The sequence below is a fragment of the Silene latifolia genome, unplaced genomic scaffold (genome assembly GCF_048544455.1).
Source record: "Silene latifolia isolate original U9 population unplaced genomic scaffold, ASM4854445v1 scaffold_20.1, whole genome shotgun sequence".
NCBI lineage: Eukaryota > Viridiplantae > Streptophyta > Magnoliopsida > Caryophyllales > Caryophyllaceae > Silene > Silene latifolia.
The window spans coordinates 10,619,916-10,691,523 of NW_027413163.1; the positions used below are offsets into that span (position 1 = coordinate 10,619,916).

General features: G+C 37.4%; 7 protein-coding genes across 9 annotated transcripts in view; 5 read left to right on the forward strand and 2 right to left on the reverse strand.

Moving 5' to 3' along the window:
• The first annotated feature begins 14,058 nt into the window (after positions 1-14,058).
• Positions 14,059-21,315, forward strand: LOC141638380 (protein neprosin-like). 3 transcript variants are annotated; one of them, XM_074447790.1, is made up of 9 exons: positions 14,059-14,217; positions 14,453-16,338; positions 17,932-18,059; positions 18,149-18,241; positions 18,952-19,182; positions 19,389-19,544; positions 19,649-19,702; positions 20,571-20,705; positions 20,905-21,315. In XM_074447790.1, exons 3-9 carry the CDS (start codon positions 17,940-17,942, stop codon positions 21,274-21,276), a joined length of 1,161 nt encoding a protein of 386 aa, XP_074303891.1. In that variant the 5' UTR covers positions 14,059-14,217; positions 14,453-16,338; positions 17,932-17,939; the 3' UTR covers positions 21,277-21,315. The 3 variants fall into 3 exon arrangements, with proteins under 3 accessions (XP_074303891.1, XP_074303892.1, XP_074303893.1); XM_074447791.1 differs by having other exon boundaries at positions 20,571-20,660; XM_074447792.1 differs by lacking the exons at positions 17,932-18,059; positions 18,149-18,241; positions 18,952-19,182; ... (2 more) ...; positions 20,571-20,705; positions 20,905-21,315 and having other exon boundaries at positions 14,087-14,217; positions 14,453-15,235.
• Positions 21,316-22,731: 1,416 nt separating this feature from the next.
• Positions 22,732-25,162, forward strand: LOC141638484 (uncharacterized). The gene is made up of 2 exons (XM_074447898.1): positions 22,732-22,899; positions 23,777-25,162. The coding sequence occupies exon 2, from the start codon at positions 23,838-23,840 to the stop codon at positions 25,008-25,010; it is 1,173 nt and encodes a 390-aa protein (XP_074303999.1). The 5' UTR covers positions 22,732-22,899; positions 23,777-23,837; the 3' UTR covers positions 25,011-25,162.
• A 296-nt stretch (positions 25,163-25,458) lies between these two features.
• Positions 25,459-26,967, reverse strand: LOC141638310 (VAMP-like protein YKT61). The gene is made up of 2 exons (XM_074447714.1): positions 26,925-26,967; positions 25,459-26,497 (listed from the first exon to the last, which is right to left on the reverse strand). The coding sequence occupies exons 1-2, from the start codon at positions 26,965-26,967 to the stop codon at positions 25,914-25,916; spliced, it is 627 nt and encodes a 208-aa protein (XP_074303815.1). The 3' UTR covers positions 25,459-25,913.
• A 1,421-nt stretch (positions 26,968-28,388) lies between these two features.
• LOC141638531 (protein neprosin-like) lies at positions 28,389-31,958 on the forward strand. Its single transcript, XM_074447941.1, has 9 exons — positions 28,389-28,665; positions 28,947-29,002; positions 29,203-29,324; positions 30,411-30,503; positions 30,603-30,809; positions 30,877-31,032; positions 31,133-31,186; positions 31,271-31,405; positions 31,496-31,958. Exons 3-9 carry the CDS (start codon positions 29,211-29,213, stop codon positions 31,865-31,867), a joined length of 1,131 nt encoding a protein of 376 aa, XP_074304042.1. The 5' UTR covers positions 28,389-28,665; positions 28,947-29,002; positions 29,203-29,210; the 3' UTR covers positions 31,868-31,958.
• A 28,451-nt stretch (positions 31,959-60,409) lies between these two features.
• Positions 60,410-65,766, forward strand: LOC141638311 (protein neprosin-like). The gene is made up of 7 exons (XM_074447715.1): positions 60,410-60,517; positions 60,613-60,702; positions 60,798-61,010; positions 63,606-63,761; positions 64,071-64,124; positions 64,263-64,400; positions 65,288-65,766. Exons 1-7 carry the CDS (start codon positions 60,410-60,412, stop codon positions 65,648-65,650), a joined length of 1,122 nt encoding a protein of 373 aa, XP_074303816.1. The 3' UTR covers positions 65,651-65,766.
• A 908-nt stretch (positions 65,767-66,674) lies between these two features.
• Positions 66,675-67,471, reverse strand: LOC141638312 (uncharacterized). The gene is made up of 2 exons (XM_074447716.1): positions 67,244-67,471; positions 66,675-67,127 (listed from the first exon to the last, which is right to left on the reverse strand). The coding sequence occupies exons 1-2, from the start codon at positions 67,469-67,471 to the stop codon at positions 66,675-66,677; spliced, it is 681 nt and encodes a 226-aa protein (XP_074303817.1).
• Positions 67,472-70,392: 2,921 nt separating this feature from the next.
• Positions 70,393-71,608, forward strand: part of LOC141638313 (uncharacterized) — a 1,299-nt gene continuing 83 nt past the window's right edge. The window contains exon 1 of the mRNA XM_074447717.1: positions 70,393-71,608. This exon is cut by the window's right edge and continues 83 nt beyond it. Within this exon, the coding sequence (XP_074303818.1) occupies positions 70,393-71,608 (1,216 nt within the window).

A 71,608-nucleotide genomic window follows, 5' to 3' on the forward strand; every position in this document is an offset into this window, starting at 1 on the left:
CAAGGAGATAATGGCGCCTATTCTTGAAGTTAGGAAAGAAACAATTGACTATTGTTTTATCGACGATGACGAGAACCTCTCGGATACGTGAGTACTTTATTTACTCTTGCCTTTGTGATAAACAAAATGTTTTACTTTGCAAGTGAATCTTTATTTCAATTTGAATAGTTATTCTTGTTAAACATTTTACTCTATTAAAAGGTGTTCGACTATTACATATCATTGTCCAACGGGGAAAGGCTTGTCTCGTATGGGAAGTATCACTTCATTCCAAGGGAAGATTTAATTTTATTGACTCCTGGTGAGCTTATTTATATAATGGTATTTGAATGTTGGTCAATGTTGCTCAATGACCTCATCTCCAGGAAGGTAGCAAGTGATACACCATTGAGGATCTTCATGGGCTTGGGTCAATCGTATATTCTTGTAATAAATAAATTTTTATTCTTATTGATTTTGTGTTTCTATAATGTTTATTGACTTTGTATTTATATTTATTTTTGTAGGACGCATTAGCAACTATATGCATTGGAAAACCCGTTCAAAGCAGACATTTAGAAAGTGAAGTTTTCTTTGTCCTTCACACAGTGGATCAAATACAACCCGAGTCCTTGAATTTATTTGTGATATGGTAAACCACATTCTGTTAATAATTTTTTTATTCTTATATAAGTAGAGTGTATAGAAGTTCTGTTTAGCAATGATATATATCTGCTTAATTGCAGATATTCATTCCACTCATTACGGAGGACCACTTTTTACGTGCTTGCATAAATTTCATGTCGAAAACCGTTGACTACCTAGACAACAAACCCTTATATGCCAGATCCCGAAAAGCAAAAATGGCAAGAAATGCGGTAAGTTTTCTCTACTTGAATAACAATGTTATACCTTTAAATTTCCATTAAAAATTTTTGAAATCATTATTCTGATAACATAGATCTGATAATGAGTATTACTTTTTGTGCAGGCAAATATCATGGGGAAAATGTTGTCAGAAATGCAAATTGCAAAAGGCTCCAAAGTGGAAAGTTTCCCACTTCAGAATGTGAAATTTAAATGGCAGAGCATTGCAAAAAATGTGGATTGTGGTGTTTTCATGATGATGCACATGGCTTTCTACACGGGGAAGGTTTTTGACTACGAGTGGGGATGAACGGAAAAGAATGTTGTACCGTCTTTGAAATATGTGCAATACTTGTTCTTAGCGACTTGAATCAAGTACGAAAAAAGAGGTGCAAGGAGGATATCAAAATTCGGGAATGAAAGGAGCAGTGAAGGAAAAGCTGCAAAAAAGAAATTTGGAAGAAGAAGAAGGAAAAAAAGGAAGAGGAAAAAACAAAGAAGCCAAAGGAAAAACAAAAGGAGGAAGAGCCCAAACAGCCGAGGGTGAAGTCGGTTGCTTACAAGCATTCTCCTAGAGCAATTGGTGAAGATGAGGAGATAATATTTAAATTTCATAAAGATGATGCTATGGGATGTTCTCTAGGTCACGGTGAAATTGACGGTGATATATTCTAGTCTCGAATTTATGAGAGCAAATCGGCTCTTTGTCGGTCTACAACTAATTTGAGAAGGCACGTTCTTGATTATGCGTTTATGGATGATATCGACTTCCACAAAAGGTAAAATACTTGTTATTCTTGTGAAAGTGTTATTCTTTTCGCTTTTTTTACGTAAAAGTGGTTTTTAAACACTTTGTTTATGTTACACTTTTTTGCGAAAACTCTTGAGTAATCGACTCTTATGGTTACGTAACGGTGAGATCTTGGCTGCGTTTGGAGACAACGGGAGGTTGACAAGAGGTGATATACTCTCACTACGTCCTAGAGTCACACAAATTGGATGGTGTTTGAATCTTTGGTCTCTACTCATGAATTATGTCGAGAAACGACATGAAAAGAGGCACAAGAGCGCGGGGCCAACCATACTTTACTTAGGACTAGGTCACATGGTAAGTTGCATCGGTGTTAAATGTACATACTGTTCAATAACATATGATTCTTTTACAAGGAAATCTAACCCTTACATTTTTTTAAAAAACTACAGCATGCTCTCATTTGTGATGCGGGAGGATAGTGAACGATCGATATAAAGAACGAGTTGTTTGAAATTTGGGATAATTTCATCAACGCGAGCAAGGCAAATTACAGACTTGATGCCGAACTTATTTTTATACCTTGTTTGGCTGGCTATCACTATACGTGTGTGTATTAATTTCCTCAACAAAGAGATTAGTGTGATCGGCAGGTCAATCGTATGCTAACTGGGAGTCTTCATTTCACTTACGACATCGCAATGGCGTGATAAGTCCCCCTGAGTTGTCGAATTGTATGTTTCTGATTTGATTTCGATTTGAGTGTTACGATGTCGTATCTTTGTAACATTATTATGTTGTTTCAGTGTTACTATTACACCAATCTTTGTAACATTGTTGATTAATCGATTTCTTAATTGATAGTAAAAGGAAATTAATGTTACATTTACGACAGGCCGGTTGCATGAGTGACTACCTGGACACAAAGGGCGCGTGAGGGTAAGCTGAAATGCTCGCTATCCTGTGGTAAATGTGAAGTTTAAATGGCGAAACGGGCTTCCGTATTTGAAGAGTCACCTGTATCACTATGACGTGCCGTCTCCAATTTTTGGGATATGCAAACAAGTCTTCTTTGCTCAACAACACATTTTATCGGCGGGCATGTGCTTCCCAAATTGCTGCATGTTTGCTCATGGTTGACATCAACAAAATACGGGCTGAATTGTTTGAATGATTGTTGAAATCTTCAAAAATCAAAGAAAACAATCGGCGGATATAGCTGCAAGGAGGAAGCCGCTAGAATGCTCAAAGGGAAGGCAACGGAAGATGAATTGTCAGACAAAGAAGCACCGATTGAGAATGAACCGAAGCCACTCAACCTTTGAAATGCGTACTTCGTTTTAAAGTGAAAATCAAGTGATGTACTCTAAAACAATGTTACTTTAACAACGTAATAGTGGCTGTCATAGACAGTGGAACATATTTTCGAATATTTTGGAATATATTACAAATAAGTTTATTCTTTATGTGATAACTTATTATATGCGAGAATTCATTAACTATATTCTTGAATAAATGTGTGATTTCAAGAGTGAAAAGAGAAAACATAATTTGACGTTTTGAATTCTTCACTCTTGCAGCTGTTATAACTGCACTTCATAGGGAATACGAAACATGGGTTGGATAAATTTCATGTCTTATTTTGTCTTTTGGAATTCAAAAATTAATTGTTTTTTTAAAGCATTTAATTTTGAAAACAGTTTTTAAAATGTTAGTGTTTTTTTTTTTAAACAAAAAAAGTCGAGACAAAATGAAAATAATGTTACTGTAACACTGTGATAGTAATAAATGAAAATTATAATAAAAGATTTTGACGCTTTGAATTCTCCACTCTGTGCAGCATTTATAACTGGATTTAATTATGGGGAACATGCACGTGGTTAACATCAATCATCATTTAAAAACAGTTTTCAAAGCAGTTAATAAAAGTGGTTTTTAAAGCAGTTAATTTTTTTAAAAAAAAATAACTGTTTTGTTTTTCACAATTATCTATAAATAATCTCAGTTTAAAAAAACACAATTATTGTTATGTAATGACGGTTTTGACGCTTTGAATTCTACAATCTGCAGCGATTATCTTTCTAAAACAGTTTTGCACTTTGTTCAAAGTGACATTTTCAAGCGATTATTTTTTTTTTTTTTTTAAAGCTGTTCTTATTTTTTTTCAATTATCTATAAATAATCTCATTTTCATTCATCATTTACACTTCATTTTCTAAACAAAAAAATAAGCCAAGACAAATTCAAAGGTTTTTCATGTCTAATTTTTTTTAATCTTTTGTAATATTAAATATCTATAAAGATTATGGATGGTTTAATATTACAATGTTATTGCTAAAATGTCATTTATTATATGACTACCTTGCTCTAATTGAGGGAAAACGATTCTGTTTGTTTATAAATAGATTTTGTTTTCTCTAATTTAGGGAAAACAGTTTATTTTTCTGTTTTAATAGTTTTTTTTTTTTTTTTTTTTTTTTTTTTGCAGCAAGAGAAAAATGGAACGAATTCAAAGGAAACTAGAAGACACCAAGTTTGAACTGGAAGAAATGACAAGGCATAGAGATTCATTACTTGAGCAGGTTATATCATCTGATAGTAAGGTAATAGAAATGGTAGAACGAGTACAAGTGCTTGAAAATGACTTGAACAATCTTTGAAGCTCATATCAAGTTTCTGATGGCGGAAAACAAGTGTATTGGGAAACAGCTAGAAGAAAATAAGCTGAAGAAATACACTGAAACTGATTTAGACCGTCAATTTCTCCTTGGTGTTACATCTCTTAGGGAGTCATATGCTAAACTCAACCCTTCGATTAACAGGAAGTGGCCTCTTGTTGTCAAAGCTATTGAAGAGATGGAAGGTTACAGGAAGAATCTGAAAAGGGAGTTACTAGAGGGCGAAAGCAGCGTTCATTCTCCTCCTGTGAATAAACGACTAAGAAGGGAGTAAAAGATTTAATATTTCCTTGACTGTTACAGTTTATGCTTACTGTGACAGCTTATATTTAAGTTAACTACTGTTACTGTTTCTAAGTATTTCGTTTGTAATCAGTGTTTGTAACACTTGTTTTTAATGAATGACATCTTAATTCGGTTAATTGTGCAATTTACTATTAGAGGTGTGGTATATTAAATTGAACAACGATTATGTAACTATGTTTAAAATTCTCAAAAAAAGCTCCTAAAACGAGACGGAAAAGGGTTTAGGGTTGGATTACGCGGCACGCCGGAGCGGGCGCGTAATCCAACCCTAAACCCTTTTCCTTAATAAATCGTGGTGCAAAAAAACCAAAACTAAACCCTAGGGAAGGACGGGTGATACCCTGTCGTGGACGGGATTTAAATTTGGGGAAAAACGCTCCTAAAACGGGACGGAAAAGGGTTTAGGGTTGGATTAGGCGGCACCGCTTCGCGGAGCCGCCTAATCCAACCCTAAACCCTTTTCCTTAAACAAAGGTTGTTCGTAATACAACAGTGTTACAGTAAAACCAAAACTAAACCCTAGGAAAGGACGGGTGATACCCTGTCGTGGACGGGATTTAAATTTGGGAAAAAACGCTCCTAAAACGGGACGGAAAAGGGTTTAGGGTTGGATTAGGGCTCGCGGAGCCGCCTAATCCAACCCTAATCCCTTTCCTTAAACAAAGGTTGTTCGTAGTACAACGTGTTACTGATAAAACCAAAACTAAACCCTAGGGAAGGACGGGTGATACCCTGTCGTGGACGGGATTTAAATTTGGGGAAAACGCTCCTAAAATGGGACGGAAAAAGGTTTAAGGTTGGATTATGGGAGCGCCTAATCCAACCCTAAACCCTTTTCCTTAATAAATCGTGGTGCAAAAAAACCAAAACTAAACCCTAGGGAAGGACGGGTGGTCGTGGACGGGATTTAAATTTGGGGAAAAACGCTCCTAAACGGGACGGAAAAAGGTTTAGGGTTGGATTAGGCGGCCGCTGCGCGAGTCGCCTAATCCAACCCTAAACCCTTTTCCTTAAACAAAGGTTGCTCGTAGTACAACGAGTGTTACAAAGTAAAACCAAAACGAAACCCTAGGGAAGGACGGGTGATACCCTGTCGTGGACGGGATTGAAATTTGGGGAAAAACGCTCCTAAAACGGGACGGAAAAGGTTTAGGGTTGGATTAGGCGGCACCGCCGCGGCGAGCCGCCTAATCCAACCCTAAACCCTTTTCCTTAATAAATCGTGGTGCAAAAAAACCAAAACTAAACCCTAGGGAAGGACGGGTGATACCCTGTCGTGGATGGGATTTAAATTTGGGGAAAAACGCTCCTAAAACGGGACGGAAAAGGGTTTAGGGTTGGATTAGGCGTTACCGCTGCGCGGAGTCGCCTAATCCAACCCTAAACCCTTTTCCTTAAACAAAGGTTGCTCGTAGTACAACAGTGTTACAGTAAAACCAAAACGAAACCCTAGGGAAGGACGGGTGATACCCTGTCGTGGACGGGATTGAAATTTGGGGAAAAACGCTCCTAAAACGGGACGGAAAAGGGTTTAGGGTTGGATTAGGCGGCACCGCTTCGCGGAGCCGCCTAATCCAACCCTAAACCCTTTTCCTTAAAAAATCGTGGTGGGAAAAAACCAAAACTAAACCCTAGGGAAGGACGGGTGATACCCTGTCGTGGACGGGATTTAAATTTGGAGAAAAACGCTCCTAAAACGGGACGGAAAAGGGTTTAGGGTTGGATTAGGCGGCACCGCTTCACGGAGCCGCCTAATCCAACCTAAACCCTTTTCCTTTAAAAATCGTGATGCAAAAAAACCAAAACTAAACCCTAGGGAAGGACGGTTGATACCCTGTCGTGGACGGGATTTAAATTTGGGGAAAAACGCTCCTAAAACGGGACGGAAAAGGGTTTAGGGTTGGATTAGGCGGCACCGCTTCGCGGAGCCGCCTAATCCAACCATAAACCCTTTTCCTTAATAAATCGTGTTGCAAAAAAAACAAAACTAAACCCTAGGGAAGGACGGGTGATACCCTGTCGTGGACGGGATTTAAATTTGGGGAAAAACGCTCCTAAAACGGGACGGAAAAGGGTTTAGGGTTCGATTAGGCGGAACCGCTTCGCGGAGCCGCCTAATTCAACCCTAAACCCTTTTCCTGAAACAAAGGTTGTTCGTAGTACAACAGTGTTACAGTAAAATCAAAACTAAACCTTAGGGAAGGACGGGTGATACCATGTCGTGGACGGGATTTAAATTTGAGGAAAAACGCTCCTAATAGTCTAATACGGGACGGAAAAGGGTTTAGGGTTGGATTAGGCGGAACCGCTTCGCGGAGGCGCCTAATCCAACCCTAAACCCTTTTCCTTAAACAAAACAAATCGTATAACAAATTGTATAACACTGTTACTGTAAAACTTAGAAAATATGCTCCTAAAACGGGACGGACAATGGTCCTAAAACAATATTTATTCTTTGTATAAAATGTTGTAAGTCTTTGTATAAAATGTTAACTATGATGGAGGAAAATCGAATGACTTTTTCTTTGTGACATATTATTGCCACAAACAACACACAATTCTACTTTTTATTTTTTTTGTGACATATTATTGTCACAAAGCAACACAAAATCCTACTAATTATTGCTAAGGTCACAATATTCTTTGTAACATCATAACTTGATATCAAACTTTTTTTTTTTTGCTTTCTCGGCGGCTACATCGATTATGCGAAGAGGGCATGTTCTCTGTCGTGGGTAACTCTTTCTTTGCAGTATGCACATAGCCTCTTTGGCTTTTTGCTTTTTCAATGGCCTGTTGTTTAGCGACTTCAATCTTTTTCCGCATTTGCCCTTGTTGCGTGCTTGTTCGGAGGGTGGATAGTGACTTGACGACGAGGTGCTGCCCAACAACATCTCCATCTCTTGGTCTTTTGTAAGCGGTTCAATACATAACCTGTAGGAACTCAACTAGGAGGGATGCTAACTCTTCCGTGTGTTCGGTAGGTAAAGTTTTGAGAACACCAACTATCCGACGGAACTCGACCATACGTTGCATAAATGATTTGTTATCGAGGACGTAGCCATATATGAATCCTCAATGACATTCCCATTCGAATCAAGCTGGAAGTAAAGCAAAGAGTTCTTGTTTATCATGGTGACAATGTTCTTTGTAAAACAATTATCGTAACAAATCAAAGCATCCTTTGTAATAATGTTGTCGAATCAAACTGTTCGCTGCGTGTGTGTTATTTAGCCAACGATCTACAATGTACTTGCTTGGTATTCGCCCAATTCCTTTGCCCTTGTACACCCACAGAATATGCCTGCAGAGTAATCCAATTCTTTCGAACAGTTTACACTCGCATCGCATCGTGCTTCTAAGGTCCAACCTCACCTTGAAAATTCATGCATCTCAAAGATCGATTACATGAATTATGCGCACATGCTCCTCCTTCTCAAAGTCATCACCACCACATGAATCGGCAGCCATTACTTCTTCTTGAAACACCTTGAACACAGCATGTGTGTATATAATAGTGCCATGCTTTTCTATAGGTAATTCTGTCTTAAGCTCAGGGAATGAGTGGTCATTTGTTATAATCATCGCACCTTCGTGTATAGCTTTGTTGGTCCATAGCGATTTGGAACCTGGTGTTAATGCAACAAGGATTCGGCAACAAATTATTTATGTAACAATGAAACAATGGTCTTTTGTAACATACATTGTTCCCAGCATCTGTAAGGAATGAAAAAGAGTTGTTTACCTCATCAAAATTCGACGAGTGTACCAAAGTGATTCTCATAGCGCTTGAAAAACGAATTTGTACTTTACGATCATTTGTGTTGTTCTTAATATGCAGCCCAAGGCAAGGTCACGATGGTAGGCAGGAATCTAATGGTGTACGTCGTCGAACATTGTAGTCAACCAATCATTATCTTCCGGCTCGAAATCGAAATGACCTTCGCCACTTCTCTTGAACTCAGCGGCTCCATATCGGGTCCCAAACAACGAGCGTTGAAGCGAGCAAGGAAGTCCGTGTCTCTGCAGAGTGTTGAACCAACTTTGTCTGTGATCTTTTGTGTAATATGCCACATACAATAACGATGCCTATTTGTCTTGAAAAAAAGAAGGAAAGCCTGTTGTATGCGGTCATAATGAAACGACAAGTCGAACGTGATATTGACAGTGATAGGGAAAGAGCAAGTGAGTAAATTTAAGTAAGTCTATTCTGATAACATTGTCACACTATTACCTTCTTTATGCCAGGGCATTGATCCGTGATCATGAAGTGCGGCTCTTTTTGTCCCATGGCGGTCAAGAAATCTTTGAAAGGTCCATTGGAAGGAGATGTCATCCTCGTGTAACAGGAGACAACCGGCAAACAACACCGACTTTCGTGGTGATTACTTTTTGTGAATGGTGTAAAAACCATATCATACTTGTTGGTTAAAGTAAGTAGGGTCGAAGCTCACAAAAAGCATCCCCAAAGAATGAGTAGTTTCTAATACATGTAGCATCAACCCAAAAGAACTTTGTTAGACGGTTTTGCGGATCAACATCATAGGCGAAGTAAAACTGCGGTTGGGTCGCTTTGAGTTTCTCGAGTCGATCGATGAAAAGGTCAACATCTCGTAACCCAATGTAGCACTTGATATCTCTTTGAAAGTTCTTAAAATCTATCAATGTAGCACCGATATTTTCATACCCATTGACAAGTTCCTTAACTTTGTCTAAAGGTCAATCCAGCGCCAATATTCAATGGAGTTGTCCAAGATAAGCGTCTTGGAACATATCGAGGATCGTGAAATCTTATCGAGATCTCTATTCTGACGACAGAGGTGAGACGATGATTGTGGACTTAAAACTCGTCAATCGCCATTTGGGCCATCAAGGCCATGTAGAAGGGCAAATCGGCGTACGCTCGGCATCCATTCTTGTGATTTTAACTCGTAGTGTAAGCCCCGAACTAGCGTGGACGAACCATCACCCATATTCTCATCATCCTTGGTTACGGGGCCGTTGTTTCGGTTTAGATTCCACTGAACCCTTGACGGTTGCGGACTACGAATTTTTGGTGTGCAACACCACCTCGTAGTGTTTTAAATCTTTGTGCTTCCGAGGGGTAAATCCACATGCCCGAGCATAAACCTCGTAGAACTTGATTCCGGCCTCAAGGAGGCGAAAGCGCACCAATGGTAGGTCTAAACTTGTGCTCAACCACACGCATCAGCGCTCACCTTCATTAGGCGTGTGAGATAGAACAAAGCTGATTATTTGGTTGAAGATTGGGTTGCTCTTGGACAATTGGCGTAGAATGGGGTTGAGTGAAAGTACTTGAGTCATAATACAAAAAGGAAAATACGAGTATTAGTGACCGAAATACAACGGTGGTATTACAAAAGTAACATTGTTACGATAATACTAGTACTATGACAATGTAGTGACATAAGGATGGACGGGAGAACAGGAAATATGCAAAGAAATTTGGACTACAATTTAGAACAAGAAACTAAAGTACATTGAAGAAAAGAGAACAAGAGGACATCCGAAGTGGTACAAAGATATGTTATATGTGCAAGGGAAATGAATATATGTGATTGTGTTCTGATAACATTGATATTGTAACAAGTGAGCACTGTAAGCATTGGCGGAGCGAGGAATATACGAGGCAGGGGAACAGGGAATATGCAAGACAGGAAAAGAGGTCAAATATAATGAAATTTGACCTAAATTGAACGTAAAAATCAACAAATACAAGGATATTTGACCTAATATTTAAGACAAAAGCAACTAGGAGTATAATCAAAGGAAAGGAGACCGTAAATTGAAGTAGAAGTGAACGGATTTCATTAAAATTGAAGCAAACAGAAAATCGATTAACCTAAAAAACTGAAAAGCAACAGAATAAAGACAAATTAATCAAAATTGACGGAATGTGACGATAAAGCAACTGCGATTGTAAGCAGAAGCAGAGGAAAACGCAAATATGAAAATTCGATAGGAAAAACAACAAATACAAGGAGATTGTACCTAATATTTAAGAGAAAAGCAAATACGAGAATAATCAAAGGAAAGGAGACCGTCAAATTGAAGTAGAAGTGAACGGATGTCATTAAAATTGAAGCAAACATAAAATCGATTAATCTAAAAAGCGAAAAGCAACGGAATAATGAAATTACAATAGCGAATGATCAGCGACATAGAATCGGATGAAATCGCGAAAAGGAAAAGCGAAACGAAAGGATTACGGAAATTACATTTGCATGTTAATGTCGGTAGAATCTGCATCCATTGTAGCAACGAGAACCTGGAAAACACACGAATTTGATTGATTTGCGAATGAATTGATAAAAGCGAGTAAAAAACAGGAACCTAGGGTTTGTTTGCTTGATTCAGAGGATTATTTTCGACTTAGAGAGAGAGAGAGAGAAAGCGAGGAAAGAGACGGAGGAGAGAGAAAGTGGCTGAATTATGAGAGACAGGTTTGAATTCTAAGTTGTTATACGTTTGTTATAATTTCCGAGATTTAATCTCGGTAGTTGATTAGGAGTAGATCTAATGGATGAGATTAAAGGCTAGACTCACCTAAGATACCTAGACTCACTTGATGCAATTTTCTCTCTCTCTCTCTCTCTCTCTCTATATATATATATATATATATATATATATATATATATATATATATATATATATATATATATATATATATATATATATATATATATAAGCTGAGTTGAAAACATTTGTGGATGCGCCACGTGTCAACCTTGACCTTAAATACACATATTAATTACAGCTGAAATTAAATACAAACATAATAAATGTTGTATAAATCTCAGCAAAATATTAATTATAGTTTAATAAATTTTATTATAAAATTATATTAAATAATTACGGTGTTTTGATTCTAAATTTACTAAAAAGTTATTTTGATAAAAATTCTAAAATGTAAATAATTACGTTCATTGTGAAAAATGATTTCAATTGAGTATAATTTTCATTATATTTATTGAAATATTTATTTTGATATATAGAGATAATTAAAGTGAGTGTCTCACAATGTTTTACATTTACGTAAAAAAAATATTTTGAGAAAGTTATAAAACTTAGACTATTAAATCCATTAAGAAAAATATATTTGGAAGAGTCGTTGTATATATTAAAAACACAACTTTAAAAACACTACTAAGAGATAAGTTTTTATAGTCTGGGAATGAAAAATAATTATATTGGACAAATTGAATACATATGAGATTTTGATAGGTTTCAATAGTGTGATAACGAGTATGTGTACGAGTGTGTATGTACATAGTGACCGCGAGTGCATTTGAATAATCAAAACAAAAGTAATGATTATTAAGTAATATATTATTATACGACATGAAAAAGTAGAAAACACGTTACATTTTTCTTTAATATCTTTAATTAAATATGTATAAGTCAAATGTAAAATATTGATTATGACTAACCAAATACTCCGTATTACTTTTAGTTAAATATTTTATATGTTATCTTTTAAATACTTTGAAGTTAAATATAAAAAAATAATATTTGAGAAAATTCAACCTATTATATTTACAGGTAATAAACTCTTAAACATCATTATATATATAATTGTTTAACAAAACAAAAGGTGCAAATTTTTCTTAGATATGTTTGACAAATATCACATGCAAGACACAATCAAAACATTTGAATAAGTTGAGGTTGAACTCTATATGTTTGATAGATAAATGTCACATGTTATACATAAAAAATTAAAAATTACATAAAATTATGTTCACATCATTGTGAATAAATATTAATTGATTTGAGACATAAAGTATCGTGAAATAATATTATTTGAGAACTTATTGTTGGTTGTTGTATTATTCGAATAAATTTTATTTTGATTAATATGATATTTCACCAGTCACAAATTTATTTATAAAACGTTGATAATGCATAATTAATTATCACTTATTAGTTTTAATTAAAACTCTTATGTATTTTATTTTAAAACATTGAAGTTAAACTTAAAAATATTAAATTTTGAGGAAAAATTATTTATAAGAGAAAATATCGAAGGTTATATTAATTATATAATTTTTTCTTCAATTATAATCATAAAATATTAAAACAGGCCGCGCGAAGCGCGGGATACTACCTAGTATTCTTAAAAGTAAAGGTATGACATTTGATTTAAACCACTATTTAAGATCAATAATAATAATAGTAATTTTCATTAACATATTTTTCGTATTTGTTTTACCTCTTGAGCTCCTCACTAATGAATTATCTTATTTAATAATACTCATAACTGAAAAATAAATGAAAAGGCAAATTAAAAGATGTGAATCAATCGTTATGAACTTCCAAATTACAAACTATATTTCATACTAATTTTGCAATAATTCTTACCACCATAAAGATTATATAAAGCAACCCATTATATACAACCCTTTGAATGTTTTTTTCTTCCTAATTAATATTTATGTCATTTAAAGTTTGTGAACATTCATTTTAGTGTACATCATTTAACTTCCAAATTAACATTATTTAGCCTCTCCTATTCAAGATCGTCTCATTTGTTTTTCTCCAAACAATCATTTGGGGTGGTAAAAAATTTGCAGTATTTTATTTAACTTGAATTTGGAATGACGAATTACTAATTTGTGTATTGTTTTTTGTTGTACTTTTGTTTGTAGGCGGTACGGAAGGAAGACCTTGTGGTGAAATCGTATGGTTAGCGGCTAACTCTTGATGTCATGCACACTGCACAGGTAAATTCACTTTTTATACAACTAACAACTTCAATATTTCATTTTGATTTTAAAGTTTTCTAATTCGTACATAATCAAATTCTAAAATTTATGAATTTTTATTAGATAATGATAAAAATTAATAAATAGGAATATGTATCAATGATGAAATAAATTCCGATTTCTTTTGATACTCACAAAAAAAAAATCAACTATCTAAATTTTTAATTTTCCGAGAGATAAAAAAAGTAGTTTGCTTTCAAAAGAGTATACATTTTATATTATTAACTTATATATGTTGAGAGATATTGAAAAGAGAAGTGAGTGACTCAAAATGTGAGAATAACATATACTCCCTCCTATCCATCGTTTTTTCCCCTTTGAAGTGGGCACGGGGATTAAGGTTGGGGAGTATAATATTGATAAATATATGAGTGGGGTTTGGTAATTGGAGAGAGGTATGAATAATTATGATTAATAAATATTAATAAAGGTGATGGGTGGGGTTTGGTTATTGGAGAGAGGTAGGAATAATTAGAATTAAATATTAATAAAGTATATAGTGGGGTTTGGTGAGTGGAAAGAGGTAAGAGTATAATATTAATAAAAACTTTCTCAAAAAGGAAAGGGGAAGAAAACCTGAATAATCCGTTTTAGGAAATAGGGAAGAAAAGAGTGGATAAGAGGGAGTATAAAATACTAGATGGAGTATCATTTTTTTCTGTTAAAAGTGTAAAATAGGCTCCCAATAAACGGAGATGTTTTGCCTCTTGAAAGTTAAGCGAGCAGTTTACTTTGAACACTCCCCCCATCCCACCTCTTGAAAGCCTTATCAGAACTTAGAAGCCTTATCACTTTTGAATTTGAAAGCCGTTCCCCTGAGCTTCGACCTACTGCTGCCCTCCATTCTTCTGTAAGTTTTTCTACTTTAATTAATCACTTTAATCTTAATTTTCTTCTTATATTCTCCATTCTCCATCCTTGTTATCAGGAGTCGTGTCCCACTTTGCCGTATAAGGCATATATGCTTACTGTATATCAACCACATTGATTCTTTTTTTTTTTAATCAAACGTAAACAAATGAATGAGACAAATGAAGTATCTTTTCAAACAAATGAATTTGGGCAATCTTGATATTCCTATGCAGGTAAAATTAGCCGATAAGCAATGATGGCTAATACAATAATGTCTCCAATACCCTCCTGTTCAATTACCAGAACTAGCAACAACAAAGTATCTAACCCGAGTTTTCGTGTAAAAGCGATGAGGGTCGAAAAATCGCTAGAAGAACTTTACAATGTGAGGGTAGAAAGGAAAGTATCTCCTGAAAGGTTAACAGAATTAGGGGTTTCAAGGTGGTCAATGTGGAAGACTGGCAAGTGTAAATTGCCTTGGGATTGGCATGTTGATCAATTGGTTTATATCGAGGAAGGCGAAGTTAGGGTTGTCCCTGAAGGGAGTAAAGGATACATGAGCTTTAAGGCTGGGGATCTCGTTCGCTATCCTAAGTGGTTTGAGGCTGACCTTTGGTTTAATGGATATTACCAAGAACGCTATCGCTTCAGAGCTTATGGTGATGATTAGTTACAGCTGTAGCTGTAGCCTGCCTGTAGGGTGCATTATCCTGCGAATTGTAGAACTGTAGTGTCGCATTGTGGCATGTACCCTGACGAGGTTCATCTGAATTGTATGGGTCTTATATCATCTTGCGAATTGTAGAACTGTAGTATGACATTATGGGCGGCATGTAAGCTGACGAGGTTTAGTGTGGTTGTTTCTGTACGAGTTGTATCGGTCTTGTATCAGTTGTATCGGAACGATCAGTTGCTTCTCTAGGAGTTTCGTATTGAGGAGCTTGGTTCAATATATATGAGGTTTATTTAGTCAAACATTTGAAAATGGCTTGAATAAGAAATGTTGGATTTGGTTATTTTCTTGGTGCTTTGCTTATATACATGGCTATTTATGTGATGATGGTTTAGCTCATGTATGATATATAGCTCAGTCTTGTGCCAACAAAGATCAGCATGTAAGTTCTTCATTTATAAAGCGATAAACTCTCTCCCCTTTCTTCAATTTGGGAGACTCGCATGTGATTTTTATGTTGGCTTGAGGTCTTCTTCACAACTTTAAAAACTCTACTGAAAAAGTGGATTTAAGTTGAATATGGCGGGAATAGTTCAATTAAAAATTTAAGAGTTTTGGTGATAAGTTTAGTGTTTTCAATTTTATTCCGAGAACACTGAGTGTGTGTTTATTGCTTATTGAGAATGACGAGGAGATGAATAGTTTCTTAAGGATGAGAAATAAGTTAATTTGTCACTGTGTATCGGGACTGAACCAATGACAGGAAAGTTTAGCTGAATGACATTGTTGAAGCAGACTCCCCCAATTTGATGGAAGAGAAGCCTGGTCTGAAAAAGAAAGTAATTTAATGGTCTCTAGCGCTGTTGAGGATCATGTTGAAGCATTTTTGGAATCTAAGAGATTTGATTTCAATGCAAAGACGACTAGGATGGGATTCACGGACAGTAAGAGAAATTTTCATTTATCTCAAGTGTCTGTGAATCTCGTCCCAGTCCTAGCCGATTTTGCTTTGAAATCAAATACCTAGCGACTGATTGTGTGTATTCAGAGCGAATAATTCAATGGAGTCTACCATACAGACAGCCACTGATTGTGTGTATCTATGGAATAAAGTCTTTTGCAGGTATTCGGAGCAAGTACCCGAGACGATTAATCCGTTAATTATAAGATCTTGTCCTCTTACGAAGGCAGAAAAAGATATAAGATTCTGTTATTTGCATCAGTTGCACTGTATCATTTATTTGATTTAATTTTGATGCTAATAGGATGTCTGTTTTTTTTTTTCTTTTTTTTGGTACAATGCTAATAGGATGTCTGTATGGTAGACTAGACCAACCTAAGAAATTGCCGTCATATCCACCGAGAAAGGGAAGAATTTATGCGGGTCCTGAAAGCTTTAATGGTGAAGATGCACTGGATAAGCTGCCTTTGTTACAGGTGCTTGAGGTACAACATCTTTTGTTATCTGTTGATTGATTTTTATCCTTATTAATCGTGGCATATTTTAAATCCTTTGTATATTACGAATCTTAAGAGATTCACTGGCAAAGGTTGAGCTACTGTTTAAATAGGGTGGATGTGGAGTTGATTAATTGTAGCTCTCAAGGCTGTGGTACAGAATACAGCTGCAACTTATAATTGCTGTAATCGTGCGGACCTCCCTAGGAGAAGTGTTGAATTAGTTGTGTTGGATTAGTAAGAGACTAAGAGTTGCATACGGATTTCGTACCTATATGGCTGAGTGTTGTGTTGGACATGTGTGCGGCCTCGTAATAAGTGAAAAGTCAATCTAACATAGATCATATAGCGATCAAGATTGATCGATTCAATAAATTTACACTGATCTTTGGATTAGTGTTTAAGATTTCAGTGATATGTAGCTAGACCTGCCAATAACCCGAACGACCCTATTTTTCTAGGTTCATTGCCAATAAGGTCGTAAATCTTGTTTGCAGCGCATTAAAGTGAACATGATATGGTAATAGGAAATCCATAAAGCTTGTATCTTCGTATGAGGCCGATGGAAATGAAAGAACCAGTCGATAAAAAGAAAATCTTTACAGTATTGAGCTAATCTGTCTTTATGTTTAGAAATAATTATCTCAACCAAATGCTCGTATATTCTCTGTGCTTAAAGAGAGGATAACATATTGGATCAGTCATACCTTGTGTTGAAAATCCATTTGTGAGAATAAGTGACTCCCATGATTTGAAATTGAGACCTCGAATTCATTGTGGCTAGAAAGAACCATCTCAACCAAAACCTAAGCTTAACTGAGGTCAATCAATGGTTTTATACCTATACTCAGCACAGATGTTTTAACCTTCTGAGCACAATTTTCAATTTTTATCTTAGCTACGCCATCTGCACGGTGGAAAATATTGCGGGCATTGTCTAGAGAAGTGAATGAGTCGTTTTTCAGTTTTTGGGTAGATTTTCGATTGTTATGAAATGTTTAGGCATTAAGTAAGTCTACCTGCAGTTAAGACACTCTCTTATCCTACCAGATCTTTTACCTATTTAGGCTTGTATCTGCAATCTGTCATATGATAATAAGGAAATAAATCAAACTACAATTGTTGAATACTTGAATTTATTGTCAAACCTAGGGATCTTCTGTTTATGCTATCGAATATACTGAAACCCCATCCCCCTTTCCTTTATAGCCTTGGGATATAAAAATGGGATCTTTCCCAATTTCTGAGTGTATCAATTTAAACTATCGATCATATCTGCAGGTTTTGTTGACCTTTTAGTGGTAATTTCCAGATCCTTGGCTATATAGCAGGCTTATGTTAATAACTTAATAGTAGTAATGCTGTTAGCTTGTTCGCTTCGGTCTTCAGACAGGATGTTTGGTCTGTTGGTTTTGTTCTTTTAGACGAAATGTTTTTTTTTTTTTTTGCCATGTTCTGGCCAACTGTAATAAGATTTTACCTGGCAAAAGAAAAAAAAATGTATTTGCTTGTTTTCGTACCAATGAGCCGTCCTCTAGTACCAGTTTCTTGTACTAAACTCCCGTAATTTATTTCATGCAGTTCAGGAAATGGTATTACAAACTGTAAGGCATGCTCTCTTGATATGTTTCCTTCTCTCAATTTTTGGCAATGCTGTTACGGGACTTTCTAGAACGGACGGATCAGAATATGTTGGCAAAACTGTTGAGGTAAACGATTTTGAGTGAATTCCATAGGAAACAATGGAGTCGTTCATTACTCATTTTAATGCCCCAACATTAATTTGAATGATCCACAGAGTGAAGATGGAGATATATACGATTGTGTAGATTTCTACAAGCAACCTGCATTTGATCATCCTCTCTTGAAAAATCACTCTTTCCATCCTCAGGTATTTCTCTCTTTCAACTTGCTGTATGAGACTTTCGCAACTCCCATCTGACCACAAAACAGTAGCTTTAGAAGATCGTTGTGGATACACGTTTTAGCATAGAAATGACATCTGTTCTCGACAAAACTACGCATCTAGGAGTTTATTTCATGCCAAAATCATAGAATTATCATTTGTTCTCTTTTTGCAAGTTACGGTACATTTTCATATATTTGTTCCCCATAAGCAAGTATATAAGTATAGAACCTCACAAACACTAGAAGTCCTATCGTGTTCATGTTTATGTCAACTATAATCAAGTCATCAGTCACTCACACTAGAACACGACTTGATTATATAAACAGGGCGTGACATGAACACAACTCAACCTTAACTTATCTAATATGTTATGAATAAGCCATTCCATTTTTCATCCACTGAACCTGTGTTTATGAACCCCTTCAATTTAAATTTGGAATTCATACCATATAGTTCATCGAAATCCTCACCTAAATTGTAGATTATTATGTGCTATTTTTATTTGGATCACAAGGAACGTAACCCATTTATACAAATGGATTACATGTGACGTGCTCGTGTTGATAAACGTCACCGCAACAAGACCCAAATAACTCTAGTGTTGGGTTCGACCATACAGGTCAACAAGTTCGTGTCATGTTATTCAATACTTGCCGACTTGATGTATATATAATTTGGTGCTCTTTGTGCAGATGAAGCCTACATTTCAGCCTCAAATGATTAGAAACAACGATGTCTCTTGGGAGATGAATGCAACCGAAACTGATATACCTCTATTAAAGGATGGAGGCTGTCCGCAAGGGACAGTTCCTATTAGAAAGATGAACAAGAGCAGTGGCATTTCTGGAAACAATGTACATCCACAACGATATTCTAAAGCTAAGATTTCGAATAAGGCAAATGTAAACGTATCTGGAACTATTGTAAGTTTTTCCTCTCAGGAATTAAGAAGATTTCAATGGCTTCTAGTTTCTATTCCTTGCGCATATCCCGAGTAGATATCACGGGAATGAGCACTTAATGACCTTATCTATAGACTACCATTTTGTAAAAGCATGTGTATGACTTGTTTCTTGAAGAAAGTTAATTCTTGATAACAAATGGTTTGCTTAAATTGTTTGTCATGTAGTTAGCGGTCGTTCAAACGAAAGGTAATATCGGGAAGGTTTACAACGGTGTTGGTGCAACTATAAGCGTTTACAACCCACGAGTTTTGCCATCCCAGTACAGTTCAGCAGAAATTATGCTTAAGGGTGGTACAGATTTTATTACTGCAGGATGGACAGTTAGTGAGCTGAACTCAACTTTTAGTACTCGTATTGACCATGTTTTTATTTATTTATTATCCAGTAACTACCATTTGATTTGTTTGCTGTGTTCATTTTCCAGGTGAACCCTATCAAGTACAAGGATTCTAAGACAAGATTCTTCATTTCTACAGTTGTAAGTCTCTTGCTATGTTACTCATATATGCCGACACAGTGTCAGGTGCAAGTGTGCAACACAGTGTCGAGTGTCTGATATCTTGTACACATAGATACAGTCAATCGAGTGTCGTATCTTGACCAATGATTAGACGTGAACATGTTTTGAAAAATATTTAAACAAGCCATGCTCCGTGCGAAAAGAAAATAGAGAGGAAATTTAATTCTCTTCTTTGGGTTACGTGGATAGACACGGAAATGTGTATGCTCCGCTAGATGTGTGGCCATACAAAGAAAGATTGATTGATTAATGAGGTGGTTCAAGAGAAGATAGGAGTTGTGTCAATTGAAGATAAGATGAGGGAAAATCGCTTAAGGTGGGTTGGCCATGTGAGACAGGACCACATGAGGCCCCGTTAGGAGGGTTGAAAAAGAGGGAGATGATATGACTATCACGGGAAGAGAAAGACCCAAACAAACACGGAGTAGGGTGTTTGTAAACGACATAAATTTCCCGGGGATTAGACAAATATGGCGTTGGAGAAGGTATTATGGAAAGAAAGAATCCCTCAGAAAGATGTAGTTTGATTTTTGCTCTACTTTTCCTTTTATTTTAAAGAAACCATTATTTTTCAACTTGTATTACTCCTTGTTTCTTAGTTTTACAAACCTTTTTGCCAATTCGTGTTAACTGGTTTCGAAAGATGATTCATGTTAACCACCTGGGACATTTTACGACTACTGTTATGTTCTTTTGGTTGAAGCCGCCTCCCCCATGTCTCACTCGTAATTCTTCTTGAAATGTTGTTGCATTGTTATGAATTTATGATATTGAAGTGGTGGGATTCTTGGTCTAATTGATACCCATATTTGTTTCGTTTTTACAGGCAGGAGACATGCACTGTTTCGATTCTGAATGCGGATTTGTTTTAGTCAGATCAGACTACCCCCTCAACTTTGTACTGAAACCAGTATCAGTAAGAGATGGGAAAATCTTCGTAAACAAGTTCTTTATCTATCGGGTATATACAATAACCTTTTAACATGGTATTAAATCTGGGCCACGACTCAACTCCTCTATGAGACCAATTCCGAGATCAAGTAGAGTCTAAAACCAAGATTTAATACCCCATGTTTTTCAAATCCTTTTAAAGCCCTAGTCTTTTTTTTTTTCATTGGGAAGTACTCTGTGTCTGATAGAAAAAAATGTTGATAAATTAGGATCCGACATGGGGAGCATGGTGGCTCCAATTTGGAATGAAAAATCCACCAATAACGCTCGGGTTTTGGCCACAGAAGATCTTTAAGGGTTTACAACAGTCGGCAACTTATGCAGCGTGTGGAGGAGAGGTGTATACTCCGGCAGGATTACAGGCTCCGGAAATGGGGACAGGTTATTTGCCGAATTATGAGAGGGATGATGCGGCGTTTTGCAGAGACTATGTTGTGGTGAATGATAAGAACACCATTGTAACTGTTAAAGACACTGAGCCTTATGAAAATAGTAATTTCTATGGTGCTATTGATCAATATAATAGGCCTGGTCATTACGTCATTTTTGGGGGCCCAGCTCATGTTGATGGTGTTTCATAAATCTCTTATGCATTTATTGAAAATTTTTTTTAGTCTCAATTATTTGTTTACCTTTACTTTTGACACAACTGAATATTTAACATCATGCAACTTTGAAATTTATGGTACTACTAAGGAACAAAATAAGCCATAAAAACACCTTGATGCAATAACGATAAAATTTAAAGGCATTACTAAACGTAAACGACTAGCTGAATTGGAAGGTCGAAAACATCAAGCAAAAGAGGGAGGAGCAATCCAGTAAGCTTGAGGACGAATGTTGGCAAGATCTCCAAGAGAAAGAAATGGTGTTAAACATTTTGTTTCCAAGTCATAGAAACCGAAATCATCAGCAACATACACACAATTCGACTTGAGCCCTGAACATTCACGAGTTGAGATGAAAAACGGCTCGCTATTTCTTCCTAAGAAGAGCGCCTGATCACCTATGGATTCTACAAATTTCAACTCCCCATCGCCCTCTAATTCAATCTTATACAATTCGATATCTTTAGTCTCACATTGAACCCCATCATCTTTAGCTAAATGTCTAATGACGAAGAACAAACTTGGATTATTTTCTTCCGTTACCACCAGGAATTTCTCGACATTATGTTTCCACGAATATTTTTTGATAGCTTTCGGATCCATAAACAAAGACAACTCACGCTTCTTCTTCACGTTTTTATCATCCTCTAAAGGATACCACAACTTAATTTGGAGATTCCCAGAGTTCTCTAAGTGTAATTCGTACACAGTGTTTGATTTCCTGTTATACGCGACTCGAGATATCGAATTAACTGGGCCTAACTGTTTACACCATCCATTAGCGTTACCAATTTGAACACCATGACCCGAACTCTTTTGGGTACCCTTCTCGAAAGAACATCGTGTATCTTGCCTATCTTCGTTTATAAGTACAAAGTTGTTTGACATTGGATCACCAGCCAGAGTAAAATGCAACCCTTCTCTATACATTGTTGATGTTGCGGGTAACTTGCGACAACTCGGTTCAGTAGCGTAAGGGTTAGCCAGGAATAGACTACCATCCGAATCAGTTTCGAATGCAACCCACCCTTTGGCCGACCCCACACAAATTGTGTTGAATGGAACGCTCCCATGTGCTGTCGGACGGTCGATCTTGATAATTGTTTTGTCGATTATATTCAAGTAGTTATCAGTTGGACCATTCGGACCGTCTTTAACATCAGGGAGAAGCATTAGCCATGGTGTTGATAATATTGGCAATGATGATTTGTACATGTTGATGATGAAAACTGTTTCTAGGGTTTTTTTTTTTTTTTTTTTCTTTTGTTACAGTTTTAGGGTAAGTTATTATTATGGTCTACTTTATATTGGACTTGAAAACCAGGGGCGGATTTGTGGGCGGGGGGGAAAGTGAGGGCACGTGCCCTCACGTGCGAAAACAAAAAAAAAAAAAAAAAAAAAAAAAACCGAAAAAACGATAAACTGAACCACACAAACATAAACAGTCAAACAAGGATAAACATAAACTCATAAAGACACACAAACATAATAGAACGATAAAGACAACCACCACCTGCCGCCGGCCGTCACCGTCTGCCTGGTGTCTGAGTGTCTGACACTCCACTACTCGCGGTACTACTACTCGCCTGCTACTCGGTATGTGTTCTCAGAATCTCAGTTCTTACTTCTCTTAATTTCTTATAATCTGATTAATTCGATTAATTTGTTGTTGATTGTTGATTATTTCGATTAATTTGTTCCCCAAATTCAATTAATTTGTTCTTACTAGTTTGATTAATTTGTTCCCCAAACCCTAAATCCCAAATTTGTTCTTGTTAGTTATTAGTTTTGATTATTTCGATTAATTTGTTCCCCAAATTCAATTAATTTGTTATTATTAGTTTGATTAATTTGTTCCCCAAAACCTAGATCCCAAATTTGTTCTTATTAGTTTGTAAATTTATTTATCTATTTGTGTAATTATTATATTGGCTTGTGTTAGTGTAGCTTAGAATTTGTGTAGAATTTGTTGTTTGTTTGTAGATGATGAAAATGAATAGCTTACAATACTTGTGGAGTCGGAAGTCACAAAAAACCACATCGACCTCTTCTCCATTGTCATTAGAACCTCAAATTTTTTTTGAATTTAATGTATAAATGTTGTCCGCAATTTAATGTATAAGTGTTAGTGTAGCTTAGAATTTACTATGTATTGACGATATTTGAATTTAATGTATAAATGTTGTCCGCAATTTTTTTTTTTTCTTAATGTGCCCCCCCTTTACTCAAATCCTGGATACGCCCCGGTTGAAAACAGGTAAATCGTGTCGAGTTTAGATTTTTTTGGTTATCAAATCAAATCTCCTTTAAAGATAGAGTTTCTTGTTTCCAAAGCTTTAGATATCCAACGTGATTATATTATATGATATATATTATTAATTAATTTATTAATTAGGTAAAGATTTTTTTTCTTAGCAATATATATATTTAAAGATAGGAGTATTTATTTATACAATTCTAAAAATCTTATTAGGTAAAATCTTCTTCTTAGCAATATATTTAAAGATCTAGAGTACTGCCGGTGCAAACGTACAATGGCAGGGGTTGCATTGACAATTGGCACGAGACGGTGCCCGATAATATTACCGCCGACACCGACACCATGGCTACGGGTACCGGTGGATACGGGTGAGTCAATGTTCGTTGAGTTTGACAATTTCTACAACATTGTAGACAAGAGACTTGTCAAGCTTGACAGAATGAATGCATACAGTATCGATTGTAACATATTATGCGTTGGATCAAGTCGCGGGTCACTCGCATTTGTCTGCCAAAGTGGAAGGGTGTATTTCGGGTATCCCCTTGCTGGTGGAGGAATGAAGGGCGAGATCTATGGTGACCAAGAATTTGACGACAACCAGTACTGGATCGACAAATCTAATCACGGTCTTCACTCGTTGACCCGATTTTACACTAAAATCGGCGATCTTGAAACAGTTCTTTGTTATCCGAGGTATCACCCTCAAAATCCAACCCCTGAGAATTACCATGATTTTTATGTTCAATGGTCATGTAGTTACCCTGGTAAATGGACTAGGTACCCTAACTTATTCCACAAGGACGATCCACCTATCGTGTATTGTGAGAAGACTAAAACGGTTTATAAGCTTTCTTGTAATTGTAACGGTCCATGGGTTGTTGAGTTATGGGATATGTCTGATGAACGTATAAATGTCACTTCTCGGATTAATGTAGCATTCGATTCTAGTTATGAGATTGAGACCCGTGAGAGAGAGTTGAGGGCACGGTGTCATCAGGATAGATATTTGGTGTTGACTGGAGAATATGGGGGTGGGCGAGGAGACTCGGTTTTGTACCTTGTTGTACGGCACCACAATAGGGAGCTAGGTGTTTCTCAGACACGTGCAATGGACGTGTTTAGGTTTGATTTGGTCCGAGGGAAGATGAGTTATACGACTGAGCTTGATGATCACGCGTTTTTCATAGGGCAAGGAAGTGACTCATTTGCCGTACCAGTTGAGAAATGTGGTCCTGGTGGGTTAAAGCCAAATTCGGTTTATATAGCAGATGATTTAAGGGTGTTTGGTTTGAAAAACAGATCCATAACACCTATACTAGACACAGGGGATATGTCCATGACGCGGTTTCAGTCATTATGGATTCCACCACCAACACCCAAGCAGATTGAAGAAAGTAAGAAATGGATTAAGCATATGGAAGGCGGCGATGAAGAGTCCCCAATATAATGCCACTCAAATAATCATGCTCTTCACATATCTCACTCTTTTCGTATTGAATCATTTGGCCTAAATATAGGTTTCTAATCTTTCTATTTAATTATGTTCCTTCATTTTATATACGAGTATAATAAAATGACGATGATGCTATTCTGTCTTTATTATTGTTGTGTCAAATTAAGGTAAAATGGTTCATTGAACTGCCTAACTGATTTTGTTATGTCGAGTGGACATGTAAGATCCGTATTAGGAATAGGAAGTCCGTCTTTGCTGAAATTTGAGTAGGGAGTTCATCCTCCGGTAGTCATTCACTTATAAGGCGTTTAGTAAAACCACACTCGTTAATTGGTTTTATAAGCATAAGTGGAGAATCAGACGCAAACAGTGAGTAGTGACACTTATTTCCGCTGCTAAGTTGAGACCGCGTAGAAGGATTTGAGGTGTCGAAAGACTATACCATTGGCCTATAAAATTGTATGACAACTACCAACATAGCATTATTAGTTGCAAAAGCGCGAATAATGATGCATATGTTAGTTAAATTGTGCTCAATTGCTAGTAATATTTCTGGAATGCGATTCATTCTTCTTCAATAATTTGGGATTTGATTAGAATTCTACTGTTCCATTGATAGAAAATTTAGGTAAACGACACTGTAATTTGCTAAAATTACAGTAATTTAAATAATGGATCAATCATCAATATATGCATGGATTCAGCAGTAATCAACAAATAAATGATTGTTGAAAAAGAGAATGAAGATCAGAACAAAGCACAATGCAATCATGTCACTGAATACGGAATGAAGTTTTGATTGATTTCGAGTGTTTTGGATAATGTCTTCTGCAAATTAAACCAATGCTAGGTATTCAGAGAAACAAACCGGGGGCTGGTAATTTATTAGAGTACGCATTAGAGAATATTACAGAATGAGTTGGTGTTCTTCGCCTGGTTGTAGAATTGCATGCGTTGGTGTTCTTTGTCTGCTCGTTGAATAACGCTATTAATGGTTCTGTGAAGTATAATTTTGGTCTCATCCAAGTCCCTTTGTATTTTTAGCAGCTTATCAGTTTGAGCTTCCCTTTGTATTTTTAGCAGCTTATCAGTTTCAGCTGGATCCTGATACTTGGCCAAGGCTTCATTCAGATAAGCCCAGGGTTGTGTGCTGTCTCTAGTCACGGTTTTCCACGAATCGCCAAAGTTGTTTTCGTATTTATCCAGCACCTTGTTTAGCAGTAGAAACGAACTTGAAGCAGGATAGTCGTCATCCATAAATCCCAATGCACAAAGGCCTCCTCTATTGTACGCATGAATTTTGTATCCTTCATGTCCAACGGTTTGACGTTGACCGGCAGGAATACGCTTAGCGACCATACGAGAGACCAAAACTATGAATTTAGTAATACTATACCTCTGTAAATATCCAAATTGGGATAAATCTGATGCATTTGCTAATATCCTAGGGTTTTCATCGTTTTCATTAATCTTTAAGATTACTAATTACTAAAGCTGTTATTTTCATCTTCTTACGTCTTTTTTGTTGGTATGAGAAACAGAATAGTGAATAATAGAATTGTAATTACTATTGATGCATAAGCATGTATTTTAGTATTTATACAAAAGCCAGAAGGTAAAGATCAATGGAGAGAAACTAGACTTCCATATAAATACGGAAACTACGTAACTTAGTAAATAAGATAAATTAGAATAATATTTTCCTACTTTATCTTTTCCTAATATTATTAGGACAATATAATCATAATATTCTCTAATATATCCCTAACTCTGAGAGCCTGTCGTCCTACGACCTAGTAGAGCTGTTTATGGGTCGTCCCGTTCATTTGGCTCGGCCCTTCCCGCCCGCTAAATAAGCAAGTACGGACAAGATATTTTAAGAAAAATACAAAAGTCCGACCCACTAACCCGCTTGTCCGTGGGCCAAAAATGTATCCTGAGCCCGGTCCATGTCCGAACCAAACCCGCATTTGAACACCCTACGTCCTAGGAAGAGGAACAAGGTATATATAACATTTTGTTCGTTGCATCACTTGCATCTGTATCATATATCCGATTACTTTTATCGTTGATAATAATAGATATAAATATAATAGTTGGTCTCAACCATCACCTTAAAGGTTTTGGTTGAGTTGGTTCATCTAACCTGGTATAGCTAGTGTGACCTCAAAGGTCACCGGTTCAAATCCTATACAGTTGCTCGAGGCCGCGGGCATTCGAGTGAGAGGGCATAAGAGAATATAAATATAGCGTCTTGTAGCGAGTTAGATAAGCTGCCATTTTCACAGTTGCAGGGGCATCTTTTGTTATTTGTTGATGATTTTTATCTTTACTTATCTTGGCGGAGTTCATATCCTTTGAATCTCAGGGAATCTTAAGAGATTTACTGGACGCGAGTGGAGCAACCAAAGTCGTATATAGACCTGACAAAATAGAGTGAATTCGAAAAATCGATCGAAAATATCTGAATTGACACCTAGCCATACATCTGAAAAGTATAATTGAATTTCACTCCGAAACCTGAATCGACCTGAATTGATTCGAAATTAAACCGAATTTGTTATATCCGAAATAGACCCAAGATCGAATGACCCTGAACTGTTTCAACCTGAATTGTTTTAATCCGAACCGATATATATCTGAACCTATTTCAACCCGTACATTGATGATTGAAACCCAACATTGAAACCCGAAATGATCCGAATGTACTTAGGCGTCACATTTAAGGTGTAATTTTTTACATGAGTGTCACCCATTTGACGTCAATGAATTAATATAATATCGTAATTATACAAAAAAAACATTATATATTACTCCCTCCGTCCCGGTCAATTGTTATTCTTTGGTTTTGGCACAAAGACCAAGGAAAGAGGAATGAACTAATTGAGTGAGAATGATCAAATTGCTCATCAAGTTCATTCTTAAAATAGAAAGAACAACAAATGACTGAGACACCCCAATATGGAAAAGGACAACAAATGACCGGAACAGAGAGAGTACTTTTTTAAAAAAAAAATTATTTGTATTATATCCAATGTTTTGAATAAAGACCTAATCTCTTGACATCCGATCTGATTATGACCTAACTCGAATCTCATCTGCTCTGATATTGACCCGACTCGAACCTTATTTGCTCCGATATTGACCCGAGTCATACCTGAACCGACCCGAAATATCTAAAACCGATTAAAAGTGGAAACTGGATCTAACCTGAGTTGAACCGAACTGAAATCGAAAAAAAAGATAGACCGAAATAACCCGATTCGAAAGAACCCGAACCGAAACTGATCTGATTGATCCGTTTGCCACCTCTAGTTGTATACCTAATACCAGTGGTGGGGGGGTGGGGGTAGAAGTGGCGAGCACGGGAAATTTCCGAAATTTTATATAAAAATTTCAAAAAATTTCGAGGTCCCCTTCTAAAATTACCGTTTTGCTCCCGCTGACTTCAAATCCTGGCTCCGCCACTACCTAATACTCCATTAATGGCTTTATACCGTAATATTCAACACCTATATTCGCTATTTCATTGTAATAGAAATGCCATCTGCAGGGTGGAAACTGGAAAATACTGTGAACATTGTCTAGAGAAGCAGATGAATGGTTCTTTGGCTTTTGACTGGAATTTAATTTGTCACGCAATGTTGAGGTATTCATTCATTTAACCTGTTTTTAAGACATTCTCTTATCCTACCCGATCTTTTACCTATTTGGCTTTGAATTCTGCAATCTTTCATACGCAATTAAGGAAATAAATCAAACAGCAAATGCTTTAGTTACAGTCAAACACTCAAAACCAAGGGATCTTCTCTTTATGCCTCCGGATATACCGAAACCCCAACCCCTTTCATTTATAGCCTTCGGATATAAAAACCGAGATCCTTCCAATCTCTGAATGTGTCAATTTCAAACTATTGATCATATATGCAGGTCTTGTCTACCATTCAGTGGTAATTTCCTGATCATTGCCTCTGCAGCAGGCTAATGTAAGCAGTAGTAATATTTTTTTTTTCTTTTTTTTTTCTTTTAGACATGCTGTTCGTAACTTGCTGGTTTTGTTCTTTTAGACGAAATGTTTTTTGTGTCATGCTACGAGTAACTCTACTTTAATTTTGTCTGGCAAAAGAAAAATTATGTCATGCTGCGACTAACTCTGCTGCTTTGTTTCTTAACATGTACTCCGTAGTTCAGAAGATGGTACTAAAAACGATAAGGCGTGTTCTCTCAGTATGTTTCCTTGTCTCAATTCTTGCTGCTAAGGGACTCTCCAGGATTCATGGGTCAGAATATGCTCGCAAAACTGTGAAGGTAAAAGTAAGTAGGGTTTTTCTCATTTGTACCCTCGTGTTTTTACGTTTTCTCACTTGTGCCCTCACCTATTTTTAATCCCCACATATACCCCTGTATTTTCTCACTTATTCTCAATTGTAACCTTACAAGAAATTTCTGTCAATTGAACCGTTAGTTTTAACGGTTGTGCAAATTTGGATATCAAATTCATATACAAAATCCGAGTAGTTCCATTTCCAATATCACAACTAGCAACTGGAACACAATAGGAAGGCATAGACCACTCTTGATTCAAACATCAACTTTATAATTGGAATGAATCTCAACTTTCCCAATTCAATACCACTCCAAATTTTAGCAGAGAAAAACATCCAATTTCACGCTATGATTGAGCTAAATAAGCCGCTAAGTTGGCTCGACATTTTCAAAAAGACTCGAAATAGCAAAATTCAAGTTATAACAACCCAGAAGCCGAAATCAAATTCAACATAGGATGGCCTTATCCGACGATTAATTCAAATAGATAAGTAGTAGCAGGACCTTGAATTTGATTAGAAATTCGAATGCAATTTAAAACTTAGCTACCAGAAAATTGCCCCAAATTTGTAATATAGTGGAACATAATGAACCCAGAAATTCGTCCAATTTAAACTTCAAAAAACTCCGGATATTTCATTGAAAATGGTCTCGCATCACTCAAATATGGTGTGGTGTAAAGATTGGAGAAATTGGTACATTAGTTATGGTGGATAATTGGTTGTTGCGTGGTTCTAATTAAGGGCATGTGGTATTAGATATAGAGGATGAAGGAAGGAGATTAAGTGGTGTCATGGTAGAGACTAGAGAATGAAGATGACTGATAGAAGAACTGACGGACAAAATGACGGAAAAAAGATTGTAAGGTTATGTTTGAGAATAATTGAGAAGTAGAGGGGTATAGATGGGGATTACAGAAATACAGGGGTATAACTAAGAAAACGCAAAAACACAAGGGTACAAATGAGAAAAACCCTAAGTAAAAATATTGAGAGTTTCAATAGAAAACATTGGAGTTGTTGTTGGTTGACATTTTATTCGCGCGACATTAATTTGAATGATCTACAGAACGAGTATGGAGATACTTACGATTGTATAGATTTCTACAAGCAACCTGCATTTGATCATCCTCTCTTGAAAAATCACTCTTTCCATCCTCAGGTAATTAAATGGGTAATAAAATCCTGAGTTCATGTTGTGTTTACGGATTAAATCAATATTTGTTGCCTGAATGAATATAAAATTTGGTGGTTTGTGCAGATGAGGCCTACATTTCAGCCTCAAACGATTAGAAACAACGATATCTCTTGGGAGAGGAATGCTACTGCAACTGATATACCTCTATTAAAGGATGGAGGCTGTCCTCAAGGGACAGTTCCTGTTAGAAGAATGAACAAGAGCGGTGGTATTTCTAAAGCGAAGATTTCAAATACGACAAATGAAGTCATATCTGCCTCTGGAACTATGGTAAGTCTTCCTTGAACCAAGTCGATTCTTGATTACAGAAGGTTTACGTAAATTGTTTGTTTTGTAGTTTGCGATCAGTCAAACAAATACCAATATGTGGAAGTTTTACAACGGAGTTGGTGCAATTATGAGTGTTTACAACCCGCGTGCTTTGGCATCCCAATACAGTTCAGCCGAAATTATACTAAAGGGTGGTACAGATTCCATTATTGCAGGATGGACAGTTAGTCATCTCAACTCAACTTGTATGTGGAAGTTTTTCTTTCTTTCTATCTGTAATGCTGTAATTAGCACATCTTTTCTTTGCTGTGATCATTTTGCAGGTTAATCCTCAGAAGTACCGCGATACCAAGACAAGGTTCTTCGCATATGCAGCAGTAGGTCTCCGGAACCTACTGTTTCAATTCTGAATGCGGCTCTAACTGATAGTCTGATACTCCGTATTTGTTTTGTTTTTACAGGCAGGAGATATGCACTGTTTCAATTCTGATTGCGGATTTGTTCAAGTCAGAACTGACCTCCCTCTCGACTTTGTACTGAAACCAGTTTCAAAAAGACGAGGCAAAATTTACGTAAACAAGTTCTTTATCTATCGGGTATATTAATACAAAAGCTTTTCAAATCGTCATGGAGTCCTAGTCTTTTTTCATTGGTAAGTTTCTGATAAAAAAATGTGGATATGTTAGGATCCGACAAGGGGAGTATGGTGGCTCCAAGTAGGAATGAAGATGCCACCAATTACGCTCGGATTTTGGCCACAGCATATCTTTAAGGGTTTACAAGAGCCAGCAACCTATGCAGCATGTGGAGGGGAGGTGTCTACTCCGGCAAGTTTACCGCCACCGGAAATGGGAACAGGTTATATGCCGCAGTTTGGGGTTGATGATGCTTCATTTTGTAGAGAGTTTGTTGTGGTGGATGATAAAAGTACAATTGTAACTGCTGACAACACTGAAGCTTATGCAAATAATGATGCATATGTTGTTTTTGATCAATATCATAGGCCTAGTCATTATGTCCTTTTTGGGGGTCCAACCCCTGGTAGTCAAGATAAATAAAGTGAGATTAAGCGTAAAAATGGGCGGTAATCTAATTGGGACGATTCTTGTTTGGGGATGGTCTAGAAAACAAAGAAAAATGAATTAAGGATTGTAAGTTTAATCCCTCCCCTTTAGTAGTGTGTTGGCCGCATACGGTTAGAATGAATTTTTAATTTTTACTTGCTAAGATTTTGTCTAATATTCTAATACTATAATCTTAGGCACACCTAGATAAATCCTAGGCCTATAAATGCTCTTCATATATCGACCTACCTAAATCCTATGCCTATAAATACTCATATACTCCCTCCTATTCCCGATAATCCTCCCTATTCATGGGTGGCACAAAAATTAAGGGTGTTGGAATTAAATAAGTTAAAGTATTGTGGTGGGGTGAGATAATTGGAAAGAGGGAAGGTATTGTGGGGATGAGGTGATTAAAATAAGTATTGTTGTGGGGTAAGGTGATTAAAATAAGATAAAGTAGGTGTATTGTGGGGTATTGTTGTGGGGTGAGTTGATTAAAATAAGTATAAAACTTTACTAAATAAGGAAAGAGGGAAGATATTGTGAATAGATGAAAAAGGAAATAAGGAAGGTTATGTAGAATAGGAGGGAGTATCACTTATCGACGACACTTTTATCATTCAAACACTCACAAAATAACCTAATTTACAATAGAGAAGAGAAGAGGCGCGATTAAGGAGCATTATTAATCTTTACACATCGAATCTTTGTAAGTAAGTCTAGATATATATACATTTAATTACTTATTTTACATTTAGTGTAGATCCCGCGCAAATACGCGGTAAATATAGGCCTTTTAATTTTTACTGTATTAGTTATAAATTTTAGATTTATCTCACGAATTTTTATAAAAAATAACTAATATTAAAATTAATCAAAAGAATTGAATAATTTCACGAATTGTGTTTTTTTGCGAAAATATTTTAACTACCTCAAATTATTTTAATAATTTTTTTTTCGCCACGAAGTTAATAATAAGATATACAATTTATACGTATAGATTATTTTAAATGAAAAATTAGTTTAATAAATGAAAATCTAATTTGTTTCCATATATAAGCTTGAGCACTTTGGAGGGAAAATTTTAGAGAAGTTTTCTCTTAGTATATGAGAGGATTTATACTATTTAAATTTGGACCTCATTAATATTTATCAGTTCACTCCACTGTATTTTTATATGAAACAAAAAAATTGAATGGAAAACTAATAAAAAAAACTATTTAAGTTGTGATTTTTTTTAGTGCATTTGTTTTTTTGTCACGAAATCAATAGTAAACATGTGTCAAATTATATTTTAAATGGAAAATTAGTTTAATAAATAAAAATCTAATTTGTTTCCATATTTAAGCTTGATCACTTTGGAGAGTAAAGTTTTCTCTTAGTATATGAGAGGATTTATACTTTTTAAATTTCCACCTCATTAATATTTATCAGTTCACTCCATTATATTTTGATATAAAACAAAAAAAAAAACTGAAAATTGAAAATTAATAAAATAATTTATTTAAGTTCTGATTTTTTTAATGCATTTGTTTTTTTGTCATTAAGCTAATAGTAAGAATGTGTCAAGTTATATATTCTTTACAGTAATAATTATTGCATTACAAATAACTTTTTTTTGGGCTTCCCCCCACACTTATTATTTACAACATCCAATGACGGATGAAGTGTGGGTAAGAGACATTTTTGAAAAGGAAAAACATGTTTTTGTGTGATTTTTCAATTGTTTTCTTTTTGAATAAAATGCAATGCATGCCTTAACTAAATGCAAGAATTGAAGTACGATGCAATCTAGCCTATATGAATGCAATCCTACAAGTGACGTATTTTACAAAATTTAAATCTAATGCAACTAGATGACAAACCAATTCTACATATTTTACAACTAACTAAATGAATACGAAAATGAAACATGAATGGGAGATTTGAATTAAAGGGATCATACTTACATTTGGGTTGGAATGGGAGTGAGGATATCCATCATTACTAGGCATCCTCGGTGTCGGAGTCCGCACCATCATCATCATCATCATCATCATCATGCCCACCTCCAAACTCGGCCTCACGGATGTAGTCATCCGTTTTCATTGGCATAGAGGAGCCACCTATGTCATACCCTTCTACCGTCAATTCTATATCTACCTCACTCCCCGCCCCCGAGACACCAACATTGCCTCCTTCACCGAAAATGGAGGGGGTTCCTCCAAACCATTGGGTGTCATGCCTCTCTCCTTGAATAAAGGCTGGAGTGAGGAAGACCGGGTTCCCAAAAAAGTCCGGGCGAATGTTGATATCATCGTAGATAAAAGACCCGTCGATAGAATGCCCGCCATCCGGGGCAAGGTAATAAATAGGAAGGGTGAAGGCCAGAAGGGTGCTTGTATTGCCTCCTCATGTGGTCGTCGTACACGGGATATTGACCAACCAATTGGTCAAAATATATCCGGTCCATTCGTTGTTGCACGGAAAGCCGCTCACTTGTGGCCGTTTGCATCCCCAAGTTAATGTTTTCCATGAACTCAATGAGTGTGGGGTGTAGCGGTGGATGTTGCGATGGTTGTTGACTTGATGATCCTTCACCTTGGTGAAAAGACCAAGGTTGGTTGAAGGGTCCTTGGAAGAAGAGAGAGGAGGGTGCGTTGTAACGCAAGGTGGGTTGGACGGTGACCGGGCGTTCATTCCCATAGGTAAGGTTCGAGTTTTGAGTTTGGGCCTCAATTAATAGCAAGTAGTGCGGTGAATTTGGCACCACTTTCATTTTTTGTGGGTTGGGAAGGGGAATGGAGTTCTTATCCACCCCATTGACTCGTATTTGTCAATACTCATTCCGGTCATTGAGGTTCTTTTTGATCTAATTGAGAGAATATTGGATCTAGTCTTTGGTGAGCATTGTTTCCCCGGAGATGTAGTTCCATGCCATTCAAGTTTAATTTCCGGACTAGTCATTTGGCAAGGTGGGTGATGAGGCCACCCACGACAATTGAGGTCTCTTGTCCCGATGAATTGCTTAATTTGTTGAGGTAAAGAGCAAAGTGATGCGCCACACATATTTTAAAAGTCATGGGGTTGGAACGGAGGTAGGAGCCAAGGATCACTACAAGAATTTCCGTTTCGGGCGACCAAAATAGGCTACTGAAAATAATGGTCGCCAAAATGGCGACTGAGAACTAATTCGGGCGACTGATTTTCGTCGCCATTTTGGCGATGACTCTTTTCCGTACAATAATTGTATGTGGCGATTGAAATACAGATAAGGGCGACTAAATTTCATCGCCATTTTAGCGACTACAATATATTCGGTCGCCATTTTCATCAGCCATTTTATTTTACCAAAAGAGATCCCTCCTCCCCCACATAATTACTTACACAAACCACTCACCTCTTTGGCTTTTTAATTATCTCGTTCAATCTCACATTCCCACCTCTCCCACATGATTACTTCCCTCATTTTTTGTACTTTAGTTTTGTTTTTTGTCTACCAAATCCACAACTTCATCATTTTTTACTTTTATCATTTCTTCATCCTTTTACCAAAACTTGTCCAAACCCACAAAAATCTCAATTTCAACTGGTTAATTGCTTATAATAATGTAAATTTGGTTTTTTGTGTTATTCAAATTGTTGTTGTTGGTAGTTTTATGTTAAATTTTGTTTGTAATAATGTTAAATTTGATTGTTGCTGCTATCTTCGTTCTTCGCCGGAAATTCATCATCGTTCTTCGCCGGAAATTCGCCAATTAGATGCTCTTTTGCTGTGGTTTTCGAAGCAATTTGTGACAAAGAAGTGGTTAATTTTTGCCTCTTTTGTTGTGGGTTCATAATCGGAGGAGATGATTTTGGAGGTTAATATTAGTATTGATTTTGTATTGTTTTCTTTTGTACTAATTTGTTAATTTTTTGTTAGAGAGGCTTTGTAATTTCTCTCCAGAAATTTGATATAGACATTTGCAGAGGAACTTCTTGTTGTTGTTGTTGTTGTTGTTGTTGTTGTTGTTGTTGTTGTTGTTGTTGTTGTTGTTGTTGTTGTTGTTGTTGTTGTTGTTGTTGTTGTTGTTGTTGTTGTTGTTATTTCGCGAAGAATAGTGACGAACAAAGGATAATTTGTGTGCATTTTCCAAATCTGGCACCTTTTTTTTTTAATGTAAAAATGGCGACTGAAGAGGTGGTCGCTAGTTTTCCTACTTGGCGACGAAAAGTGTGGTCGCCAAATTTGGTTACTGAAATCAGTCGCCCGTGTCTATAAAGGCGACTAGGCGTTGCGACTGAGACCCGGTGACTGATTTCAGTCGCTAATTTCACTTTGGCGACTGAAATCAGTCGCCTATTTTAGTCGCCCGAGCGCTAAATTCTTGTAGTGGATTTCCAATTCTTCTGTTCGAAAATTGTTGGGCTCATCCCTCCCAAAGATGGTCCAACACATGTAACGATTCCAAATTCGTATGGTGGCATTATGACAAGTAGTAGCCGATATCTTCACCCCCTTTTGGTCATCAAGACCGGAGATGGCCTTCCAAATAAGACAGTGATCAAAATTCTCCGGTACTTTGTGAGGTGGGCACGGGTCTAGCCCAAAATGCTCCGCAAAGGAGGGAAGGGTAAGGAAATAATCCTTGTTCAAAAGACGAAAATGAAAAAAGGCCACTTTTCCGTCTTTATTATGCTTATCAATCATAAGGGAGCTCAAAAATTCCCAAGTAAGTCGGGCATAACTTTTTTCATGGATGTCATACATTTTCTTCATCCTGACTCCCTCAAATAAGTCTAGTGTGACACGGTCTAACCCTAACCCATTTGAAGTCGTTGTGAGCCGGAAAGCGTACCAGCAGTTTAAGTCACCCTTTGTACCCAAAACAGATGCGCTGACTAGACTGCGCCACACCTCGTTTCACCCTCCGAAGTGGTCCCTCATTGATTGGCAGTCAATTAATTTAGAATGGTGAAAGAGACGTTTTTTAAACAAAATGAATTTACCTTTCATTGTGATGGAGCAAAATTGGAGTCCCGGAAAATTCGGATCGGGACTCATATCGGAAGCCGCCGCCGCCACCATTTCCGCTTGTTGAAGCGCCAAATCATCCCTACTAACTCTTTTCTTTGGTTCCATTATTGATGGGATGAGAGGGTTAGTAAATGGGAGGGATTGGGTGGTTGTTTGGTGGAGTTTGGTGGAGATTTGAGAGAGAAAGAGAGAGTTTAGAGGGAGAAAAGGGGCGGAAATTATGAGGAGTGTTGTGTTGTTTTTGTTGTTTAATGACAGTTAGAGGACTCCCAGCCGACATTGGACCGACCGCCGGTGCCCCGACTGGGAGATAAGGGTATTTTGAAAAAAATAACAACACAGTCAGAGTGTTCCCAGCCGGTGCAAGGACCAGCCTTCGCTCACCCGGCTGAGAACTCACTCTCATTCTCACTTCCTCCTTAAATGCTCTCTCAGCCGGTGGACCAGCTACTGGCCTAGCGGCAGTGATACTCCTTTCCTTGAATTTTCATCGTTTTTTCCTTAGAGGGGTGTTCCCAGCCGGCCTACCGGCTAACACCCCCTCCACACGTCATTTCCCTTCTTTTCTCAAAGCATGGTTCCCCAGCCGGTGGATCGGCTGCCGGCCTGCTGGCTGGGAACCTCTTCAGATTACTTCCTCACAATTTCATCATTTTGAATAAGAGAGTTCCTAGCATGTGCCCATACCGGCGGCCAGTGGGCCGGCTGGGAGCACCCTTACACTTTGTTTTCTTGATTTTAATAATTCAACATTAGAAACTTCTCAACCTATGCATGAGTAGGCTGCCTTCCCACATGCTGGGAGTACATTACCTTATGTGTTCTTCATTTTTCCTTGTAACTTAAAAACCGCTTCTCCAATTAGCCTCGAAATGTGTGTTTTCTTCTTTTCGAGCCGACACATTATGTCGATATTTGGCCAATTGAAGGCTATGCTCGTGTTCTCCATTGAACCCGGTGTTCTTCCAAATGAGAACCCATCATCAATTCAAATTGCCAAGTATGATTGTTTCAATTCTACCATTCTCTACCTATATGCATGATATTTAAAAATGGTGGTTCTTGTGGAACTCCACCAAATCATTGCTCGTTCATGATTGAAATTAGTCATCCCTCAAGGATGGGGGTTCCTCTAACTCAACTTCACCTCGGATCTTGATAGATTGATCCTCATAAAAGTACTTCACTCGTTGCCCGTTCACTTTGAAACATTCAACCTTTTTGTTTTTCAATTCAAATGAACCATAGGGAAACACGGTGACTACCTCAAAAGGTCCCGACCATCGGGATCGCAACTTCCCAAGGAATAATGGAATTATCGAATTGAAAAGTAGGACCTTGTCTCATACACCTATCTCTTTTCTTGTAATCTTAGAATCGCGCCATTGCTTAGTCCGCTCCTTGTAGAGTTTGGCATTCTCATAAGCATCCAACCTTAGCTCATCTAGCTCATTTAGTTGGAGGAACCACTTGTTCCCCGCTTCATCCAAGTCATAGTTAAGCTCTTTTAGAGACCATCTTGTACGGTGTTCCAACTCAAGAGGTAGGTGACAAGACTTGCGAAAGACCAAGCGATAAGGAGTGGTGCCTATCGGAGTCTTGTAGGCGGTCCTTAGTGCCCAAAGCACATTATTAAGTTTGGTGCTCCAATATTCCCTAGACCTATTCACCACGCGCTCTAGAATAGCCTTAATTTTATGGTTTAACACCTCCACTTTCCCATTGGTTTGGGGGTGGTAGGCAAGAGCCACTTTATGTCGGACGCCGTATTTCTTGAGAAAAGCATAAATGGTGCAATTGATGAAGTGCGACCCACCATCACTTATGACGGCCCTAGGTACTCCAAAGCGTGGGAATATGTACTCCTTCAAAAGTTTGGAAACCACTCGTGAATCGTTAGTAGGGGAGGCGATAGCTTTTATCCATTTGGACACATAATCCACCGCAACCAATATGTATTGGTTGCCAAATGAGGATGGAACCCATGAATTTCACAACCCATATATCGAAGAATTCAACTTCCAAAATGTTGTTTAAGGGCATCTTATATAGCCTCCCAATGTTGCCTCTTCTTTGGCAAGAATCACAAGAGTGGACCAAAGGTTAAGAAGCCTTAAATTAGGAGAGCCACTAAAACCCACAATGGAGAACCCGAGCTTGGGTCCTAGAGGTGGACAAATGGCCTCCATATGTTGTAGAATGACAAGCTTGAAGGATTGCTTTTCCTTCCTCACGAGTGACACATCTTATATAAATGCCATCATTGCATCTCCTATACAAGAAAATATCTTCCCGAACATACCTCCTTGACTCATAATTCAAATTCTTCCTAGCTTGGTTGTCATGTTCTTCCTGAACAAATCTAGAGCTCAAGTAGTTATCACTATCCGCATACCAAGGGTCAGAGTATGTGATTGCTATGATAGAGTCATCGAGTAGAAATTCACCAATGGGTATCCCATCATCAATATCCCCGCGTGCTTCTTTTGTCAACCTTGACAAGTGATCTGCAACAACATTTTTGGATCCCAGTTTATCCTTAATTGTGACATCAAACTCTTGTAACAATAATACCCAACGTATCAACCTCGACTTAGCATCCCTATTAACCATAAGTTGCTTGATGGCGGTGTGATCCGTGTTAACGTTTACTTTGGAGCAAAGAAGGTAAGGCCGAAATTTCTCAAAATCATATACCACCGCTAACATTTCTTTTTCCGTGGTAGTGTAATTACATTGAGCATTATCCAAGGTCTTGCTCTCTTAAGCAATAACATGAAGCTTCTTGTCTTGTATTTGACCCAAGACCGCCCCCAATGCAAAGTCACTTGCATCACACATCGGGTGGTTGCACAATTGGAGCCGAAACCAAAGCTTGCTTGAGCCTAAAAAAGCTTTCAACACAAGATTCATCAAACATAAAGGGAGTGTCTTTGGCAAGAAGTGAGGTAAGGGATTTGACAATTTTTGCAAAATCTTTGATAAACCTTCGATAAAACCCCGCATGGCCCAAGAAACTCCTCACGCCCTTGACATTGGTGGGTGGGAAAAGTTTTTCAATCACCTCAACTTTAGCCTTGTCCACTTGGATCCCTTTCTTAGAAAAAACATGACCAAGAACCACTCCCTCTTGCGCCATGAAGTGGCATTTTTCCCAATTCAACTTAAGGTTGTATTGGATGCAAGTTTGGAGCACTTGTGAGAGGTTCTTCAAACAATCATCAAATGAGGTGCCATGGACACTAAAGTCATCCATAAACACCTCCATAGACTTCTCAATGTAATTGAAAAAGATAGACATAATAGCTCGTTGAAATGTCTCGGGAGCATTGCAAAGCCCAAGTGGCATTCTACGATATGCAAAGACGCCATATGGACAAGTAAAAGTGGTTTTTGCTTGATCATCCGGGTGTATGGATATTGGGAAGAACCCGGAATACCCGTCAAGAAAGCAAAAATACGCATGGTTTGAAAGCAACTTATCAACTCCCTTCCTCACCACCTCCTTCAATTTCTCATTCAACCTCCTCATAGGTTGAGCGGAAGGAGTGAATCCATCCTCAAGTGTGACGCGGTTGATGCATATTCGAGGATCGATTCCCGTGAGATCATCAAGACTTTACCCAATGGCTTTCTTATTTGCTTTTAGGACATTTAAGTTTTTTTCCTTTTGAGATGGCATTAGGTTTGCATTAATGATAACGAGGAAGGAGTTAGCCTCATCAAGGGAGGGGGAGGGGGAGGGGGAGGGGGAGGGGGGGGGGGGGAAAGGTTTGAGATCTACCTTTGGAGGGTTCTTACCCTTATCTTCATCAAGTAGAGGTGGTAAAACCTTATAATCTTGTTCCAAGTGCTCCTCCAAACATTTATCCTTTGAATCTTCAATTGCTTCTTCTAACATATCTAACGAATAGACACTCTCAAACATCGGTTGTGACATTGCCCTGATCAAGGAGAATTCAACCACATTTCCTCCCACTTTGAAAATGAGCTTCCCTTCATTAACACTTATGTTGACATCCCCGATTACCAAGAAGGGCCTCCCAAGGATAATAGTAGTTTGTTGGTCTTCCGGAATGTCTAAAACCACAAAGTCCGCCAGAATATAGAAATTGCCCACTTTAACCGGAACATCTTCAATTAAACCCATTGGTCTTTGTACCGATCTATCGGCTTGTCGCAAGGTCATAGAAGTAGGTATCATATCATGCAAACAAACCTTCCTTATAATAGGGAGTGAAAGTATATTAACACTAGCACCAAGATCACAAAGTGCCTTCTTGATACTCACATTACCCACCATGCACGGAATAGAAAAACTACCCGAATCTTATAGCTTTTCCGGCATGGGATTGAGTAAGACCGCGCTACATTGCCCCCTAAGATTCACTAGAACATATCCTTCAAGAATTTGGTATAGATTTGATACGATTTGGGAAGCAGAATCAACAACAATTGAACAGGTATGCGGACTATTCGTACTAGGTACGCGCAATCCTCAAATGATACGATTCAAACAACGAAAGCTTTAAATTAACATACTTTTTTTGCGAAATAGACGTACTAGGTACGGTTAGCTTTGATTTTTGTGTATGTGGGATAGTGTTTTGACCAAGCAAGACTTGTTACTTGATCAAGGTGAGTAAGATCAAGACCTATTGATCAACAACTTGGGAATTTATTGAAATCGCGTTTCAATCATATCAGTTTTGTTTCTAAGCAAGAAACGAGTTTTAACACAAGTGTTTGTTTGTAATTTCAAGGATTATTTTATTCATAATCAACCAAGGCATTATATAGCCTGGTTGTGCCATCCAAGAGCTCAAGAAGTGAAGAGTTTGAGCAATCACTCTTCACTTAATTACAACATTAAAGCTAGGAATGAAAGGTCTTGAGTTAAATGCAACAATTAAACACTAGATGATAACAAGATTTTATTTTAACAAACATAATCTAAAATATTAGGTAAAACGTCTAGCTTGGACCGTCCCCTCCCTTGGGATGCATGCCACAATCATTCAGCCCAAGGTTTCTCCTTGCTCCATACTTAGCAAATTCATATAGGAGAACGATTTAAGTCCATAGAATGAGAACTACGAACCAAGCTCATCGAACCATCACCACTAGTGTTCACAACCAGCTCATCAACCAACTCCGAGTTAATAGCTCATCAACTAAACTAAATAAGGAGTTCATCAACTCGGCCATGCTCCTGCAAAACAACATTAGAACTCGATTTTTCTTTAGTAACAAGTAATAAAACTCGTTCACCATTATCAATAGCACGCTCCACATCCCGTTCTCCGATCAAGAACGACATACCAGCCTTGCGAACTATGTTAGTAGCAGCAACACGGCTATTTTGAGGTGATATAGGCTTGAGCACGATTCGTTTTCCCTTATTCCTCAATTCATACTAATTACTCCTTCCTCGATGCAATACATCCCGATCAAGTTGCCAAGGCCGACCCAACAAGATATGGCAAGAATCCATGGGCATAACATCACACAAAATCTCATCAATATACAAACCCATAGTCAAGTTCACACGGGTATGTTTTGTGACTTTAACACTACTACAATTATCGAGCCATTACAATGCATAAGGACGGGGATGTTTCGTGGTCTTAAGACCCAATTTAGACACCATTTCAGTAGAGGCAATGTTAGTGAAACTTCCTCCATCGATAATTAGACTCACCTATCTATCATTCACCTTATAGTTAGTATGAAACAATTGGTTTTGCTGTCCCTACTCAATTGGTTTAGAATCAACTTTCAAAGTTCGCAAAACCAAGCTAGTATCGACATGAGGTGCCTCATAACCCTCTACTTCTTCTCCCCCCTCCTCAACATCATTAGAAATCATAAATTCATTCATTTGTTCCTCCTCGGCCAACAACTCATCCCGACACTCTAAGGCTTTTCTTAAAGTCACAACTCGTTGATTAGGACACGCATTTTGATAATGACCGAATCCTTGACACTTAAAGCATCGAACCTTAGCCAAACTAGTCTCTTTTCCCGAGGTTTTAGAGGACTGACCAGTAGTGTTTTTAGGACTGCCAATCGAGGTGTTAGACACGACCTGGTTATTAGGAGTACCAACAAATTTAGACTCGAGTTTAGATCATGATTTAGGCTTACTCGATTCTGAACTCGACCCACTCCTATACTTAGATTTCCTTTGGGATTTAACTTTCAAACAAAGACTACACAAAGTATCAAAATCAGAAAATTGGTATAGCTCAACCGTACTAGCAATGTTATAATTTAAACCACGCAAAAATCGAACATTTTGTTGTTCCTCCATTTCCTCTAATTCACCCATAATGGCAAGATTCTAAAATTCATCTAAATACTCACTAACACTCATCTTGCCTTGTCTAAAATCAGCGATTTTGCGATAAGTAGACAGCCTATGGGTTGATGGTACATACTTTTTCCGTAGTTTGCGTTTTAGGGACTCCCAAGAATCAATTTTCTCCTTGCCTTCTCGGACACTCTTAGCCTTCAACGCCTCATACCACAGCGATGCTCTTTTGCTCAATTTCAGAATTGCAAACCTACACTTCTTATCATCATCCAACTCTTTAAAATCGAATAAACGAGCGATTTTCCGTTCCCCCTCCAAATAGGCCTCGAGATCAGCCCCTCCAACGAATTCAGGAAGATCACTCGTCTTGAATACATCAACAATTCGTTCTCCTCTCCTAGATTGCCAACGTTCATCAGTTTCGCGATCATGATTCGAAGCCCCACGTAATTGATGGATGATTGAAGTCTATCAACATAATCGATCAAGGATCAAGAGCCGAAGCTTTGATACCACAAATGATACGATTTGGGCAGCGGAATCACCAACAATTGAACAGGTATGGGAACTGTTCCTACTAGGTACGCGCAATCCTTAAATGATACGATTCAAACAACGGAAGCTTTAAATTAACGGACGGTTTTTGCGAACTAGATGTACTAGGTACGATTAGCTCTGATTTTTGTATATGTGGGATAGTGCTTTGAACAAGTAAGACCTATTACTTGATCAAGATGAGTGAGATCAAGACCTTGTTGGGGTTGGTGTCCTTAACAGTTAGTGCAAGGACTTATAAACCTCTAAAAGGATCAAAGGGCATACTTTGGTATTATTATCAGTTGATCCACGTTTATCAATAACGGTTGGCTTGCTAGATAAGTTTGACGTTATTGTCATACAGATGGCGGTGATCAACTGGTCCCTAAAAGTCACACCTATAGGATACGTTCGAGAGATGTGACGGTATGAAAATATTGTCATGTAGATGCCAAATATTGACTAACGATTAGTCGAGTAATTTGACTAAGTAATTAGTCAAATATGTGATGTTGAGATATTATATTTAATACGGATTAAATATCATGGGCTAAGGCGAATTAACCAGTTAATTCGTGAAATTAAATATACGTGATTTATATTTAATTAAATGTATATTAAAAATAATTATACAATCTTGTTTTGTCGGACACGTATTAATATTTCAGCTAACCCGTATAATTAGTCGATGCCTTAATTTCCGATAACCGATAATGATTTATAATATAAACCGCGTCATATACATTTTAAGCGAGACGGGTCGGATCATCGGATCACTAGTCAAATGAGGAGAAAGTGGAAAGCCCACTCCCTCCTCTCTTGACCGCGGATCGAGGCAACAAAAGGAGAGGCTCCCTCTCCTTTTGACCTAGCGATTTTCATTTACAGAAAAACTAGGGTTTTGGAGATAGCTTCTCTCTGAAACCCGAGATCTCACATCTCGACAAAACTCACATCGAGTTCTCCCTATATTGCAAGGCAATCGGAGAACACTGTTCTAGCACAAGGGCATATCTCGGACAAAGTCTTGGGTGCAACGATTAGGAGGGAATCGCTTAGATTTCGATCTTTTTACGCCGCAATTAAAAGGACCCGAGGTTGATTTCTATACACTTATCGTTTCTATTGTTATATCGTTTTATGACTATAAATTGCATGTAAATTTTACGTTATAGTCCTGCAATTTAAGGGGTAGTATACGGATATTAACCCACAAGTGGTATCAGAGCGAGGCCACGTGAATTTTTCATGTGTTTTTCATAAAACGATCTTGAAACGATTTTGTTTTGGCTAAAAATTTGTCTCGTGACCTATTTTTCACTCGGCAGAATTTTTTTTTTAAATTTGCTGCGTTTTTTTTATGGTTGCTTTGGGAACCGTGTCTTGTTTACACGGTTGCTCTCGATGTTTTTGTGCTTGAAAACCCGTCCCCAGTATACACGGCAGAATTTGTTTGAAACCGTGTCATGTATTACACGGTTTTATCATCTTTCTCGATTTGGTTTTTGCATATTGTTGTTTTATACGGAGATTATAACAATATGTCAAGTTTTGTCAATTATCAAATTTGTTTTGATGCGTTTTGATCAAAAATTTTAATTGATTTTATCTCGAAAATCAGTTTTCACGAGGGTTTGGGATTTTTCAGAAATTTTTGTACTTGATCGAATAAAGTTTCAATCGATCGAGTGTTTTTTCTGCTTGTTTTTGCTCGATCGAGTCCCTGATGTACTCGATCGACTGTCGTGTCAAAAACCTTTTCTCGATCGAGTCCCTTTGTACTCGATCGACCCCCTTTCTAAACCCGCCGCTCGATCGAGTTGTCCTCGTACTCGATCGAGTAGTGTTCTTGATATAGGTACTCGATCGACCACCAGTTTAGTCGATCGAGCACCTCCGATTAGCATTCCTCTCGATCAACTTGCGATTCGATCGATCGAGCTCCCCTGTCCCTCGATCGAGCACTTATGTCCCTGGATCGAGGGATTTAAATCTTTTAATGACTTTGAAAATTTGTTTCTTTTTGATTTAAATTTTCCTTTGGCTTTAATATGTACTTTATCCGGATATAGTACACTCGCTTAATAGTGAATCGGTTCACTCACATACCATATAGTTGTTTTAAAGTGTCTTTAAAATGACGGATTATAATAGATTAAAATTAAATGATAGAAGCGGTTTTATCACACGAATTTTAATCATTAAAAGGTGGTTTGGATAAATTTAACATAATTACAGAATTATGTCACGAATGAATTTGTTTTAGTTGATGCTTTTTTATTTATCGTTTTGTTGAATGCCGTGAATGCCTTTTAATTACGTATTTAATTTTACAAGCGATTGTAACTTAGTGTGGCCTTAGTAGAACGTGTTACCGTAATGATGGAACACGGTCTTGGTTGTATTTTGAGATCTTGTATCTCCGTGTTGGATTTTTCACTTGTAATTACAGTTTTAATTAGAATGTAAATAGGTTTATATTTGTAATTTTAATTGTAATTTTTGAGAAGACCAAAGATGGAGACCGGATGCTCACTCCCGCTACTTGGATCAAGATGGAACATCAAGACAAGCTTTTCGGGTCCAACGGTGGATTCCAAAGTTGTATTATGTTCTTTTACTAGGATAGGCCACACTAGGACATTTTTATTTACGTTTTTGCATTCATTTATTTATTTTTCGCAACGATAATATGCATCATATTCCGCCTAAAAACCAAACCACCTAATTATTGCATGAAAACTGACACATATAGAGGTCACGAGTTAGTTTTCATTGACATTCTCATGTCACACGTTTTAAGCCATCATCCAAATAAATTCATTCACAACAGACGCTAGTTATTCGTTCACTTAAAATGAATTATAATTTTGTTGATGGGATCTTCCTCGTATAAACCAAAATTGAGAACGGTCTTTATAGGTCAAACTCCAATGAGTCCCTTCTTCGTCGGTAGGCATACTATGACCCCTTCTACGTCGGGTAAGTTGGAACCGATTGACCTATTTTATCTCAACACTATGGTCACTAAATGCGATCCTGTGATCATGGTGGACTATAGATAGGATTTACGGAAATCTATCGACCAAGAGTTCTTCCGGAAGAATTAGCTAAACAGTTGGCTTATCAATTTACTGAAATTGAGTCTTGGGATCACTTGTATCATTCTTGAGGGAGATCAATTATGCAAGTGCGAGAGTCTACATGTTTAAAATGAATTTTAAAATAGACTTAAATCACCTCGATGAGTTGCTTATTTCGTTTTGTTTTTCTTTCTTTTTCAGTGTAGATCACGTTTTAAACTGCTAAACATCAAATGGCTGGTTCAAGTGATAACCCAATGCCAAGTGCCACATTGGACCGTGAGTCCTGGCTTAGGATCTTCATGAATCAGATGAATCAGTCTACTCGACTGAAGAATGATGGATCCAACTTCGCGGACTGGGAGGCGGCATTACGGAATGCTGCCGCTGCTGACGGAAAGCTCAAATATCTACTTGAGCCCATGCCGCCACACCCAGTTCCCACGGCTGGAGCTAACGAGATCGCTACTTATAACGATTTCGTCATGGAAGCGGGTGCGATTAAAAACGTGCTCATTTTTGCAATGGAATCCAATTTGCAGAAACGCTTCATAGCCCAAGGTGCAAACAAGATTTTCACCACGCTCACCAAGGAATTCTCGAAAGCACCGAGAATCGTGACCTATGAGCATACCACTCGTTTCTTTGATGCGAGACTCCAGAAGGGCCAACCGGTTAGCCCACACATTCTCAGCATGATTGAGAATGTCGAGAAGCTGGAGACCTTTAACTGTAACATCAGCGAGAATATTGTTATCGACCGTATTCTTCACTCACTCCACGATGGTTATTCGCAATTCAGAGCGAATTACTATATGAATGATTTGAAGAAAACTCCCCATGAACTGCACTCCCTCCTCGTACAGACCGAGAAGGACATGAAGTGCAGTGGGAGTTCGAAACAGGATGTTCTCGTTGTGTCAAACAAAGGGAAAGGTAAGGGCAAAGCTCCGGCAAACCTAACAAAGAGGTAAGGCGAAGTTCAAGAAGTCGGGTTCAGGGAAGAGTGGTCCTGGTGAGTCGAGTAACTCATCAGGCATGACAAAGAGCAAGAGTGATAACATGGAATGCCATCATTGCCACAAGACTGGGCATTGGAGACGCACATGTCCTGTTTATCATGAGGACTTAAAGGCAGGTCGTGTTAAACCTGTTGGTATGTCTTCTCTCTCTTCTACTTTTATTCATATGATTGAGATTAACCACGCAAGTTACGGAACTTGGGTACTTGATACTGGTTGTGGTTCTCATCTGTGTAATCATGTGCAGGGGCTCCGAAACATCGAACCCCTCGTAAAGGGTGAGGTGGACTGCGTGTCGGGAATGGAGCAAGAGTAGTTGCCATCTCCAAGGGGACATATGTGATCGACTTCCAAGCGGATTTGAGTTGTCATTATATGACTGCTATTATGTACCTAGTCTTTCCAAAAACATTATTTCAGTTTCTGCGCTTGATAAACTTGGTTTTTCATTTGTAATAGAGAATAATTCTTGCATTTTCTCATTACACGATATGATTCTGGCAAGGCGTTTCCATGAACGGAATTTATGTTTTAGATCGGACCTCGGAAATATTACACGTAATGAATAAAAGGTTAAAGGTTGGTGACAAAGATCAAACATATCTATGGCACTGCCGCATGGGACACATTAATGAGAAACGCGTAAAACAGCTCATCAAACATGGAGCTATCTCGGCCTTTGATTTTCAATCATTTGGCACGTGTGAATCATGTCTCATCGGTAAAATGACTCGTATTTCCTTCAAAGGTGTTGGAATGCGCGCTGCTGACCTATTAGGGCTCATACACACGGATGTATGTGGTCCTATGTCAATCACCGCACGAGAAGGCTATAGGTATTTCATCACTTTCACGGACGATTTGAGTAGATATGGCTATGTCTACTTAATGAAGCACAAAAGTGAATCCTTTGAGAAATTTAAGGAATACCAAAATAGGGTACAGAACCTGTTGGGTAGAAAGATAATAACACTGCGTTCGGATCGTGGTGGCGAGTATCTTTCTCACGAGTTTGATCAACACCTAAAGGAGTGGGATTGCCCTACGATTGACTCCACCGGAACACCTCAATTTGAATGGTGTGTCCGAACGGAGAAATCGAACACTACTTGATATGGTTCGATCCATGATGAGTCACACGGTTTTACCCGATTCATTATGGGGTTATGCTCTTATGTCGCCCGCTCTAATACTTAACCGAAGTCCGTCTAAAGCTGTTGACAAGACTCCATATGAACTATGGAAGGGAACGGTCCCTAACTTGTCCTTTATACGGGTTTGGGGCTGCGAGGCTTATGTCAAGTGGAGACACGAGGATAAGCTCGGCCCGCGATCGGTCAAGACATACTTTATAGGTTATCCTAAAGGAACACGTGGTCATTACTTCTACTCGCCAACCGAACAACGTGTTTTTTGTTGCGGCTAGTGCGACATTCTTAGAGAAGGAATTTCTCGAGAATGCAAAGAGTGATAGAACCTTCGACCTGTCGGAGATTCCAGAACCAAACACCGAGCAACCATTGGAGGAACCTATTCCTTCAATCCCGGCTGCGGTGAATATTCCTGAGGAACCTAGGAGGTCGGGAAGAGTCTCTATTCCTCCGGACAGATACATCGGTATGGTCGAGGAACATGACATAGATGACGTTCTACTCTTAACGAGTAGTGAACCCGCAACCTATAAAGGTGCCATGACCAGTTCTGACTCAAAGCTATGGCTTGAGGCCATGCAATCCGAGATGGACTCCATGTATGAGAACAACGTGTGGGATCTTGTTGACTTACCTGCTAAGGTTCGTCCCCTTCAATGCAAATGGCTTTACAAGATAAAGCATTCTGTGGAAGGTCAACAAGATATCTACAAAGCACGACTAGTTGCTAAAGGTTTCACCCAAGTGCCAGGTTTGCACTACGATGAGATTTTTGCACCCGTAGTTATGCTGCGTTCCATTCGGATTATCTTAGCGATCGCCGCTTTTCATGACTATGAAATTTGGCAAATGGATGTGAAAACCGCCTTCTTAAACGGCTTTTTGGAGGAAGAGTTGTACATGGTACAACCCGAAGGTTTCATCGATCCTGAACATCCTAAGAAAGTGTGCAAGCTTAAGCGTTCCATTTATGGACTTAAGCAAACATCAAGGAGTTGGAATCATCGCTTCGACCAAGTGATAAAAGACAATGGATTTACTCGATCGGTCGAGGAACCATGTCTATATATCAAGTCGAGTGGGAGCAAGATTGTCTTCCTAATATTGTATGTTGACGACATACTCCTGATTGGGAATGACATACCTCTCTTAACTTCGGTGAAAGTATGGTTGAAAAACCATTTCCGGATGAAAGATCTGGGAGAGGCACAAAGAATTCTAGGCATCCGTATCTATCGAGATAGATCACGACGGATGTTATCTCTCAGTCAGGAGTCTTACATAGACAAAGTCCTAGAGAGATTCAGTATGACTAACTCCAAGAAGGGGTTCCTTCCTATGGCTCCAGGGGTGCACTTGAGCAAGTCTCGGCACCGAGACACCGGAAGAGAAAGAGCGCATGACACGGATTCCTTATGCTTGGCAATAGGATCAATCATGTATGCCATGATATGCACACGTCCGGACGTGGCATATGCATTGAGTATGACAAGTCGATTCCAACGCAAAGAACCAGGTGAACCACATTGGTTGGCTGTCAAGAACATTCTTAAGTACCTCAGGAGGACTAAAGATTGGGCATTGACTTATGGAGGCTCTCAAAAGCTATGCGCAAGAACTTGATTCTGAGATGCTAGCTTCCAAACGGATCGAGATGACTCGAAATCTCGGTCTGGATTCGTTTTTACTCTTAATGGCGCTATGATCGGTGGAAGAGTTGAAACAAAGCTATTCAGATTCTACGACCGAGTCCGAGTACTATGCCGCGTCACGAAGCAACAAAGGAAGCGATATGGATGCGTCAATTCTTACATGGACTATCGGTAGTGCCTAGTTCGAATGACCCGATCACCATCTATTGCGACAATAGTGGTGCCATCTTCCAAGCTAAGGAGCCAAAGTCTAGCAACAAATCTAGACATGTACAACGGAAAGCTCATCTAATCCGGGATTACGTGGAGCAAAAGAGGTAGTGATAGAAAAGATTGCTCTGAGATGATAACATAGCGAGATCCTCTCACTAAAGCATTACGACAAGATAAGCATGAAGGGCACGTTAATTCCATGGGAATCAAACGTGTTCCTGAGTTGTAGTACTCTTTTATGGATCAGATTCATTCTCCTTTGTACTCTATACGACATCATCGTTTTGATATTTTATATATATATTTTGTTTTTCATGTGGAATTGTACGACAATTTTGAACACCACAAAGTGAATTGAACAAACATCATATCTTGTTAGTCCTTAATTGCCCACATGAGTGATAACTCGCAATTATTACGTGACGTTGGTTGATGGTGGGTTCAACGAGCCATAAGTCAACAGGTTGGTGACCAATCACAGAGGCGATTTATACGGATATTTCGTAGGACACAATTGTGACATCGACGTGGAGTCCTAAATGTTTCATAACATTCGTTGCCCGGTCGTGGATAGGACTTCCATGGTGATCCTAAGAGTCGATTCTTTGACTATCATTTGTCTCTTGAGACTACGGCAGATTTTGGGTGACTTTGGTTTCTTTCTCACGGTCATCCGTAACAGGGGCCAAGTAGATTTTTTTCTGGGTCATTTCATGCTGTGCTTAGATCGGAAGGAGTCGAGTTGAAGGAAATATTCAGCCTTTATCGGGTACTCGATATTTCTCAGGGCCACTCGAGGAGTCAGAATGAAATGCATGGCCATGCTCGGATGCGGATTCGTTTTATCAGTTAAGTTACTCTCTAGTCGGGAAACCACTCTAGATACAGATCGATTGTAAAATACGACCTTTGTGGATCCGGATCAGCAAATTGTTTTACATTGAGTGGGAGAGATTTTAAATGAATATGAGAATCGGTTATCGCACATACACTTGTTCGGACAAGTGGGAGTTTGTTGGAGCTTGTGTCCTCCAGTTAGTGCGGATAACGTCATTGCACATACACTTGTGCGGACAAGTGGGAGCTTGTTGGGGTTGGTGTCCTTAACAGTTAGTGCAAGGACTTATAAACCTCTAAAAGGATCAAAGGGCATACTTTGGTATTATTATCGGTTGATCACGTTTATCAATAACGGTTGGCTTGCTAGATAAGTTTGACGTTATTGTCATACGGATAAGCGGTGATCATTTGGTCCTAAAAGTCACACCTATAGGATACGTTCGAGAGACGTGACGGTATGAAAATCTTGTCATGTAGATGCCAAATATTGACTAACCGAGTTAGTCGAGTAATTTGACTAAGTAATTAGTCAAATATGTGATGTTGAGATATTATATTTAATACGGATTAAATATCATGGGCTAAAGCGAATTAACCGATTAATTCGTGAAATTAAATATACGTGATTTATATTTAATTAAATGTATATTAAAAATAATTATACAATCTTTGTTTTGTCGGACACGTATTAATATTTCAGCTAACCCGTATAATTAGGCGATGCCTTAATTTCGATAACCGATAACGAGTTTATAATATAAACCGCGTCATATACATTTTAAGCGAGACGGGTCGGATCATCGGATCACTAGTCAAATGAGGAGAAAGTGGAAAGCCCACTCCCTCCTCTCTTGACCCGCGGACCGAGGCAACAAAAGGAGAGGCTCCCTCTCCTTTTGACCTAGCGATTTTCATTTACGAGAAAAAGGAGAGGGAGTTTTTACGTAAATGAAAATCGCTAGGTCAAAAGGAGAGGGAGCCTCTCCTTTGTTGCCTCGTCGCGGGTCAAGAGAGGAGGGAGTGGGCTTTCCACTTTCTCCTCATTTGACTAGTGATCCGATGATCCGACCCGTCTCGCTTAAAATGTATATGACGCGGTTTATATTATAAACTGTTATCGGTTATCGGAAATTAAGGCATCACTAATTATACGGGTTAAGCTGAAATATTAATACGTGTCCGACAAAACAAAGATTGTATAATTATTTTTAATATACATTTAATTAAATATAAATCACGTATATTTAATTTCACGAATTAATCGGTTAATTCGCTTTAGCCCATGATATTTAATCCGTATTAAATATAATATCTCAACATCACATATTTGACTAATTACTTAGTCAAATTACTTCTGACTAATCAAGTTAGTCAATATTTGGCATCTACATGACAAGATTTTCATACCGCCACATCTCTCGAACGTATCCTATAGGTGTGACTTTTAGGGACCAGTTGATCACCGCCATCTGTATGACAATAACGTCAAACTTATCTAGCAAGCCAACCGTTATTGATAAACGTGGATCAACTGATAATAATACCAAAGTATGCCCTTTGATCCTTTTAGAGGTTTATAAGTCCTTGCACTAACTGTTAAGGACACCAACCCCAACAAGCTCCCACTTGTCCGTACAAGTGTATGTGCAATGACGTTATCCGCACTAACTGGAGGACACAAGCTCCAACAGACCTAATGATCAACAACTCAGGAATTTAATCGAACTCGCGTTTCAATCAAATCAGTTATGTTTTTAAGCAAGAAACGAGTTTTAACACAAGTGTTTTTTTTTTAATTTCAAGGATGATTTTATTCATAATCAACCAAGGCATTATATAGGTTGGTTGTGCCGTCCAAGAGCTCAAGAAGTGAAGAGTTTGAGCAATCACTCTTCACTTAATTACATCGTTAAAGCTAGGAATGAAAGGTCTTAAGTTAAATGCAACAATTAAACACTAGATGATAATAAGATCTTATTTTAACAAACATAATCTGAAATATTAGGTAAAACGTCTAGCTTGGACCGTCCCCTCCTTGGGATGCATGCCACAATCAACCCAAGGTTGCTCCTTGCTCCATACTTAGCAAATGCACATAGGAAGAACGATTTAAGCCCCATAGAATGAGAACTACGAACCAAGCTCATCGAACCATCACCACTAGTGTTCACAACTAGCTCATCAACCAACTCCGAGTTACTAGCTTGGATCACATCAAGAGTGGCATTTGTGTCACTACCTCGGTGAAAGGTAATGAAACTTTAAGTTTCTTAAACATATCTAAGAATTTAGAGAGTTTATTCTCCTCATTCGTTACTCTAGTTCTATTAGGAAAGGGTATTGGAGGGTTGTAGGCCTTTTTCGGAAGTTGAAGCTTGCTGGGTGTTATCCATTTCATTTGATTCTTTTATTTATCTTGGTCTCTTTCAACCACGTTCACTCACCTTTCCCTCTTAGTGATGTCAACTTACTTGTAAGTGAGAGGGGTGGACTCTCCTTACCATCGTTCATCACGTCCCTCTTCGTTTTTGGTTCATAATCCTGGTAAGGATCTTCTAAATCTTTCCCGCTCCTCAAGGTTACCACATGAGATTATTGGTGTGGTGGTGGTCTAACCCTAGGATAAGAACCTTGAAGAAGCAATGAATGTGGAACTCTTTGTGAGGAAAAGGGGCTTTGATTGGCCATATATGGGTCAAATGTCCTTTGATGTGTTTAGACATTTGTGAGCTCGGTCTTCAAGCTTTTAAATTGTTGGGTCCATTTGAGCCTCTTTTCTTTCGGCCTTTGCAACTATTTCTCTTCGCAATTTCTCAACAGAGGAGTTGGGGTTTAGTGGTTCAATGTATTGTTGTTCGGTTTGTGAAGGTGGCTAAGAGTTTTGTTGTTGTTGATACCCTTGTTGTTGGTTGAAAGGTTGTTGAGACGGTGGATTTTGTTGTCGGTACCCTTGTTGTTGGTATGAAGAGTTTTGTTATTGGTTGCGGTAGTTGTCTCTTTGATGAGGGTGGATGCAATTGGGATTGTCATGTTATCGTTGACCCTGATAGTTGGAGCATTGACCTTTATTTTGATTATATTGTCTAGAATGATCGGGTTTTGGTGGAGGCATGTATTGTGGTTGTTGGTACTTGGGGTCCAATGATTGCCCCGTATAAAAAAGTTTGGGATCTTGGTTGGGAAATGCACGGTATAAGGTCTCATGGCGTTGGTAAGAGACCCTTGGTGCACCCTGCCCTTGAAGAACAAAGCATTCTTGTTGGTCATCTTGTGGAATTGATGAGCAATATTCAATTGTATTCCCCACACTGCCACAACAGTCACAATTCATTTGGGGAGGATATTGTCTAGGAGGAGACCTAGGTTCTTAGACATAGTATACCTTGGAGTGACTAGATCCGACCTCTTGAACTTTCTTTAATTCCCTCTTACTTCTTTTCCATTTTGAAATCCATAAGCTTCTTGGTCAAGTCATCCAACTTAGCCTTGTATTCCGCTTCTATTTTAGAAGGCCCCTCAGTCTTGTTGTCGACATCTCTAGCATAACTACTCTTCATATCTGAAACGTTTTGGATCATTTCCGTAATTTGAGCATTTTATTTGTTCTTCGGTTACACCGTTATGCTTGATAGAACCCGCTTTCTCCTTCAATGTAGTGAGATGTTGATGGGCATCCTCACTTTTTATCCCATGATAAACATATTGTTTCATGTAATTTATCACATAGTGTCGAAGCATAAAAGTATTGGGGAGCAAGAGCTCCATAGTCGATTGCCGAACAAGCCCGATTGCGATCCGACCTATTATAGTATCCCATAGTTTTATCCGCCATATCGTCGTTCACAAGGTTATATCGTGGAGATTGGGTGTTGTTGGTATGGATGGAGTACTGTGAATGTGTTGGTGAACCTTGTGGAGAGTTAATTGGAGAGTTGTTTGGTGGAGAATGTGGTGGTATGTAGAGAGGTGATAGAGTAGAAGAGGCGGGTGGTGTATTTGGATGTTCAATTGTGGAAGTTTGGGTGCTGGGTGGGTTAACAAAAGGCGGAGATCTTCATATTGCTGATAAAGCTTGTCTTCTTCTTGCCCAAAATGTTTTCTCAATCTCACGATCAAGCGGAAAAGAAGTCCGATATAGCACCTACTCATGCACTCAACAAAATATCAAATAGTCCTAATGCAAAGGTTGCACTAGGACAATGGGAGAAAACAAACAACAATTAAAAGAACTATGCCTAGATGAAAACAAATAATCTTATCAAATATCGACGTCCCCGACAACGGCGCCAAAAAATTGTTGTGAAACAAATCTTATATTTGTAACCTCGCAAGTATAGCGAAAGCTGGTCGTTGATGTGAGGATCGAACCCAAAGGACGGTGGTTATGGTTCTAGGATTGCTTGTTAAACTACTAGTTCAGGCCAAATTAAGAAAGGTTGTTGGTTTAAATTAACTAAGAGAATTGAAACTAAAACAATGGAAAGTTGAATAAATGCTTATGACGATGAACAACAATGATTATAGGAACTAGGATATCGGGTTCACTCATATAGACAAGGAGGGAAATACACATTGACCGACAAAACCCAAGAGAGTAAGCAAAGGAAAGACCCAATCTCTCGATGTGAGACTAACCCCTAAGTTAAAATCGATTAAATCCTCACTTAATTATCCCAACCATAATTTTATCATGTATTTCCTATATACTAGTCAAGCTCTCTCCAAACAAGTATAAAAGATAGTTCAAATGCATAAATTCTCATTCAAGCATTCTTGCAAACACTTTATGTGCATGATAAATCAACAAGCATAAACTCAAGGATTTCAATCTCCCTATGTCATATCCACTTCTATAATTCTATATAAGATCCCCTACCATCCTAGTAAGACACTACTCACATATGTTGACAACAAACAACATAAAAGATGGAAGTTTTGACATATAACAAGTAAAGGAAAGCATATTGTAAGATAAACTAATTAAGCCAACTTGAATATGTAAACAATTGAAAGATAAACAAACTAGAAGAAGAATTATACCAATTAAGAGACAAAGTTGTTATATTCACTACTACAAATACAGGCTATAACAACGGTCAAAAACCGTTGTTATATAAAAAAGCGGACGTTGTTAAAGCGTCCGTTGTAAAAGGTTTTAACAACGGTTGGTTTTCTTAAGGAACCGTTGTTAAAAATATTAACAACGGTTTTAAGTATAAAAACCCGTTGTGGAAAGTGTGACTCAATTTTGGGGGAAAAATTATAACAACGGGTTGTAATATACAAAACCGTTGTTATAACTAAAGACAACGTTTTTTTTTTATAAATAACCGTTGTTGTTTGTTCTTAAAAAATAAATAAAAAATAAATTAAATATTATTAGATGCATGCATAATTACGGCCCGTTATAATTCCGATGCATGCATTATTACTGCCATCACTGTGCATATGAACGGACAATATGGAATGAGAAGGGTTAGTAATAAGATTTGAAGCAGCATTGAGAGATATGATGATGATTATGGCACAACTTCCTAACATATATATTAATTAAAAAACAACTCAACCCACACATTGCTTAGTATAAATGCATGCATTATCTCAATATATACATCTCCAAACCCTAACTGCTAAAACAAACTCCAAATAAATTAACCCTACTTAATCTTTCAAAACAAACTCCAAACTCCAACAAAGTGAATGATATCATCCTTAAGACTCTTACTATGATCGAGAACAACAACAGTTTCATCCGCCGGTTGCTCCACATTGAGGAAAGTTTCAGGAGCTACCTTGCGGATGCTCGATCCATTCTGAAGAACGCCAAAGAAGATGGCTTGACGGGGAGCGACGATTGCGGCTATATGACGATATAGCAACTGCTGAACGGAACCTCCAAATAGACAAGGAGGAGAGGACGGATATGATAGAGGAGAATAAGATCCTCTATGAAAATATAAGAATTGCATTTTTATTAATGTAATTTTTTTTTTAATTTATGTATTTATAAATATATATATATATATTAATTATTTTTATCTTGCTTCTTCATCTTGCTTCTTCTTTGTTTTACTAGCTAATTATGCGAATAATACTTAAAGAAATAACATAATGGTCGATAAAAACACATACATGTAAATGAAATAATTAGAAAAAGAAAATAATGACGATGAAACTAACAGTGACGGCGAGATTTACTTGATAATTACAGAACGTAAGAGACGAAGAAATCAACAGTGATGGCGAGAAGATAAAGCGACGATGAGAAAGAGAGAAAGAGAGAAAGAGAGAAAGAGACGATGAGAAAGTGTGTGTTTTGTGTTTGTGTTTGTCTGCTGTGTTTGTGTATGTGTATTAAGGTTTGTGTTTTGTGGCTGCAGCAGACTTGTGTTTGTGTGGTTTATAGTATGAAAGGTATTGACAACGGTTATTAAACAACAACCGTTGTCAATTAAGTTTTAACAACGGTTGTAAAAAACAACCGTTGTCAAATAAGTTTTAACAACGGTTGTAAAAAACACCCGTTTTCAAATATGTTTTAACAACGGGTTTCAAAAGTAACCGTTGTGATTACTTTTCACTAACTTTGCGCCAAATTATTAACAACGGTTACGCATGTGTTACCCGTTGTTAAAGCTAATAACAACGGTTTTTATAACCATACCCGTTGTAATTCATTTTAGTAAAATTCGCGCCATACATTCTACAACGTCTATTGTGATTTTCGTGAATAATCGTTGTTAAAGGGGCGTTGTAGTTGCCTGGATTTGTAGTAGTGATTGGATTAAATGGAAGAATAATTTTCACCAATCTTTGAATTACAACCCAATACTAAATGTAAAAAAAATTAAGATCGACTAATTCTACGCTAAATTATTAAGTAATTAATGTTTAATTAAAGAAAGATTAAGGCTTGCTTAAGAGAGGATTTACATAAATTAGGGAAATAATTTCAGATCTAGGGTTGTGAGTACAAATGATTAAGGGAAGGGGTATTTATAGTTTACATGGAAATTAGGTTGAAAATTACAAGGGAAATCAAAATAGCAGAAGGTGTGTCCCAGCCAGTGGACCGGCTGCTGGTGCCCTACCTGGCTGGGAGCTCTCTGTAAGTTTGTGAAATAAAACCAAGTCATCAGGTGTGCACGGCCGGTGGGGTGCCGGTTGGGAGCAAGCTGTAACTTATTCTTTATTTCTTCCTGTTCTTCCTTCTTCATGCATTCCCAGTAGGTGGCTTTCTTGTGTTGTTTGGTGGGAGTTCCCCCGTAACTTTCCTTCATTTCTCCCCTTGGCCAAGTGTGGAGGGGTCCCAGCTGGCTGACCGGCTGACGGCCTACCGGCTGGGAACCTTTTCTCAGCATTTCTTCTTCTCTTCTTCATGCTATCTTCTCAATCCGTCTCTCTTGCTCCAATTCCTCTATTTCCGCACCAAATCCTGCAAGACGGACATGATCACATAGACTAGGGAACCGGGATACAAAATGCATGGCAAGACACGCAAAACCGTCTCAAACGAAGTCAAAATGCATGAGAATAAATAGGAGAAATGGTATAAATTAATCAGATATCACCCTTCTAATTATCTTAATAACCCGTTTATTACCAAACACCCTTTTCTAATTCTGCTGATTTGTTTGAAGGTCAAACCTGTTACTGAAATTCGCTAACTGTAAGTTGTTATCGTTATCCGGTATCATAAATCTGCTTCAGCTGTTTGCCAAACAGGGGCCATAATGTTAGTTAATAAGGGAAGTTTTTTATAATATGAAAAATCTTTTGTTAATTTGCTTCCAAAGATTGGAGGTTTCTTTCTTCATATGCATGATATATGTTTACAAATTTGACAATATGCGATTCGATTCTTAAAGTATTGAGTGGCTATACTTTTTATGGGAACTTTAATTTGTTTCTTATTATAGCATGATATTGAAAATTCTTGGCAATAAAATGGTGACAAACCCATCTCATATAAAATCAGAAAGAAAATATGGTTTACTAATTATCCGAGCTCAAACCCAAAATACTAAATCAACTACTCTTCTACCTCTAGTACCTACTGAACTTCTCAAACACTCTACAGTAACGGCTTGTAACTTGTTAGCTGTAAGTTCTACACATTATGTTTACCTTTTTACCTTTTTATTTATTTTTTACTTCTACAGTTTAGAGACAATACCACTAGTTGAAGCGTTCCACGTTTTTATTTTACCCTGTATTGACAATTTTAAATGACATGTTTATTAGTTGACCCGATGAGGGCCTCTTCAGTCTCCCCTCTATGATTATTACTCCATCCCATTCAATCCAAAGGTAATATGAATTCACTTTTTTTTCTCACAAAAAGTGGGCCTATTACTTTTGGATTGGGTGGAAGAGAGTATTTGTTAACATACTTTTCGAGCACATTTATCAATGTCTTATTTTAATTTTTATATTGAAATCTCGACAATTATATTGTTTAAGAAAAAAGCCTGGGCCGATAAAAAACGGTCATCTATTACTTTTGAAGTAATTGAGAGGATCCTATTCTGGTTGTCCCTAAACCCGTTTTGGAACTCTTGTTGTTGTTGTTGTTACTTTTGAAGTAATTGAGAGGATCCTATTCTGATTGTCCCTAAACCCGTTTTGGTACTCTTGTTGTTATTGTTGTTGTTGTTGTTGTTGTTGTTGTTGTTAGCAGCTCTTAATGTGACTTCTCTTTATGCAGCTTGGAAGGGTAAATGACTACAGTAAGGCATTTTATTCTTGGTGTAATATGCTTTTATTTATCATATTTTTTGGCTGAAGCTAGGAATGCAAAATCTAAAGATATATTGAAGACAGTTAAGGTAAATTTTTAAATATTTTGAGTTATCTACATAGGATAAATTTTAGACGATCACAAATTATTTTGATTTGCTATTTTCGATGTATTGACTTATAGACAGAAGGCGAAGTGTACGATTGTGTTGATTTCTATAAGCAACCCGCATTTCAACATCCATTACTACAAAATCACTCATTCCACCCAGAGGTTCTTACTTTTCCAATACTCGTATTTATTTACTCTATATAACTTATATCTCGAAATACCGTTTTAAACAAGAAAATGTATATATACTTCCGCAGATGACACCATCTTTGCCAAATTGGGTAAATGGTCGTGAATTTTCAGATGACGTATCAAATGATATTCCAGTCACGAAATTAAATTGTCCAAAAGGTACAGTTCCCATACGAAGACTAAACAAAGATGATCTACGTTTACAAGCTCAGTTGCGTCGTGAATATTATGCTCTCTTAGGAGGGAATCAGTCCAATGCTATACCATCTAAGATTTTTGTGAGTTTTCTTTTCCTTTTTCATTCACTATATATCCGCATTTTTTTAATGAAAAAAGGGGACCCGTAGCTAGACCTGGCAAAATGGGTCAGACCCGAATGACCCGACCCGAAAAGGCTGACCCGAGACCCGAAAATGACCCGAACTTGCTTGACCCGAATATGACCCGAAACCCGAATTGACCCGACTGACCAGACGACCCGAACATTATCGACCCAATGTTGACCCGACCGGAGAGGTGACCCAATCCGAAAAAACCCGACTAAATGAATCGACACGATCCCAAATGACTTGAAGTGACCCGAAATGACCCGAAACGACTAGTACTAACTCATATTAATACTATATATATATCAAAATAAAGTTTCATTGGTTACAATAATCCTTAATAAATAGTTAAATTTGCAAAATAGTATTTCTTAATCAAAATAGTATTAACTTAAGTGCTTAGCCATTAACTCAAAAGCAACCTGACCCAAAATGACCTATACCCTAGAATGACCCGACAACAGGTCACCCGAAATTGACCCGAAATCCGAAAGTAACTCGACCCGACCCAACCCGACCCGAAATATGTGACAGACCCGAAATAACCCGACCCAAACTGACCCGACCCGTACCCGACCCGTTTTGCCAGGTCTACCCGTAGCCACATCAATAATTTTTATTCACCGCATTTTCAATAAAGCAAAGTTTTTTTTTTTTTTTTTTTTTTTTTTGAAAATATCTATAACATTATTATAATTTATTTTTAGTGAAAAGGGGACCCGTAGCCACATCATTATCCGTTACATTAATTAACATGTGTAACGTATAAGTGTACTAGATTTAAATCTAGTTTCGTTCTTATGCTTTAGTAGAGCAAAATTTATGATAATATATTACACAAATTCTCATTGAAGACATGACATATCCGCCACAAGCTGAAGACGGATACCATTTTACCTCATAATGTACCCACTTTTTCTCTCTCTGCAACATTATTCATGTGGTCCCCTTTCTCCACTAACCCATTTTGTTACCATTTTATCTCACAAAATATCCGTCACAAATGGTAACCCGTCACAAGAGAGACCAATTGAATATATTATCATATGATGGATTCAAATATCTTATTTTTTTTGAAGGGATTCAAATATCTTATTTAACATGGTGTCAATTTGCGAGTTAGTGTATCGATAGTTGTGTGAGTTTGAGCTTGATTTTCGTGAGACCGTGCCATATTAAGATAATTTACAGATATAGTTATATAAGACATACTACTTTAAAAACTAACATAAACAATGTTTTAAAAATATAAAAAATAACTATTTTTCTATGAAAGATCTCATGATAAGTTTATCACGAGATAGTATTGTAAAAAAACTGTAATTTTATCGTTAAGTGTGTTGATGTTAATATTTAATCAGAAAGAAGTTACCATTTAAAAGAGTAATTATATCCGTAATGTCATGTCATAATGTGTGTCACGAATGTTCAATGAAGCTAAAGATATATTTTGTTCAAAATTTAACTAATCCCCCTACTACTAAGAGAATAAAAATTCTCTTAATTTTCTCGCCAAAAGAGGCTTCTTCTTTATTGGGCTTGTTTTTCTGGATATTACTAACACAACAAGATTTGATGGATTATAAATTATGGACCTTATACGTAGCCCACTTTTTCTATCTCAACTATCAAAGTAAAAGTTATTAATAGGCCATAATTTTGGACTCTACATGTCATATTATAAGCTAGATGAGTGAACTTGATTTCGTATAAATTTAAATTTATATTATATTTATTTATTACCTCTTTTGTAGAAAGCATCAGTTATTTATTATGTAAATTTTTGTTTTAGGAATATGGACTATTTTTGTAAGGATGTAAAAACACTTATGTATTTTCTATTAGAAATAAAAAAGTGAAAACATTATTCTCTTAGTAGTAGGGGGATAGTAAAAAAATAACTTAACTTAAAATGTCTTCTTATGGTAGTAAACTTTTTTTTCAACCTCTTATTAATATTATATTTAGTAGATTTATAACATTAAATTAAAAGTATACTTCATTTATGCAAATAATTTAATTGATAATATCTCTTTATAAAATGAATCTAAAAAGTACCGTGCTATAGCACGGGAACTACACTAATAGTTTATATTGAACGATTATGTTCTATAAATAAGTTAGTATAGATCCGTACAATGCATAGTAAGGGGAAATTGTTTAAAGCTTCTATTTAGGAAGAACAATACATAGAAGCATTTATAAATGCACAATATAAAAGAGTAGATCTTACTTATTATAACGCAACCATGTAGAGTAATCTACAAGTTTCGAAGATTCAAAATTCAAATACAATATGTGCTGTTCAATTTCTTTTTTTTGCTTGTTGTACACCAACGATTAGTCTGGATTCGAGCCAGGTATCATATACTACTAGGGCAATAAAGTTCTTTCTTATGAGTTTTAACAATGTTGCATTCTCAAGGTTCAAATATACGACCTCTGGTTAAGTTAGAACAACTTCTTTCCGGTTAATCTAAGTGCTCAAGAATATTTGTGCTATCCAATTAACTTTCATTTTTTTTTCTCGTGTGTTGATTGGTGTAGCTTGCGATGGTTCAATCGAAAGGTGGTCAGCCAAAAACATTTCATGGAATTGGTTCAACATTCTCTATTTACAATCCATCTATTAAACAACCTGAATATTCTTCGGGTGAACTTATGATCAAGGGTGGAAACGATGTTATTATTGCTGGCTGGACTGTGAGTTTTTCTCTTACTTTTATTATTATACCATATATTAAGTACAATTCAATTATATTCAGCTAAATATCACTCTCCTAACTTCTCAAATACCTTCTTACTCGACTTTAACTTTAACCATAAATATATTCAAAATATATAGAAGTCACATTACTTGAGTGCTCTACAAACACTAGTAAAAAAACATCATTTGCGGCTTCTAAAAACAGGCTATTTGAGGCGTTCTTTAACCCCACAAATATTAATTTATTACCCATTTACCCTCTAATGTTTCCTAATCATATGTCTATTTGGCTATTTGTGATTTAGGTAAATCCAACCCTATACAAGGATACTCAAACTCGGAGCTTTACATACGCAGTCGTAAGTGCTCTACAAAATTTTAATAAACTATATCACATTACTTAACTAAACTCTGTTCAGAAGATTGTAGAATAACCATAAGTTTATGCAATTGTGAGCTGACGATTTTACGAGCTTTATTTTTGTGTTAAATAACAGGCAGGGGATTTACATTGTTTTAATACGGCGTGTGGGTTCGTCCAAGTTGATAAGGACATTCCTCTTGATCATGTACTGCAACCAGTAACCAAAATATGGGGTAAAACTATATATAAATATAGTTTTTATATTGCTCAGGTAAATAATATCTTCTACATAGATCATTTAAGTTTACAACTGAAATTTACGGTTTTTTATAGTTTAACTAATTTATTACATTAGTAGTTCGCTCCCAAAGTCAAATCATAGCCATGGTTTTAAATCTCGGTATCGGTCGTGGTCGCGGTATCGTATAATCGGTCCTTAATCGGTCGTCACGGACAAATCGCGGAGAATCTCGGGGATTTCTCGGGCGATATCTCGTATCGGTAGAGTGAAAATCCGATACAACTCGGCCGATACGATACAACTCGGCCGAGATTTTGAACCCTGATCATAGCTCCATTTTGGTAATTAACTAGCTTTTTAACCCAAATAAGTAGATGGAAAAAAAATTAAGGTAACATGTAAGAAATTAGCTAACATACTATTATATTCGAACAAATTAACTTATTTATTTAGCAAATTTCAATTACACTTTTCTTTAATTTGTCAAATATTTTAAATATATGCAGAATGCAGTTAGATTACACAAAATACTACTATACAACCAGTTGTATAATAAGCATTGTACAACCATATACATTAATCCGAGCTTATTTGTAATTTTTCCGAATTTTATAAGAGTTTATTTTTTTATGTTTAAGTGTGTGAGTTCAAAAACTTTACAGCATAACTTAAGTTCTTTTAAACGAAACTCGAAAATTTTAATACACAACTCTAATTCTACATCATACAACTCCATACAACAGGTTGTATAATCTATTCATTACATTACCAACTCATAATTTTTAGCTACTTTCAATTCTCAACTAAGTTTTTAGCTAATTTTATCAATAGAGCTTTTGCCTTAATAGCTAATAATTCATTTAAACGAAAACGTAACCGGATGTATTTCATTTATATTGCCGCTGTTTAAAAAATAGGATGCGAATTCCGGAGATTGGTGGCTTCAGATGGGGGGTGAGAGTGTACGACGAATAGGGTATTGGCCAAAGAAGATATTTAAAGGCTTATCCGAGTCCGGTAACTACGTTGCATGTGGAGGAGAAGCTTATGGTGAACCTGCAAAAATGGGTCTCCCAGAAATGGGCTTTGGTATTCGACCCGAATTTGGTGGAGGTAGAGAATGGCCTTTTTGCTGGAATACTAATGTGGTGAATGAAGAAAAAAAGGCTGTCATCTATGATGATTTTGAGAAACTCGAAAATGGTCGTCCCCAATATCTTGTTTTTTATGATGAACGTGATCATCGTGCCATCTTTGGTGGCCCTAGGCATCTAGCGTAATCTCTTAAATGTTTTTTCGATGAAATGTAAGAATTCCGAAGCACACAATAAAGCGATTACAAGCTAATCGTTATAAGTGAAATTCAAGATAACAATAGTGTTTTGTAATAATGTCTTGTGTGTTTTCAAAATGTTACATACTAGTTTTATGCCCGTGCAAATTGCACGGGATTGTTATTTAAGGTTGAGAAGTAGTGTTGTTAATAGGAGATGCTCTTTCATGGTAATATCAATTTGGGAATTCTGAAAATATAGAAATAAATTCTCAAAATTTTAAGAGTTAATAAAAGTAGACATATTGGAAAGAAATAAGTACAACAAAAAGTTGTTATGGGATACAATCATAAGTTTTTTTTTTTTTTTGATGACGAGGAGGTTGGATCCTCCCCGGATACAGGACCCCACCCTGCTAGGCGCCTGTACCATGTGAATTCTTTCCGCATGGGATTATTCCCTCTCAGGCGTCAGTCCCCAGGAAAGTGTTCATCTAGGGAATCGAACCCAGGACCTCGCAATTCCTCCTTAGGAGGCTTTGAGGTTACCCTGAAATTCCACTAGACTCACACATCTTGGGTAACAATCATAAGTTAATTGAACTATAACTTCTCAAAAACTTCTTTATACACTACGTTATTTGTTCTATTGGACACGCGTTTATCATTATCGCAAATCAGAACCTTCAATCCCTTTTTGCTTGTCACTCTTGAAATAGCGACATAGAGCTGACTGTGCGTAAACACCGACCAACATGTGCTAGTGACTGTCCTTGGCTCTTATTTATTGTCATTGCAAAACACACCGCAACAGGGGAATTGTCTTGTCAAAGCATCTGGGAACTTAATGGAATCAGATGGAGTAAGTGTAATACGGCCAATATGCACTTTATCGCCCTTATGACTACCCGATAAAACTGCTGCTCTAATCACACGTGATCCCAAATCTGTCACTATCAGTCGTGTGCCATTGCATAATCCGCGAGATTGGTCAATGTTTCGAAGAAGCATAACTATAACCAACCTTGACTTTAATTTGTGATTTGAAAGCCAGGGCACTTAATAGAGTTAAGAAATTCTGTGGAGTACAAATCACGGACCCCAACATTACTCTCATTTTTACTAACATCGTCTGAGCTGAAGTAAATTTTCTCTGTTCCATCTATTTGAGATAATACGTAGTCATTAACCAAATCAACGATCTCATGTGTAGGTGCAAGGATGGCCCTCTCACGAAGAAGATACTCGGGATTCGGTAGTTGATTCTCGAGGGATGGGTAAATGGCATCTACAATCGAAGCGATAGGATCTCTAGTGTGCTGAATCAAAATGTCATTCGACAACTCTAATTCAACTTCCCCATCATTTGGATCTCCAGCTACCCCGTCTCCAACTTTTAGTATCCATTCTGAAAACTCCTTTATCTCAGCAAGTTCGAACACGAATCTCGGCTCGAATGCGCATGTTTTTGTCAATTTCAACACCTTGTATGAATAAACAAATATGTAATTTATGAGGTCATATAAAATAAAGTAACTTTTTAACCGTTACATATGGAAATATGGAATAGTTAATTCAAAACGTGCATTTTTTTTCGTACCTTGCAAGTAGACCACAAATTTGAAGCACATAGTGACACATTCACGATTTCCGATCTGCTTCCTTTAGGGATAACGGGAAGTATTTTTCGAAAATCACCTCCAAATACGACAACCTTACCACCAAATGGTTGATTGATATCTCCGTCGTTTGAAAAATGCATGACATCTCTTAAACTTACATCATGACCTCGAAAGCATATCTGTGCGTCATTGGTGCTTCGTCCCATATAATAAGCTTTGTCCCAATTAAGAGTTCGGCGAAATCACTTCCTGGTTTAATCCTTGAACACGTAGAATTTTCAACTACATTGAGTGGGATACTAAGTCTCGAATGAACAGTTATTCCACCGGGAAGTAAGGTAAGCTGCAATGCATTTGGATGCTACAGAAGCACAATCCTCCCTCTACTTCTCAAAGCCGCACATAAGGTTCGCTAAATAAACGTTTTACCCGTCCCTCCATATCCATATACCAAGAAAACACCTCCGCGATTATTACGGTTGCGTCTATTATCTCATTGTAGACGGCCCTTTGCTCGTTAGTCATGGAAGATAAAAGGTGCACATGTTCTTCCCCTAAAGAAACTTTGTCATAAGATAGCTCGTCGGATACTAACGTGTTCACGGGATGAGGTGTGGATGATTCGGGAAAAGGCATGTTTTTCATTTTTCCAAACTCAGTGACATTATTTGTAGAAGTCGTGCTAGTTTAAAATGAAAATTTTGACTCGTATGATCATGTACATTTAAAATGAAAATTTTATTCTATTTTTCATTTAGTACCGATTGTTAATTAGTAGACATGTTAAAATGTAAATTATGACTCAAACACGTTTAAAATACAAATTTCGACCCATGCACTTTTAAATGAAATTTTGACCCATGCACTTTTAAAATGAAATTTTTACCCGTGCATTTTTAAAATGAAATATTGGACCTAAACACCGCTTCTTTTCTAACTTAATATCACCCTTTACCTCACCATTAGAGCTCCATGAATGAAGTGTAACAATAAGGACTTCGAAAATAATGTGTATGGATCCCATTAATTTATTCATGCAATTTATAACATGGTATAAATACATCTTAGTCAGGCCTATCAAAATATTACTCGAACATAAGCCCGAGATTCGAGTCAACCGTTTTTTACAGGCCGAGATAGACTCATAAATCTTGATATATGACCCGTTTCCCAAACTCAAAACGATATGTTAATTTAAGGTTGAAACTCGGCCCTCCTATTTAACCCGCTAAACTAAAAATAAGTATATGTTAAATGTGATTTTAAAATATGTAAGGCACAAATATTTTTGGTATATGAATATGATATACTAAATTTGAAATGATAATTAAATGTTCGTTTTAGTACTTTAAAAATCAATTATATTTTGGCCCAAAAATCAATTATATTTTGACCAAAAAATCAGTAAGTGTTATTTATACCTTAATTTGTTGAAATAGTTTGTTCAAAAATTTTCATTTAAGACAAACACTATCCGTCTCAAGTTTAAGATGAGTTAAATATCTAATACTCTCATATAGATACGACAAAAACAAAATGACCAAATATTAGCAAAAACCTTGTCTTTATCAATGCAAGTGACCTGTATTTGACCCGTTTTATTCTTAAGACGGATATAGTAATTGTAATTTGTAAATTTTCCAAACAAACCTAACTAACTACACTAATATAATACAATCGACCCAAACTGAAATAAGCCTAATTAACTCCATCTGCCTTTACAAATTAGCCCTTTCTTTTAGACTTGAACCCTAATGCCCCTTTCTAGTCCCCACTTTTAATTCTCCTTTCCTGATGGTTTTCATATTGTACTCTTCTGCCGCACCCTTGTCTCACTAAATCAAAATACACGGAAATCTTAAACGCCTCTTTTCCCTTATTTAGATAACCCTCAATCAAAACAATTTGATAACAATTTGATAATTCATTCATGAAAAGCATGGATGGATATTTTTGCCAACGAATTCGATCATTTTGCAGATGATACTCACATTTTCAATTGGTAAATTCGATCATTTTGCAGATGATACTCACGTTTTTTTGATCATTTTTTTCTCGGGAAATTGTGTATTTTTACTTTTTTTTTTAATTCTCTAACAATTTCTTCAATCTTTAATACGGACTATGAAGTAATTTTTATGGTATTTTTCCATTTCATGCAAATTTAATATATTTAATTATTTTGAACCTTATTTCAAAAAAAAAAATCATATGAATGTTTACTCATAAACTCTTGAATTGTGTAGATCTAATGGTCATTTATTGAAGTTGTCATCCATGATTTTTATGTCATTTTTTAAGAAAATATTTCTGAATATTGTTTTCATTTTTATGTCCTTAAGTTTATTTTTTTTCAATATTAGTGATTGTTTTAAATTATTATTATTATTATTGTTATTATTATAGCATTACTTTTTTTTCCAATAAATAATTTTTTCTTTTTTCGTTAGTAATTTTTTTCTTTTTTTCTGTCACATATACCAAAATGTGCAAATTAACATTTAAAAGAACAGATTTATTACTTACGTCTATTTTATTAAGTTTATTTCTGTTATTGTTTATCAAATTTGTGAGATTTATTTTTTTTTCTACTGTTGATCTTTTTTATTTCACAATCAAGTTAAAATTATGAGTAATATCAAACATACTTCTATTGACTGATTTTGTGTAAATAAAGAGGATGACTTGAACGTGGGTAGGACCATTCTTTAAACAAATAAAAAATTCTACTTTCAACCACAGACTGACACATCAGCTCTGTGGTTGTTCTTTTAATAAATAGGATATAATAATACTTCATAAGATTTATTGGAATTGAACATTATTATCGAAAATTTTAGATGCATGAATTAATTATGCAATGTTAGATCAGTGGATGTTTAGGTATTTTTTACCGAATTGGTTGATTCGGGTTAATAGACTGTATTGTAGTGGTTTAGTCCATCGTCTTTGTAAGCCCATAACGTATGTTGGGCCGTATGCGAAACCCTATTATGATTATCGTTTGTACTATTTAACCATATGAGGAATAAGAGAAACACAAGAGTTGTGAGTTAATTGTGTTTAACATGGTATCAGGAAACCTAACACAATTAAAATCCTAAATTCCAAAACCCTCGCCGTCGCTATGACGAACGGTGAACAATCTTACACGAAAATTGAACCATCCTCCCCTTACTATCTCGGTCCACAAGACAAACCAGGCGACTCTATCACCCCTATTCGCCTTACCCCCGACAATTACAATGAATGGTCTCACGATGTTCGTATCGCGCTAAGGTCGCGACGGAAATTTGCGTTCGTTAACGGTACGATTAACGAACCTGCTGCCCCCTGTACGGATGAAGATTGGGAGACAATTCACTCCATGTTGGTTTCGTGGTTGTCCATTACCCTCACCCCGGAGGTTAAGTCCCTCCTTCCAAAATTTGAGAATGCAAAGAAGCTGTGGGATGCCCTACAGGAATGGTTTGGCGTCGTTGACGGGTCACGCATACAGCAGCTCCTTGGTGGACTCCGCGAATGTCGTCAGGTTGAAGGTATGTCTGTTACGGTTTACTATGGAAAACTGTGTCAATTATGGGATGATCTCGATAAATATCAACCCATAATTGATTGCAAGTGCTGTACTAGTTGCACGAGTGCCAAGCAACACATTGAACGCCGCGAGTCTGAGCGGTTGCACTCGTTTCTGCTTGGCTTACTCCCACAGCCATACTCGTCCCTTAGGTCCGTTATTTTGGCCCAAACACCTCTCCCTACGGTGGCTCGGGCCTACCATATGGTTTGTCAGGAGGAACGGGTCCGTGGTATTGGCGCTATTCCTGAACCCAAATTGGAAATTGCTAGTTTCAATGTGAATAGCACTAGTCTCCCTCCTCCATCGTCCCAATTGTCGCGTACTGAGCGTCAAAAATTACATTGCACTCACTGTAAACGCAATGGACACGACCGTAGCATGTGCTTTGACTTAATTGGTGAAACCCCGGATTGGTATTATGAACTTAAGGCTACTAGACGAGGTTCTGGTCGTGGCTCTGCTGGACATGGCCGTGGGGGTGGCCGTGGCAATGGTGGTGATCGCTCTCGGGATGATGGCAGTAGCAGCCGAACAGAGGAGAAACCGACTGCTAGTAATGCCGTGCACACGTCAGCCGCGGGTACCTCAACTGCTGCTTCTCCAACCGCTTCCGCATCTCTGGTAAATGTGTATGGCACACCTACTCATGATCATTCGGGTAAGTGGCTCATTGATACGGGTTGTTCGCATCATGTTACCGGTAATTTTACTCTTCTTACTGATGTTCAAACAATTCCGCGCCGTGTTGTTGGGTTGCCTGATG

Bases quoted from the DNA above. Each gene is read 5' to 3' on its own strand.
- LOC141638380 (XM_074447790.1), top strand. From the start codon at position 17,940: ATGGTATTACAAACTGTAAGGCATGCTCTCTTGATATGTTTCCTTCTC. The intron at 19,703-20,570 runs GTAAGTCTCTTG...TCGTTTTTACAG, and splicing joins GATTCTTCATTTCTACAGTT to GCAGGAGACATGCACTGTTT. The intron at 20,706-20,904 runs GTATATACAATA...TTGATAAATTAG, and splicing joins ACAAGTTCTTTATCTATCGG to GATCCGACATGGGGAGCATG.
- LOC141638484 (XM_074447898.1), top strand. From the start codon at position 23,838: ATGGCAGGGGTTGCATTGACAATTGGCACGAGACGGTGCCCGATAATA.
- LOC141638310 (XM_074447714.1), bottom strand. From the start codon at position 26,967: ATGGACCGGGCTCAGGATACATTTTTGGCCCACGGACAAGCGG. The intron at 26,498-26,924 runs GTTAGTGGGTCG...TTTAGTAATTAG, and splicing joins TTTGGCCCACGGACAAGCGG to TAATCTTAAAGATTAATGAA.
- LOC141638531 (XM_074447941.1), top strand. From the start codon at position 29,211: ATGGTACTAAAAACGATAAGGCGTGTTCTCTCAGTATGTTTCCTTGTC. The intron at 31,033-31,132 runs GTTAGTCATCTC...ATCATTTTGCAG, and splicing joins CCATTATTGCAGGATGGACA to GTTAATCCTCAGAAGTACCG. The intron at 31,406-31,495 runs GTATATTAATAC...TGGATATGTTAG, and splicing joins ACAAGTTCTTTATCTATCGG to GATCCGACAAGGGGAGTATG.
- LOC141638311 (XM_074447715.1), top strand. From the start codon at position 60,410: ATGACTACAGTAAGGCATTTTATTCTTGGTGTAATATGCTTTTATTTA. The intron at 60,703-60,797 runs GTTCTTACTTTT...ATACTTCCGCAG, and splicing joins ATCACTCATTCCACCCAGAG to ATGACACCATCTTTGCCAAA. The intron at 63,762-64,070 runs GTGAGTTTTTCT...TTTGTGATTTAG, and splicing joins TTATTATTGCTGGCTGGACT to GTAAATCCAACCCTATACAA.
- LOC141638312 (XM_074447716.1), bottom strand. From the start codon at position 67,471: ATGGGACGAAGCACCAATGACGCACAGATATGCTTTCGAGGTCATGAT. The intron at 67,128-67,243 runs GTACGAAAAAAA...TATTCATACAAG, and splicing joins ATTTGTGGTCTACTTGCAAG to GTGTTGAAATTGACAAAAAC.